This window comes from Oncorhynchus kisutch, linkage group LG19 (assembly GCF_002021735.2).
Source record: "Oncorhynchus kisutch isolate 150728-3 linkage group LG19, Okis_V2, whole genome shotgun sequence".
Classification (NCBI taxonomy): Eukaryota; Metazoa; Chordata; class Actinopteri; order Salmoniformes; family Salmonidae; genus Oncorhynchus; species Oncorhynchus kisutch.
In genome coordinates this window covers 33,260,123-33,315,149 of record NC_034192.2, presented here as the reverse complement: position 1 = coordinate 33,315,149, position 55,027 = coordinate 33,260,123, and the positions used below count along the sequence as shown (strand labels likewise).

Below are 55,027 nucleotides of genomic sequence, written 5' to 3'. Positions count from 1 at the left end.
ATTAACAAATAAGGTTGTATATGTAAGATGGTTAAATAAAGAGCAAAATGATTGATTATTATTATATTATTTGTGCCCTGGTCCTATAAGAGCTCTTTGTCACTTTCCATGAGCCGTGTTGTGACAAAAACCCGTACTCATTCTTATGTTTAATAGATGTATCCTATAGTGTGTGTGTGGCAGGCTTACAATGATGGCAAAAAAAAAACATTTGAGTGCGTTGACCCTGGTGTTAGAAGTGGTATGCAGCTGGAGGTTGAATGTTTGAAGGGGTACGGGAGTATAAAAAGTTTGGGAACCACTGGCACAATGCAGTTTACAATAGGCAGCTTGTTTGTTATTGAGATAATACATAGGAAGTTTGGTACCATACTGGCATGTACTGTAGACCAGTGACCATTAAATCTGATTATCTGAGAACAAATGTTGTTCCTATATGTCTAAAAATGTCATTAGATAACAGATCTTAGATATTGATTCGTGATGTGTGTATTAGCCTACAATTAGCTATCAGTATGGAGCGTTTAATGTTTTCTCTAGGTCAACAAAAAGTGGTGGTTCCACTGGGGCTCGAACCCAGGACCTTCTGCGTGTAAAGCAGACGTGATAACCACTACACTATGGAACCAGGTGATAACGTTGGCCAAATATACTGTTCTTGTAGATGACGACGCCATGGTAGTTCTGAATGTTTTTCATTAATTAATATTGTTTGACCTATATTAGATGTATTTAACTGCTTGGAATATTATGAGATGATATCTTCATTTTTGAGACACGCATGGAATTGCAGTCTTGTTGGAATTGATTAGTTGTATAGGCCTATATTAATGCCGGGGAGTGCAGTCGTGTGTATAAGTGCATTTGCAATGGCAAGCTATTTGGTTTAGTGCTGAGTTGTGTCATGTTAGTATTATAGCTTTCTGCTTTGATTCAGCACCATCTGCGGAATTAAACCTGCGCCATAAATAGTCACCAAATACGAACTTGATCTAAAAATGTCAAAATGTACACGTTGCATGAACATTAAAATGCTGGCCTATAATAAACTGTATTTAATCCGTACCGGCACTGACATACCTCTCGTTGAGTTGGATCCATAGGTTTTTAGCGCACAATGTTGTGCAAAACCGAAACTTTTACCAGGCTCAACTGACACCATATTTCTTTCCCCTTGTGAAATGTCCGGAATGCATTGGTTATGACCGATTGTGTAATGGGTCTGTATACATAATTTGAGCCACATGGTTATTTATTTAAAGCGAATTGACCAATAATAACGGTTTTATAAATTGGAGAACATTTGAAAGGCTCTCCAGTCTCGACAGCACGTTCGTCGGACCAACTCATGCTGGTACAGTATGACAAACTGTTATCCATTTCCGTCGCCTGTTTTGTACAAATGAGGAAAGCAGGGCACCGTGAGACACACCCTCGTGACCACCACACAGGCTATTGACAGGGTTCTTGTTTATGGGGAGGTAAAACTGGTTGCCTACTGCCTACATTATACTTGACTAGCTTCTTGGATTTCCACTCTAGTCACCCGTATCGAGTGGAAGGTTGAGGTCTATAATCTACCTGTGTGAAGCTAGCCACAATAAGGATTAGTCACAATAGTAGGTAAAGCGCCAATCGCAAGGCTGTACAGTGCGTATATGTTTACCCAACATGGTCTCAGAGCAGTTCGTATTATTCTGTCAAATCTGATGCGCCACATTTAGTACGATGGCATGTATTAATTTGTGGATGACCATCACCTATTTCGTAATATATGTTACGATTTACAATTCGTATTATATGTTACGAATTTGCAAAACGTACAAAATGTTACCAATTTGAAAAACATACATTATGTTACGAATTTGCTAACGTATGATATGTTACGAATTTTAGCTAGGTGGTTAGATTGCAAACATTAGCTAACTCGCCAATGTTAGCTAGGCTAGGGGTTAGGATTAAGTCTAGGAGTTAGGTTAAATGGTTAAGGTTATGGTTAGCTAAAAGGGTCAAGGTTAGGGAAAGGGTTAGCTAACATGCTAAGTAGTTTTAAAAAAAGTAGTAATTAGTTGAAAAGTTGCTAATTGGCTAAAATGCTAACGTTGTCTGTAATGAGATTTGAACTCGCAACCTTTGAGTTGCTAGAAGTTCGTGTTAACCACACTCCTTTCTTTTTTGCCTGAAATAACCATCTATCTAATGTAACTACAAACGTAACATATACTAAATGGGAGTGTCCTCGGATTTATGTACAGAATAGGTTGCAGCACACCCAATGCAATTATACAGTTTAATAAATCCAATGTATTTTATGTTTATTGTCAAATTAATACATTATTGTATTTATTTTTACCTTATATAACAACATACCTTGTTTAGCATTATCTAGTCCAAATATGGCCTTATTCCACTATTTGTATCCGTTTGGATGTTTCAACAGGGACCTTTATTTTGATGGCGAAATGCAAACCTTATTGTGGCTAGCTTCACTCAAGTCTCTAAAACTCAGTAACTAAACGAGGTGTCCTCTCTTCACATCGCACATTTAATAACGCAATTTTGGGACATTGTAGTGGAAACAGGACAGCAACGTTGAGACGGATTCTGCCGAAGTTATTTGTGTCTTGGGTGTAATTATAGGGGACTAGAATGCGACGTAAAGGAAATGTGCATTCTTATTGAATGGCAATAATAACTTTACAGTAATATGAAGAAGGACACTCCTGTCCAAACCCTCATGATAACAATGTAAGCTTTTACACAACACATATTTTATGTCATCATAGTGATCATGTGTTATGCATTGCAAGGGGGGAAAAGCCCATATTTGTGCCACAATTGTTTTATACTCATAGTTTAGTATCTTTCCTTACATTCATATCATTGTCCGGAAGAAATATCCAGTAGCCAAATCGTATGATGTGCCTATGCTTAATAACTACCATTCTGTCAGCTATCTAATGATGGTTCATAAACACACACTTTCAGCCATAACATCACTTGGGTCATCAGTTTGGCTGTTGTGGTAGACCTATTTCCGTATTAGAAGAGATGATTCTAATTTCCAAAGATGATTCCAAAAATGTCCATGTTTTGAATAGGAATTTACAATTATATAAGGGCTCGACTACGGTCACCACCTGTTATTCACCTGTAGGCCTCTGTCGGCGCTAGGACCCAGGGTGCGCGATTTTCATCTCCAGCTGCTGCGGTCTGAAAACGGGCGATGAGAGAAGATCGCGAGGAGAAGCCGACATGTCACACTGGAATTATTCTACCACAAAATTACATTCCTGACCCTTAACAGAAGTCACCAAGTCTCAAACAATCACTTGTCGTGGTGTGAAAAGCTCTATTTGCAAGCTTTGAAAGGGCAGTTTGGAGCGCAAGGTAAGGCGGTGCGATACCATGCGATTACTAATAACAAAGGCGTACTGGAGAGCAGGGGGCAATAAGGGGGGCATTGCACAACGGCATGGAGGGCAACAGTCAACTCTCCCAAACTTTTGCTGTGAATAATTGGGTACAGTAAAGTTTGTAAATCCACGTACATGCCATAACAAACCTGTCTAACGGTATTCAAGGTATGCATTTTGGTAACGTAAAGTCTTCAAGTGTGAGGATAAACGTGTCACATGTTTCTTGGGGTGAATTCCTGTCTCAGTCGGCAGTGGCCCACATTATATTTTGCTACGGCTACTATAACCAAAAAAGGTCGTGAATTCTAGTTTCACTGTATTTCATTATAACATTAATCTTCCATCTGCCATGAGTTTACACATCGTGGCATCTTCAACCTGCCAACTCAGAGCATCGTCTCCAACTTGTTCCCTGCCTCCATGGTATAGTCTACATCAGGTCCAATCCTTTTACGCACATATGAACAAAAGTGATCGTCTTTTTACTTAGTTGGTGGTGACATATTTCATGCTTTGCATGATTTAAAACGTTCTCAACGTAAACATTTGGTCAGGTAATGGCAACCGCGAACTCAGACGGGACATGCCATGCTGTAGCTACTACTCTGTAGCAGCAGTATCCCAGGCCTAGGTTGTTTGGACGAGGCGTTCGAATATTCCATAAATCGACCAAATTTACTCTCCGTAGCCTAAGCCCCATTTTGAAAGGGAACGACAGTAATTTTGACGAGGCCTCAAACAAAACATTGTGGCTTCCTTCACTGTAAACTTGCTGTTTTGAGTGTGATTGTTTTAATCACCAGTCAAATGTGCACTGTGGTGTGCAAATGTATATTCACTGTATTTACGTTTTTTGAGCCTATGGCGTCAAACGTTCACTGGTCGTGGCAGTGACCAAAACTAGTCGATAGCTGAAGACCGGAGCAGCCGGCCACAACCGGGATTGCTTTCGCTCTGTCGTTGAGGTCTCTGGGTAACCCCGCTCTGACACAATGCAATGTGGAGACAACCTGGTTCCTCTTGTGCTCGATAGGGAGGCACAACAATCAGTCGTGTTATTCTGTAGCTCGGATAGTGTGATGTGTATATTGGTTCTATTTTGATATTTGGCAATATGTCAACGACTAGTCTGTCCGCCGACATGCAACACTCAGTGCTATTCGCGAGTGAATGGTATTGGGCAATGGACAAATGATCCTACACTCCAATAGCTAGCTACCTTCACCGAGATGAAGGCTGCGAAATAGTAGAAAGACGAAAATGTATCCGGTGGGGTGCATCACTGTGCAGCAACGGCCGGGAGACAGGAAAGAAATAGGTCATTGTTAAACAACAAACTTGTTTACTTCCATTATCATTTAGACTACCAGACATTTAGACAGTTGCTATAACCGGGTGTATATATCACTGTTATGTCATTCACAAGTCTGTGAAATTGTATTCCATAAGCTACTTAGTTTATACCTGCGTATGATTTAGGTACGATTCCTGCGCTGGCCTGATTAAAGGTATCCGAAATTGGGAAAGCCAGATGTACCAAAGGCTTTTTTTTTCTAGATGTCAACTGTATGAACGCGTGCCCTGCTGAATGTTTTGGCGTACGCTATTGTGTCTATTCTGCATTAAGCAGACAACACAGGCTTCGAGACCTGTCTTTAGGCGGTTTGACCTTGCAAGGCAATAGAACTTATAGGTTCTCAGCTCGCATATTATAGCCTCATTATAATCGAGTGGCGAAACATTCCAGTGTATTTTTAGGACAAGCCTGTTCAAGTTACCTGTAAGATGTATCCATCCACCTGACACTCTTTGACACTTGCAACCAGTATTAAATTGGTGCAAATGCTGATCCTCTAACCTTGATCATTCACACCTATTTTACCTCAGCATTTACAACTATGAAAATAATTAATCAATTGTCCAAAACGTGAAAGATGTGTTGTTAATTGTTAATTACCACCTGTAATGGCGTATATGAGAGGAGTGATTATCAGCATCATATTTCATCATGAAAACGTGTAGGTCACTTCAAATATTGAAATGCTTATCTCTCTGAACTATCAGCCAAAAGGACTTGGGCTGATACACTTCTCAAACATCAAACATGACTTATTGTATGCACATATATTGGTCATCATGATAATCACTCAATAAAAAGGCGTTCATACATCACATGGTGCCAATAGTATTTAATATTATATGAGATAAAGGTCGAATTTCTGAACACATAATGCATATTTTTCAAAAATTGATTAATCTCACATTCAGTAAGGGACAGATCGAAATTTACCAGGGGAGGGGCTGGTCCAACTTGAGGTGTCTTTTAAAAAATGCACTTCCCTTCGCCAATGTTACAAATGTTTTCACATGACCTTCCCCTTGTACAGTAAAATAAATTGAACGCCCTCCCTCCTCAGAAGTAACTCAAAATAATGTTTAAGACCACAAATAAGAATAACTGTAGCGACCCTTTGTTTATATAGGTGGATATCAACTTTGCCACTTCAGCATGCTTTTGTGGCCCGGTCGATGCCAAGCAGGGCTACGAGCCAGAAGGATAGGGGTTCGCTGACCACCATAGACGAGCTCACTCTCCCTGCCTGTTTCTTTACACTACAATCAGAGCCAGCTGCATACAATGATCAGCTATGGGGAAGCAGATTTTTTACATTATGATGCCATATTTATAATTATATAAAATATATGCAAAGAATATTCCAGCGACAGGTTTCTGTGCCAATGCACCACACAACCAATAACAAAGCATATCAACTTCGGGCACTTTTTGTACATGTACATTTTGACAATCAACATACAGTGGGGCAAAAAAGTATTTAGTCAGCCACCAATTGTGCAAGTTCTCCCACTTAAAAAAGATGAGAGAGGCCTGTAATTTTCATCATATGTACACTTCAACTATGACAGACAAAATGAGAGAGAAAAACTCAGAAAATCACATTGTAGGATTTTTAATGAATTTATTTGCAAATTATGGTGGAAAATAAGTATTTGGTCACCGACAAACAAGCAAGATTCCTGGCTCTCACAGACCTGTAACTTCTTCTTTAAGAGGCTCCTCTGTCCTCCACTCGTTACCTGTATTAATGGCACCTGTTTGAACTTGTTATCAGTATAAAAGACACCTGTCCACAACCAGACAACAAGACCAAAGAGCTGTCAAAGGACACCAGAAACCAAATTTTAGACCTGCACCAGGCTGGGAAGACTGAATCTGCCATAGGTAAGCAGCTTGGTTTGAAGAAATCAACTGTGAGAGCAATTATTGGGAAATGGAAGACATACAAGACCACTGATAATCTCCCTCGATCTGGGGCTCCACGCAAGATCTCACCCGTGGGGTCAAAATGATCACAAGAACGGTGAGCAAAAATCCCAGAACCACACGGGGGGACCTAGTGAATGACCTGCAGAGAGCTGGGACCAAAGTAACAAAGCCTACTATCAGTAACGCACTACGCCGCCAGGGACTCAAATCCTGCAGTGCCAGACGTGTCCCACTGCTTAAGCCAGTACATGTCCAGGCCCGTCTGAAGTTTGCTAGAGAGCATTTGGATGATCCAGAATAAGATTGGGAGAATGTCATATGGTCAGATGAAACCAAAATATAACTTTTTGGTAAAAACTCAACAGGTTGTGTTTGGAGGACAAAGAATGCTGAGTTGCATCCAAAGAACACCATACCTACTGTGAAGCATGGTGGTGGAAACATCTTGCTTTGGGGCTGTTTTTCTGCAAAGGGACCAGGACGACTGATCCGTGTAAAGGAAAGAATGAATGGGGCCATGTATTGTGAGATTTTGAGTGAAAACCCTCTTCCATCAGCAAGGGCATTGAAGATGAAACGTGGCTGGGTCTTTCAGCATGACAATGATCCCAAACACACCGCCCGGGCAACGAAGGAGTGACTTCGTAAGAAGCATTTTAAGGTCCTGGAGTGGCCTAGCCAGTCTCCAGATCTCAACCCCATAGAAAATCTTTGGAGGGAGTTGAAAGTCCGTGTCGCCCAGCAACAGCCCCAAAACATCACTGCTCTAGAGGAGATCTGCATGGAGGAATGGGCCAAAATATCAGCAACAGTGTGTGACAACCTTGTGAAGACTTACAGAAAACGTTTGACCTCTGTCATTGCCAACAAAGGGTATATAACAAAGTATTGAGAAACTTTTGTTATTGACCAAATACTTATTTTCCACCATCATTTGCAAATAAATTCATAAAAAATCCTACAATGTGATTTTCTGGATTTCTTTTTCTCATTTTGTCTGTCATAGTTGAAGTGTACCTATGATATGAATTACAGGCCTCTCTCATCTCCAAATTTGAGATTTTTGGTTCCAACCGCCGTATCTTTGTGAGACGCAGAGTAGATGAACAGATGATCTCCGCATGTATGGTTCCCACCGTGAAGCATGGAGGAGGGTGTGGGGGTGCTGTGCTGGTGACACTGTTGTGATTTATTTAGAATGCAAGGCACACTTAACCAGCATGGCTACTAGAGGTCGACCGATTATGATTTTTCAACGCCGATACCGATTATTGGAGGAACAAAAAAAAGCTGATACCGATTAATCGGCCGATTGTTTTACTTTTATTTGTGATCATGACAATTACAACAATACTGAATGAACACTTATTTTAACTTAATATAATACATCAATAAAATCAATTTTGCCTCAAGTAAATAATGACACATGTTCAATTTGGTTTAAATAATGCAAAAACAAAGTGTTGGAGAAGAAAGTAAAAGTGCAATATGTGCTATGTAAGAAAGCTAACGTTTCAGTTCCTTGCTCAGAACATGAGAACATATGAAAGCTAGTGGTTCCTTTTAACATGAGTCTTCAATATTCCCAGGTAAGAAGTTTTAGGTTGTAGTTATTATAGGACTATTTCCCTCTATACCATTTGTATTTCATTAACCTTTGACTATTGGATGTTCTTATAGGCACTTTAGTATTGCCAGTGTAACAGTATAGCTTCTGTCCCTCTCCTCGCACCTCCCTGGGCTCGAACCAGCAACACAACGACTACTGCGTTACCCATGCAGAGCAAGGGGAAAAACTACTAGAAGGCTCAGAGCGAGTGACGTTTGAAACACTATTAGCGTGCACTAACTAGCTAGCCATTTCACTTTGGTTACACCAGCCTCATCTCGGGAGTTGATAGGCTTGAAGTCATAAACAGCGCAATGCTTGACGCATAACGAAGAGCTGCTGGCAAAATGCACAAAAGTGCTGTTTGAATGAATGTTTACGCGCCTGCTTCTGCCTACCACCGCTCAGTCAGATACTTAGATGCTTGTATGCTCAGTCGGATTATATGCGATGTAGGACACGCTAGATGATATCTAGTAATATCATCAACCATGTGTAGTTAACTAGTGATTATGATTGATTGTTTTTTATGAGATAAGTTTAATGCTAGCTAGCAACTTACCTTGGCTTACTGCATTTGCGTAACAGGCAGTCTCCTTGTGGAGTGCAACGAGAGAGAGGCAGGTCGTTATTGCGTTGGACTAGTTAACTGTAAAGTTGCAAGATTGGATCCCCCGAGCTGACAAGGTGAAAATCTGTTTTTCTGCCCCTGAACAGGCAGTTAACCCACTGTTCCTAGGCCATCATTGAAAATAAGAATTTGTTCTTAACTGACTTGCCTGGTTAAATAAAGGTAAAATTAAAAAATTAAAAATATAAGGACATCAGTCAATTGAAATAAATTCATTAGGCCCTAATCTATGGATTTCACATGACTGGGCAGGGGCGGGCCTGGGAGAGCATGGCACACCCACTTGGGAGCCAGACCCAGCCAATCAGATTGACTTTCCCCCCACAAATGGGCTTTATGACAGACAAAAATACTCATCAGCTGTCTGGGTGGCTGGTCTCAGACTATCCTGCAGGTGAAGAAGCCGGATGTGGAGGTCCTGGGCTGGCATGGTTACACGTGGTCTGTGGTTGTGAAACCGGTTGGACGTACTGCCAAATTCTCTAAAACAACTTATGGTAGAGACATTTTAGTGGCCTTTTATTGTCCCCAGCACAAGGTACACCTGTGTAATGATCATGCTTTTTAATCAGCTTCTTGATATGCCACACCTGTCAGGTGGATAGATTATCTTGGCAAAGGAGAAATGCTCACTAACAGGGATATAAACAAATTTGTGCACACAATTGGACATACATAATGAGGGTAATTCATGAATTGTATTATTGGTTATTTTAACCAATGCATTAAATTGATCATTTTTTACCCAAATGCAATGGGTTATCTAATCAACCAACATTTGGTTTAACTCTAACCCAATAGCTGGTTTCATAATAACCCATCTATATTCTTATTTGTATTTATTTTCTCCCTATTTTAATACTATTGTCATTAATTTAAGCAACCATACAATATTTAGATACTGAATGATGAAAGTAATGGATAATACAATGCATTAACAAGCATAAATAATTTTTATTTCCTGCTAATAAAAGGTTTTCATACCATGTCAATGTGATTATTAATATTTAATAGTTGTATTTAATAGCTTTACACTTTAAACCCCTACCCATCAATACCCCACTCCCATTCCTTAACACATGGGATGTAAAATAAAAGTTAGAAAAAGACAAATACAGGTCCAGCAAGCAGTGCTTCCCCTATATTAATTTAGCATTGGCGCATCGCTGCTGCTAAATTGTTGCCCTCACTGCAACAAAAAAAAACTGTCAACTGGGTGGGACTTCCTATGGGTTAAGGAAGGATCACATAATTCCATCCAGTTAATCGGGAGTGCTCAGACAATGAATTATACTTGTGAGCAAACATTCCATAACCGCAGGTGGCAGTAAATTGTGAACCTTGTCTTTATACCCGTTCAAACAACACACTTCAGGTGGCAGTGTGCACCCTTTCAGTTTGTTTACCAACTCATAGAAGTAGTAGGTGAAGAAAAATTTACTACTTCAAAATGGAGATGGCCTCAATGGCACTGCCCATTCTCTCACAGACACCATAATGGGACAGATGCAATGTTGCGTCCTCTAAATATCGCTATGAGATAACGCTATTAATAGATTTATGTAATAATTGTTAGCAAAGATGCAGTAACGTTACACTAGTTAAATTATAGTTGGGTTTAATATAGAATTCTCTGGTGATGTAATTGAGATCAAGAGATAATTAATTAAACTGAACATAATAAAATGTTCATGCATTTTGGAGTAGAATGTCCCCAGTAGTGACCTTCAACAAAAATGTAATCTCCCGGGGGGCATGGCCCCGGACCCCCCTGGCAAGACCACAGCTTGTATACTTACATGTTGTATTATTATTATTGGGGCGGCAGGGTAGCCTAGTGGTTATAGCGTTGGACTAGTAACCGGAAGGTTGCAAGTTCAAATTCCCGAGCTAACAAGGTACAAATCTGTCGTTCTGCCCCTGAACAGGCAAGTCAATTAAGAACAAACATGGTTAACTAACCCACTGTTCCTAGGCTGCCATTGAAAATAAGAGTTTGTTCTTAACTGACTTGCCTGTTCAGGGGCAGAACGACAGATGTGTACCTTGTCAGCTTAACTAACCCACTGTTCCTAGGCCATCATTGAAAATAAGAGTTTGTTCTTAACTGACTTGCCTAGTTAAATAAATGTAAAATAAAAAAATTAGGGGTGAATAATTTCCCCATCCATTCTGTATGACCATGGAGGCAGGATGGCAGGTACCACCTTCAGGGCCACATCACAAAACCGGTACCAAATTATTGATGTGATCAAAAAAACATTGGATCAGGGCATTGGTATGTCAATTTCCATAAAGAACAAGAAAAGTATGATGTCGAAAAGCATAATTATTATTGGACTAGTATATTTTTCATTGTCTTACCATTAGAAGGGTTTCAGCATCCTTTGCCAGGTCACTTGCCCTTCTCTCCCCCTATGGAAGACAACAACAAGTCCGATGAAACTCTATCACAGGTCACCCCTGCATTTGATGAAATACAATATACAGTTGAAGTTGGAAGTTAACATACACCTTAGCCAAGTACATTTAAACTCAGTTTCACAATTCCTGACATTTAATCCTAGTAAAAATTCCCTGTCTTAGGTCAGTTAGGGTCACCACTTTGTTTTAAGAATGTGAAATGTCAGAATAATAGTAGAGAGTGATTTATTTCAGCTTTTATGTCTTTCATCACATTCCCAGTGGGTCATAAGTTTACATACTCTCAATTAGTATTTGGTAGCATTGCCTTTAAATTGTTTAACATGGGTCAAAGGTTTCGGGTAGCCTTCCACAAGCTTCCCACAATAAGTTGGGTGAATTTTGGCCCATTCCTCCTGACAGAGCTGATGTAACTGAGTCAGGTTTCTAGGCCTCCTTGCTCACACGGTTTTTCAGTTCTGCCCACAAATTGTCTATAACATTGAGGTCAGGGCTTTGTGATGGCCACTCCAGTACCTTGACTTTGTTGTCCCTAAGCCATTTTGCCATAACTTTGGAGGTATGCTTGGGGTTATTGTCCATTTGGAAGACCCATTTGCAACCAAGCTTTAACTTCCTGGCTGATGTCTTGAGATGTTGCGTCAATATATCCACATAATTTTCCTAGCTCATGATGCCATCTATTTTGTGAAGTGCACGAGTCCCTCCTGCAGCAAAGCACCCCCACAACATGATGCTGCCACCCCCGTGCTTCACGGTTGGGATGGGGTTCTTCGGCTTGCAAGCCTTCCCCTTTTTCCTCCAAACATAACGATGGTCATTATGACCAAACAGTTCTATTTTCTCTTCATCAGACCAGAGGACATTTCTCCAAAAAGTATGATCTTTGTCCCCATGTGCAGTTGCAAACCGTAGTCTGGCTTTTTTATGGCGGTTTTGGAGCAGTAGCTTCTTTCTTGCTGATCGGCCTTTCAGGTTTTGTCGATATAGGACTCGTTTTACTGTGGATATAGAGACTTTTGTACCTGTTTACTCCAGCATCTTCACATTTCCTCCAGCATCTTCACAAGGTCCTTTACTGTTGTTCTAGGATTGATTAGCACTTTTCGCACCAAAGTATGTTCATCTCTAGGAGACAGAATGTGTCTCCTTCCTGAGCAGTATGACGGCTGTGTGGTCCCATGGTGTTATTACTTGCGTACTATTGTTTGTAGAGATGAACATGGTACCTTCAGGCATTTGGAAATTGCTCCTATGGATGAATCAAACTTGTGATACCATTTTTCTACAATTTTTTTCTGAGGTCTTGGCTGATTTCTTTTGATTTTCCCATTATGTCAAGCAAAGAGTCACTGAGTTTGAAGGTAAGCCTTGAAATACATCCACAGGCACACCTCCAATTGACTTAAATTATGTAAATTAGCCTACCAGAAGCTTCTAAAGCCATGACATACAGTGGGGCAAAAAAGTATTTAGTCAGCCACCAATTGTGCAAGTTCTCCCAATTAAAAAGATGAGAGAGGCCTGTAATTTCCATCATAGGTACACTTCAACTATGACAGACAAAATGAGAAAAAAATTCCAGAAAATCACATTGTAGGATTTTTTATGAATTTATTTGCAAATTATGGTGGAAAATAAGTATTTGGTCACCTACAAACAAGCAAGATTCCTGGCTCTCACAGACCTGTAACTTCTTCTTTAAGAGGCTCCTCTGTCCTCCACTCGTTACCTGTATTAATGGCGCCTGTTTGAACTTGTTATCAGTATAAAAGACACCTGTCCACAACCTCAAACAGTCCCACTGTAATTTTCTGGAATTTTACAAGCTGTTTAAAGGCACTGTCAACTAATGTAAACTTCTGACCCACTGGAATTGTGATCCAGGGATTTATAAGTGAAATAATCTGTGAAATTACATGTGTCATGTGCAAAGTAGATGTCCTAACCCAATTGCCAAAACTATAGTTTGTTAGCAAGAATTTTGTGGAGTGGTTGAAAAACTAGTTTTAATGACTCCAACCTAAGTGCATGTAAACTTCCGACTTCAACTGTATATATTTATTTGAAACAATGTCTTAAACTGAAGAAATACAGTGCCTTCACAAAGTATTCATACCCCTTGACTTATTCCACATTTTGTTGTGGTACTGCCTGAATTCAAAATCGATTAAATATTTTTTTTTCTCACCCATCTACACACGATACCCTATAATGACAAAGTGAAAACATAATATTATTTTAAAAATTAATGAGTATGAAATATATAAATAAATAATTTACACAAGTATTCACACCCCTGCGTCAATACATGTTAGAATCACCTTTGGCAGAGATTACAGCTGTGAGTCTTTCTGAGTAATTCTCTAAGAGCTTTGCGCACCTGGATTGTACAATATTTGGTCATTATTCTTTTCAAAATTCTTCAGGCTCTGTCTAAATGATTGTTGATCATTGATAGACTACCATTTTCAAATCGTGCCATAGATTTTCAAGCAGATTTAAGTCAAATATGTAACTCGGCCACTCTTGAGCATTCACTGTCTTGGTAAGCAACTCCATTGTAGATGTTTGCCTTTTTTTAGGTTATTGTCTTTCTGAAAGGTGAATTCATCTCCCAGTGTCTGTTGGGAAGCAGACCGAATCAGGATTCTGAACTCTAGGATTTTGCCTGTGCTTAGCTCCATTCCTTAAATGTTTTATCCTGGAAAACTCCCCATTCATTAACAAGTACAAGCATACCCATAACATGATACAGCCACCATGTTGTATTGGATTTGCCTCAAACATGTATTTAACCTTTATTTAACTAGGCAAGTCAGTTAACCTCTCTAGGTTATGTGGGATGCTAGCGTCCCACCTGGCCAACATCCAGTGAGATTGCAGAGCGCCAAATTCAAATACAGAAATACTCATTATAAAAATTCAGAAAAGATACAACTATTTTACATAGCTTTAAATATTAACTTATTGCGAATCCAACCTCGGTGTCAGATTTCAAAAATGCTTTACGGCAAAAGCATACCTTATGATTATTTGAGAACATCGCCAGTAGACAAATCATTACAAATAATAACCAGCCAAGTAGAAGAGTTACACAACTCAGAAACAGAGATAAAATTAATCACTTACCTTTGATTATCTTCATATGGTTGCACTCAAAAAACATTATTTTATTCAATAAATGTTCATTTTGTTCGATAAAGTCTCTTCATATCCAAAAACCTGCGTTTTGTTCCCGCGTTTTCTTCAGTAATCCACAGGCTCAAACGCAGTCACAACAGGCAGACAAAAAAATAATAATTGTATCCGTAAAGTTCATAGAAACATGTCAAACGATGTTTATATTCAACCCTCAGGTTGTTTTCAGCCTAAATAATCGATAATATTTCAACCAGACAATAACGTCATCAGTATAAAAGGTAAACAAGAAAGGCACTCTCTCGGTCACGTGCATGAATAAGCTCTGTGACATGGCAGGGTCCACTCATTCAGACTGCTCTTACTCCCTCATTTTTCAGACTACAAGCCTGAAACAATTTCTAAAGACTTGACATCTAGTGGAAGGCATAGGAACTGCAATTTGGGTCCTAAGTCAATGGACACTATAATGGCATTGAGTAGAAAACTACAACAACAACAAAAAATCCTACTTCCTGAATGGATATCTTCTCAGGTTTTCTCCTGCCAAATCAGTTATGTTATACTCACAGACACTATTTTAACGGTTTTGGAAACTTTAGAGTGTTTTCTATCCAAATCTACCAATTATATGCATATCCTATCTTCTGGGCCTGAGTAGTAGGCAGTTTAATTTGGGCACGCTTTTCATCCAAAATTCCAAATGCTGGCCCCTACCCTAGAGAAGTTAAGAACAAATTCTTATTTACAATGACGGCCTTGTGTTCAGGACAACTTTCTTTTCAGTATTACTTTAGTGCCTTGTTGGAAACAGGATGTATGTTTTGGAATATTTGTATCATGTACAGGCTTCCTTCTTTTCACTCTGTCAATTAACTGAGTTGAGGAAGGACACCTGTATCTTTGTAGTGATAACTTCACCATGCTCAAAGGGATATTCAATGTCTGCTTTTTTACATTTTTGCCCTTCTTTGCGAGGCATTGGAAAACCTCCCTAGTCGGGGTTTAATCTGTGTTTGAAATTCACTGCTCGACTGAGGGACCTTACAGATAATTATATGTTTGGGGTACAGAGATGATGTAGTCATTCAAAAATAATTTATCAAAATCATTATTGCACACAGAGTGAGTCAATGCAATTCATGTGACTTGTTAAGCACATTTCTACTCCTGAACTTATTTAGACATGCCATAGCAAATGGGTTGAATACTTTCGGCTTTTCAATTTTCATTCATTTGTAAAACTTTCGTAAAACATAATTCCACTTTGACATTATGGGGTATTGTGTGTAGGCCAGCGACAAAACATATAAATTGAATCCATTTTAAATTCAGGCTGTAACACAACAAAATGTGGTAAAAGTCAGGGGTGTGAATACTTTCTTTTAACATTAGCCTAAGAAGAAGATGACAAAGGTTAAGACAAGATAATTTTAATATTGCATAACTCTTTGAAACAATGGGACCAGCTATGCTAGTTTGCAACGGCGCTGGTCATAGCAACGGCACAAGTAGTTAGCAACGGCACTAGTAGTTAGCAACGGCACTAGTAGTTAGCAACGGCACTAGTAGTTAGCAACGGCACTAGTAGTTAGCAACGCCGCTGGTCTCATAAATGTGTTTATTTTTCGAAAAGCTTCCATATGGAATCATAACTTGTCTTAACCTTTGTTATCTTCAACCTAGACGTTAGCTAGCTTATGCTAGAAGCTATCTAGCTAGCAATTGCTGTAAAGTCACCAGAATTATTTCAAATAACGATTGAGGTAGTCGATTGAGGTATGTTATCTAGCTAAACAATTAGCTCATTTAAATAACTATAAATAAAGGTTACCTTACCCGTTTGTTTCTGTCCAGTGGCACAATAAGTGGCAATGGGTTTTGCAGAGAGTTGCCGTCCCCCGGTATCCGACTGTTGGGGTTTGATTACAAATGCCTGTCATGAGATTAATTGACTTGTACCCAACCTGTTGAGTTACTGCTAAAACAACCCAACAAGCAGGAAATAACCCCCAAAAAATCAGCAACCATTCTATCGGATTGTGGAAATAATATGTTTTTTCTGTGTACGCCTATTGTGCCTCAATGAAAGGGCCAGGTTGTAATGCTTTTCAAATGATGAAATATACTGCATCTCTAAAATGACCCTTATCTTACATCAGTACTCTTGAGTGATGTCAAAAACTTAAGCATAGGTCTACAGTGCCTTCGGAAAGTATTCAGACCCCTGGACTTTTCCCACATTTTGTTACATTACAGCCGTATCCTAAAATTGATTAAAACAACATTTTTCATCAACAATCTACACACAATACAATTTAAAAAAACAGATACCTTATTTACATAAGTATTCAGACCCTTTGCTATGAACTTGAAATAGAGCTCAGGTACAACCTATTTGCATTGATCATCCTTGAGATGTTTCTACAACTTCATTGTAGTCCACCTGTGGTAAATTCAATTGATTGGACATGATTTGGAAAAGCACACACCTGTCTATATAAAGGTCCCACAGTTGACAGTGCATGTAAGAGCAAACATCATGCCATGAGGTCGAAGGAATTGTACGTAGAGCTACGAAACAGGATTGTGTCGAGGCTACCAAAACATTTCTGCAGTATTGAAGGTCACAAAGAACACAGTGGCCTCCATCATTCTTAAATGGAAGAAGTTAGGAACCACCAAGACTCTTCCTAGAGCTGGCCGCCCGGCCAAACTGAGCAATCGGAGGAGAAGGGCCTTGGTCAGGGGGGTGACAGAGAACCCGATGGTTCCTCTGACAGAGCTCTAGAGTTCCTCTGTGGAGATTGGAAAATCTTCCAAAAGGACAACCATCTCTGCAGCACTCCACCAATCAGGCCTTTATGGTAGAGTGGCCAGATGGAAGCCACTCATCAGTAAAAGGCGCATGATAGCCCGCTTGGAGTTTGCCAAAATGCACCTAAAGACTCTCAGACCATGAGAAACCATATTCTGTGGTCTGATGAAACCAAGATTTAACTCTTTCGCCTGATTGCCAAGCATCACGTTAGACTTGGGCAAAGGTTCACCTTCAAAAAGGACAACACCCCTAAGCACACAGCCAAGACAACGCAATAGTGGCTCCAGGGCTGTCCTTGAGTGGCCTAGCCAGAGCCCAGACTTGAACCCGATCGGACATCTCTGAAGAGACCTGAAAATAGCTGTGCAGCGACGCTCCCCATCCAACCTGACAGAGCTTGAGAGGATCTGCAGAGAGGAATGGGAGAAACTCCCCAAATACAGGTGTGCCAAGCTTGTAGTGTCATACCCAAGAAGACTCGAGGCTGTAGTGCTGCCAAAGGTGCTTCAACAAAGTAATCAAATCAAATTTATTTATATAGCCCTTCGTACATCAGCTGATATCTCAAAGTGCTGTACAGAAACCCAGCCTAAAACCCCAAACAGCAAGCAATGCAGGTGTAGAAGCACGGTGGCTAGGAAAAACTCCCTAGAAAGGCCAAAACCTAGGAAGAAACCTAGAGAGGAACCAGGCTATGTGGGGTGGCCAGTCCCAGAACATGGACAAGATGTTCAAATGTTCATAAATGACCAGCATGGTCGAATAATAATAAGGCAGAACAGTTGAAACTGGAGCAGCAGCACGGCCAGGTGGACTGGGGACAGCAAGGAGTCATCATGTCAGGTAGTCCTGGGACATGGTCCTAGGGCTCAGGTCCTCCGAGAGAGAGAAAGAAAGAGAGAATTAGAGAAAGCACACTTAAATTCACACAGGACACCGAATAGGACAGGAGAAGTACTCCAGATATAACAGACTGACCCTAGCCCCCCGACACATAAACTACTGCAGCATAAATACTGGAGGCTGAGACGGGAGGGGTCAGGAGACACTGTGGCCCCATCCGAGGACACCCCCGGACAGTGCCAAACAGGAAGGATATAACCCCACCCACTTTGCCAAAGCACAGCCCCCACACCACTAGAGGGATATCTTCAACCACCAACTTACCATCCTGAGACAAGACTGAGTATAGCCCACAAAGATCTCCGCCATGGCACAACCCAAGGGGGGGCGCCAACCCAGACAGGATGACCACATCAGTGAATCAACCCACTCAGGTGACGCACCCCTTCCAGGGATGGCATGAGAGAGCCCCAGTAAGCCAGTGACTCAGCCCCTGTAATAGGGTTAGAGGCAGAGAATCCCAGTGGAAAGAGGGGAACCGGCCTGGCAGAGACAGCAAGGGCGGTTCGTTGCTCCAGAGCCTTTCCGTTCACCTTCCCACTCCTGCGCCAGACTACACTCAATCATATGACCCACTGAATAGATGAGTCTTCAGTAAAGACTTAAAGGTTGAGACTGAGTTTGCGTCTGACATGGGTAGGCAGACCGTTCCATAAAAATGGAGCTCTATAGGAGAAAGCCCTGCCTCCAGCTATTTGCTTAGAAATTCTAGGGACAATAAGGAGGCCTGCGTCTTGTGACCGTAGCGTACGTGTAGGTATGTATGGCAGGACCAAATCAGAGAGATAGGTAGGAGCAAGCCCATCTAATGCTTTGTAGGTTAGCAGTAAAACCTTGAAATCAAGGAGGCTAACTCTGGAGTAATATGATCACATTTTTTGGTTCTAGTCAGGATTCTAGCAGCCGTATTTAGCACTAACTAAATAGTTTATTTAGTGCTTTATCCGGGTAGCCGGAAAGTAGAGCATTGCAGTAGTCTAACCTAGAAGTGACAAAAGCATGGATACATTTTTCTGCATCATTTTTGGACAGAAAGTTTCAGATTTTTGCAATGTTACGTAGATGGAAAAAAGCTGTCCTTGAAATGGTCTTGATATGTTCTTCAAAAGAGAGATCAGGGTCCAGAGTAACGCCGAGGTCCTTCACAGTTTTATTTGAGACGACTGTACAACCATTAAGATTAATTGTCAGATTCAACAGAATATCTCTTTGTTTCTTGGGACCTAGAACAAGCATCTCTGTTTTGTCCGAATTTAAAAGTAGAAAGTTTGCAGCCATCCACTTCCTTATGTCTGAAACACATGCTTCTAGCAAGGGCAATTTTGGGGCTTCACCATGTTTCATTGAAATGTACAGCTGTGTGTCATCCGCATAGCAGTGAAAGTTAACATTATGTTTTCGAATGACATCCCCAAGAGGTAAAATATATAGTGAAAACAAGTGGTCCTAAAACGGAACCTTGAGGAACACCAAAATTTACAGTTGATTTGTCAGAGGACAAACCATTCACAGAGACAAACTGATATCTTTCCGACAGATAAGATCTAAACCAGGCCAGAACTTGTCCGTGTAGACCAATTTGGGTTTCCAATCTCTCCAAAAGAATGTGGTGATCGATGGTATCAAAAGCAGCACTAAGGTCTAGGAGCACGAGGACAGATGCAGAGCCTCGGTCCGATGCCGTTAAAATGTAATTTACCACCTTCACAAGTGCAGTCTCAGTGCTATGATGGGGTCTAAAACCAGACTGAAGCATTTCGTATACATTGTTTGTCTTCAGGAAGGCAGTGAGTTGCTGCACAACAGCCTTTTCTAAAAATTTTGAGTGGAATGGAAGATTCGATATAGGCCGATAGTTTTTTATATTTTCTGGGTCAGGGTTTGGCTTTTTCAAGAGAGGCTTTATTACTGCCACTTTTAGTGAGTTTGGTACACATCCGGTGGATAGAGAGCCGTTTATTATGTTCAACATAGGAGGGCCAAGCACAGGAAGCAGCTCTTTCAGTAGTTTAGTTGGAATAGGGTCCAGTATGCAGCTTGAAGGTTTAGAGGCCATGATTATTTTCATCATTGTGTCAAGAGATATAGTACTAAAACACTTGAGCATCTCTCTTGATCCTAGGTCCTGGCAGAGTTGTGCAGACTCAGGACAACTGAGCTTTGAAGGAATACGCAGATTTAAAGAGTCCGTAATTTGCTTTCTAATAATCATGATCTTTTCCTCAAAGAAGTTCATGAATTTATCACTGCTAAAGTGAAAGCCATCCTCTCTTGGGGAATGCTGCTTTTTAGTTAGCTTTGCGACAGTATCAAAAAGGAATTTCGGATTGTTCTTATTTTCCTCAATTAAGTTAGAAAAATAGGATGATCGAGCAGCAGTAAGGGCTCTTCGGTACTGCACGGTACTGTCTTTCCAAGCTAGTCGGAAGACTTCCAGTTTGGTGTGGCGCAATTTCCGTTCCAATTTTCTGGAAGCTTGCTTCAGAGCTCGGGTATTTTCTGTGTACCAGGGAGCTAGTTTCTTATGAGAAATGTTTTTAATTTTTAGGGGTGCAACTGCATCTAGGGTATTGCGCAAGGTTAAATTGAGTTCCTCAGTTAGGTGGTTAACTGATTTTTGTTCTCTGGCGTCCTTGGGTAGACAGAGGGAATCTGGAAGGACATCAAGGAATCTTTGTGTTGTCTGTGAATTTATAGCACGACTTTTGATGTTCCTTGGTTGGGGTCAGAGCAGATTAATTGTTGCAAACGTAATAAAATGGTGGTCCGATAGTCCAGGATTATGAGGAAAAACATTAAGATCCACAACATTTATTCCATGGGACAAAACTAGGTCCAGAGTATGACTGTGACAGTGAGTGGGTCCAGAGACATGTTGGACAAAACCCACTGAGTCGATGATGGCTCCGAAAGCCTTTTGGAGTGGGTCTGTGGACTTTTCCATGTGAATATTAAAGTCACCAAAGATTAGAATATTATCTGCTATGACTACAAGGTCCGATAGGAATTCGGGGAACTCAATGAGGAACGCTGTATATGGCCCAGGAGGCCTGTAAACAGTAGCTATAAAAAGTGATTGAGTAGGCTGCATAGATTTCATAACTAGAAGCTCAAAAGACGAAAACATCCTTTTTTTTTTCTTTTTTTTTTGCTATTGTAAATGTTGGCAACACCTCTGCCTTTGTGGGATGCACGGGGGATATGGTCACTAGTGTAGCCAGGAGGTGAGGTCTCATTTAACACAGTAAATTCATCAGGCTTAAGCCATGTTTCAGTCAGGCCAATCACATCAAGATTATGATCAGTGATTAGTTCATTGACTATAATTGCCTTTGAAGTAAGGGATCTAACATTAAGTAGCCCTATTTTGAGATGTGAGGTATCATGATCTCTTTCAATAATGACAGGAATGGAGGTGGTCTTTATCCTAGTGAGATTGCTAAGGCGAACACCGCCATGTTTAGTTTTGCCCAACCTAGGTCGAGGCACAGACACGGTCTCAATGGTGATAGCTGAGCTGACTACACTGACTGTGCTAGTGGCAGACTCCACTATGCTGGCAGGCTGGCTAACAGCCTGCTGCCTGGCCTGCACCCTATTTCATTGTGGATCTAGAGGAGTTAGAGCCCTGTCTATGTTGGTAGATAAGATGAGAGCATCCCTCCAGCTAGGATGGAGTCCGTCACTCCTCAGCAGGTCAGGCTTGGTCCTGTTTGTGGGTGAGTCCCAGAAAGAGGGCCAATTATCTACAAATTCTATCTTTTGGGAGGGGCAGAAAACAGTTTTCAACCAGCGATTGAGTTGTGAGACTCTGCTGTAGAGCTCATCCCTCCCCCTAACTGGGAAGGGGCCAGAGACAATTACTCAATGCCGATCTTTCTAGCTGATTTACACACAGAAGATATGTTGCGCTTGGTGATCTCTGACTGTTTCATCCTAACATAGTTGGTGCCGACGTGGATAACAATATCTCTATACTCTCTACACTCGCCAGTTTTAGCTTTAGCCAGCACCATCTTCAGATTAGCCTTAACGTCGGTAGCCCTGCCCCCTGGTAAACAGTGTATGATCGCTGGATGATTCGTTTTAAGTCTAATACTGCGGGTAATGGAGTCGCCAATGACTAGAGTTTTCAATTTGTCAGAGCTAATGATGGGGAGCTTCGGCGTCTCAGACCCCGTAACGGGAGGAGTAGAGACCAGAGAAGACTCGGCCTCTGACTCCGACTCGCTGCTTAATGGGGAAAACCAGTTGAAAGTTTCTGTCGGCTGAATGAGCGACACCGGTTGAGCATTCCTACAGCATTTCCTTCCAGAAACCGTGAGAAAGTTGTCCGGCTGCGGGGACTGTGCCAGGGGATTTATACTACTATCTGTACTTTCTGGTGGCACAGATGCTGTTTCATCCTTTCCTACACTGAAATTACCCTTGCCTAACGATTGCGTCTGAAGCTGGGCTTGTAGCACAGCTATCCTCACCGTAAGGCGATCGTTCTCCTGTATATTATGAGTATAGCGACTGCAATTAGAAGGCATCATGTTAATGTTACTACTTAGCTTCGGCTGTTGGAGGTCCTGACGAACCGTGTCCAGATAAAGCGTCCGGAGTGAAAAAGTTGAGGGAAAAACAAAAATATAAACAGTAATTTAAAAGTAAAAACCGTAAAGTTGTCAGGTAGCAAAATAGGTTTACTGATTACTGAGTAAAGGGTCTTAATACTTATGTAAATGTGATATTTCCGGGGTTTTTTATATATAAATTTGCAAACATTTCTAAAAACCTGTTTTTGCTTTGTCATTGTGGAGTATTGTGTGTAGATCGATGAGGGGGAAAAACTATTAAATACATTTTAGAATAATGCTGGAACGTAACAAAATATTGAAAAAGACAAGGGGTCTGAATACCTTCCGAATGCACTGTATATCTAATGCATAGTTTTCATTGACTCCACACATTAATGATACAACTGGGAAAGTTAGATGAGATGTAAAGAAAGGTAAGGACGTGCAGGTCGAGTTCACCATTTATATTTGGAATTTGCCCTGAGGTTTCAGTCATGAAGCAGTATAAATTCATTTGAACCATTCATCCTCAGAAATTGATTTTAATCAGAATGTTCTAACAGATAAAACTGTCTGCACAGTGATAAGAAGATGAAGAAATGAATTACCATGCAAGAGGGGTCAAGGACGGGTTTAGGGCCTATATGCTGTCCTGTGACTATATGAATGAGTTTGAGCAGGAAGAGAGGTGGAGGAGTTGGGAGGACAGCGAAGGTCAATTTGAGAGAGCCCAGTTAAAATAACCATACAGAAAACAGTACCAAGTGATGTAGGTGAGACAGATGTGGGGTGCGAGGTAGAGAATGACTGATAATCGTCCAAGCCAATATATCGGGCCATATTGGCCTTTTCTAGTCTATCAGCCCTGCTGCTATGCCAGCCGCCACTCACTGCCTGAGCCACGAGCACTGTACAATGCAGAGGAATATCTAGCTGGGAAAATCAGCAGCAAGCTAGCTCATTCTCTAACAGAAAGGAGCAGTATTAAGAAATTGATAAATTAACACGGTGATAAAAATCTAATTCCTGTTGAAAATATTAGTTTAGTTAATTCACTAATAATAAGGCTTGTGTCAACGTGCCTGGACATGCATGCAATAAGCAAGCTAGCTAAGCATGTAGCTATGTGACCTGTTAGAAAGATTATGATAAGTAATCCTTTCATCTGTGGTGTTTGCTATCTAGCTGTATTATCTACTATGCTAGCTAGCTAGCTGGCTAGATAAACGTGGTGCTAAAATATCAGATATGAGCTAACATCTGGTTATCATTTTGAACATGCAGCGTTTTTGGCAACGAGCCATCTGACTTGGGGTGCAACGTTAGCTATTTACTGGTGTGCTAGTGTGCAGCCGCAATTGTACCCGTCAATTGACAATTGATAGTCGGATTAGATGATTGTCGTAATAGAGAAAGAAGGAATTGTTTTAAACTGCCTAAATAAAGGTCGGCAATAGGTTTAGCTACCTAAGAATCTTCCTGCGTGTTTATGTCCAAGAAAGCTGTAGATCAGTGCACGTGTGTGCATTCTCACCTCTCAAACTACGGGCAGATTTGAGTCATTTAGAAAGAACATGCAACGTTGTTTCATCTTTTTGCCTGCCCTCGCTCTCCTTGTTAAATATTATGCAAATGTATGGCTTGGTAGCAAATGTCGTCGCCATTGAGCTAGTTCTCATAGTAGCAGTAAACAGCACCAAGTGATATGAGCAATGGAGAGAGATATGAAGGGAATGGAGTTACAGCCTAGTTCTATCCAATTGTAGCAGTAGGATCAAGTTAAAACCTGTTTCTTAACAGATAGCTGAACTAGCCAATTGAGTTGTTTCAATTTTTGTCCTGGCAGCTGAGTTGTTTAGAGATGTGTCCTGACAGTTGAAAATGCATCCGTGATCACAAATCATGACCTTAAGTTGGACCCATGGGTCAGCAGTGCCTACAGTATATGATGTCCTTCCATACAGGTGTGACATGCTGGAGTGACTCATTGGGGCGGCAGGTAGCCTGGCGGGTAGGAGCGTTGGGCCAGTAACCAAAAGGTTGCTGGATTGAATCCCCAAGCTGACAAGGTAAAAAATCTGTTGTTCTGCCCCTGAGCAAGGAAGTTAACCCACTGTTCTCCGGGCGTGTCGATTAAGGCAGCCCCCACACCTCTCTGATCCAGAGGGGAAGACACATTTCAGTTGAATGCATTCAGTTGTACATCTGACTAGGTATCCCCCTTTCCCTTCTATGCAAATGTTGTTGATCAGTAAGCTAACATCAGTCCCAAATGGAAGGTATAATTTAACAGATGTTATTGCGGGTGTAGCGAAATACTTGTGTTCCTAGCTCCAACAGATTGTTAATCATCTCGCACAATAGACTCCACTGATCAGCCAAAACAAGCTCAATAACTCAATGCATGCACACACTTCTAATGAATATGCTTTCACCTGTATTGTGAATAGACCTAGGCCATCTTAATTTACACAGTTTATCAATAGATCTACCATTCAAATAAATACCAGTATGTTGTAATGTAATTAGATTGTTTTTACCAAAGTCAAATGTATTGTTTGATTTAAATTTTAAAAATTCACATTTATTGATATTGAATATTGGCCTAAAATAACGGTCATCGACCTCCTTGACCCCCAAAAATCGTTACTGGCATCTGCACAAAACAATCTGTATCGGTCTTGCTCTAGTGTGAGGTGGGGAAATGGTTGCCTGGCTACCCAAACTCCTTGCTTTGGCCAAACGCTACTCCACGCCCACAAACAATAGTTTCTTCCCCGCAATGAGTCTGGATCTCAGTACCTCCCCAACAATTTCTAGAAACACATTCTAACCGTTCTGATTGGTCCCAGAAACCGATGGGTTGGGCTAGAGCCAGAACACACATGGATAAAGCGGCATTTTGAAAATGTGTCATTGTCTTTGAACTACAGAATGGCGCCGGAGGGGATGGCCATCATTTTACGGGCTCCTGACCAATCGTGCTATTTTGTGTGTTTTTTTTGTGCTGATCTTAATGTTTCATATGATCGAAAATAGCTTCTGGACATCAAAACAGTGATTAGTTTTGGATGAGGAATGCAATTTCATTGAATCAGAGGTAAAGGACATGATGCTCATCCCAGACCAGGCCCAAATTCCTGTCACTCTGAGGAGGAGGGGCCGCTATAGGGGCCAGCTTGTGGGATACCTAACAAGAATGTGACGGTGAATGGATAAGTCACCCTTACCCTCCATTCTATTGGTGAACGTGCAATCACTGGAAAATAAACAGGATGAGCTCCGTTCAAGACTATCATATCAAAGGGATCTGAATAACTGTAATACCCTATGTTTCACAAGGACATGGAAAACATAAATCTAGCTGTTTTTTTCTGTACATCGGCAGATCAGAACAGCTGCGTCTGGTAAGGTGAGGGGGGGGGGGTGTTGTCAACAACAGTTGGTGGGCAATCTCTAATTTAAAGTCTCGAGGTTCTGCTTGCCTGAGTTAGAATACCTCTCATTATAAACAGTAGACCACATTATTTACCAAGAGAGTTTTCATTTATATTTTTCGTAGCAGACCACCATAGTCGATGTGCCCAAGAGCGCCGAGGTAACCTGTCTAAATGACTATCGCCCCGTAGCAATTGAATCTGTAGCCATAAAATGCTTTGAAAGGATGGTCATGGCTCACATCAACACCTTTATCCCAGACACCCTGGACCCACTCCAATTTGCATACCGCCCCAACAGATCCACAGATGACTCAATCTCTATTGCACTCCACACTGCCTTTTCCCATCTGGACAAAGGTACAAATCTACGTAAGAATGCTGTTCATTCGCTACAGCTCAGCGTTCAACACCATTGTCCTCTCCAAGCTCATTACTAAGCTAAGGACCCTGGGATTAAACACCTCGCTCTGCAGTTGGATAATGGACTTTCTGATGGGTCACCCCCAGGTGGGGAGAGTAGGCAAAAACACATGGAGGGCCTAGCACGCTCCCATTCACATCGACGGGGCTGTAGTGGAGACAGTCGAGAGCTTCAAGTTCCTCTGTGTCCACATCACTAAGGACCTATCAGGGTCCAAACACAGAGGGCACGACAACGCCTCTTCCCCCTCAGGAGGCTGAAAAGATTTGGCATGGGCCCTCAGATCCTCAAAAAGTTATACAGATGCACAATTGAAAACATCTTGACTGGCTGCATCACCGCTTGCTATGGCAACTACTCGGTATCCGACCGCAAGGCGCGACAGAGGGTCCTGCGTACAGCCTATTGCATCACTGGGTCCGTTTTCCCAGTCATCCAGGACCTCTATACCAGGCGGTGTCCAGGGAAGGCCCTAAATGTTGTCAAATATACCGCACGGCAAGCGGTACCGGAGCCCCAAGTCTGGGACCAAAAAGCTCCTGAAAAGCTTCTATCGCAAAGCCATAAGACTGCTGAACAGTTAAACCAATGGCTACTCAGACTTTCTGCTTTTTACCCCTACCTACATGTACATAGTACTTCAATCAATCAATCACCAAACCAACATGTACATACTGTATTACCTCAATCAATCACCCCAACTACCTCGTACCCCAGTACACTGACTTGGTCCCGGTACTCCTTGTATATAGCCTTGTTATTTTATTGTCACCACAAACGACTTCAACGATGGCAGTCTCAGACTTGAGTATGTAGCGAACATAGAGCAGCAGAATAATTCAGTTTGAGTCGTCAGACAAGGGAAATGATGCATTTCTGAATATCAGTAAATTGTGATTGGGGAGGGGATTGAAATTGAAGATGTCTGGAATAGGGCAAACGGGGTTGAATTCAGAGCAGTGATGGAGGTCAGTGTTAAGATGTTTGAGGTACACGTTGATTGGAGGCCAGGTTGTCAAGAGTGTGTAAACTTTATTTAACTAGGCAAGTCAGTTAAGAACAAATTCTTATTTACAATGACTGCCTACCCCGGCCAAACCTGGACAACACTGGGCCAATTGCGCGCCGCCCTATGGGACTCCCAATCACAGCCAGATGTGATACAGCCTGGATTCAAACCAGGGACTGTGACCCCTCTTGCACTGAGATGCAGTGCCTTAGACCGCTGTGCCACTCAGGAGACAGGGTGAAAGAGAGCCATTGGGGCAATGTGTACTGTCAAGTAGTGTAAGCAGGGTATGTATAACTTGACCTCAAGGGGTGAGAATATAATGTGGTCATATCAATCTTAATTATTTTTGTGAAAATGTCATGTTTCATACTGTTTAGGAAAGTCTGTCCAAATACATTTCTGCCACAACCAGCAAGGCTATGCCTATTGGCCATACATCAAACCCATAAATCCTACTGTAATTTCATATGATAATGATGGGTACACAATTAGAGCTGGGAAGATAAACCGAAAATGATCGATACAGACCAATACCGAACACCTTTCGCAGGCATTTTGCTGATATCATTCATTACAACATGTAGCCTATACTAGAGAAATGTGAAGTTAGAATTAAATAGGTTTGCTAATATGGGTGATTGTTAATGGGACAAGTAATTGATGGCTAAAACCATCAAAATAGTAATTGTGGTTTAAAGGATAATTATTTATTTTTAAAGGAGGTGCACATTAATGTTATACACTTATCTTTCTATTTATCGTTATTGCATCTATTGAGGCAATTTATTGCGATTTGGATTGTTGTCTATATCGCCCAGATCTAGACTCCATAACATAACTACACAGTGAAATTTGAGTATTTTCTCTTCACAGACCAGCCAAGATCTTGGTCCCTCGTGTTAATTCGCTGCTCTAGAACTAATACCTCTCACTCTTTTTTGTTGGCCTGCTTTAGTCCATAAATACAACCATCATCCGTAGGGGTACTTCCATTTATTGGATTATATATTATTGTTATTCGTGCATTCATTCAATATAACTCGGTGTCTTTATGATGAAAATGTCCATTTTCACTTTGTTAATTCGGTAAGCTTTTTCAGTTTAGCGCACCGTTGCGATCCCCCTTTCCCCTTGAGCGGCTGGTGTACTGCGTTGCATGCTGGTACCTGCAGTCCTTACTCCTCCCACTGCGTGCTATGTATCGTTTGGGCGTGGAGAGCCAAACACTACAAGTCCCAGACTATCAGTCCACCTTCTTGCCCCTCTCTCCCACCAGACCGTAGACCGAGATACTGTACGGACTGTCTTGACGAACACCCCCCCCCCCCGACTTTCAGAACCGAAAACCGTCGAGATTAGTGAACAGCAACCGACAAGAACGGAAGACTTGATTCTCGCTGGAGCCGTGATATATACTGTTAATTTATACCCTGGACGAACGGGTTTGTAATTGTTTGTGCCATTTGACATCGTTATCTTGCTTGCTAATTACCTTTCGAATTATTCAGTATCAGGGACGAGAAGACTCGGTTCGGGTCGGACTCTTGCATGTCTTTGAACACAGAAGCGGTTCGGTAAGGGCTGATGAAAGAGTCAAATCAACATTTTGTGTCGCACGGCCGGAGATAAATACAGTAGGCTGTCTAAACATGCTTAGCACTGTGTAATGCAGACCAATACTGGCTTTGCGGAGACTTTGCTGCGCAAAGATCTGAAAATTGTTCGTGGTATTTTGAACATGAGTTACATTTTGTTTTCCTTATTGTGTATGGTGCACGTTACAGTAGCCAACTACAAGTTACGTGTAAATTGTTGCCCTACCCTCCGTTAGTTCTGAAAGACTTTTCATAAGAAAATTAGCTTAGGAAATAGTTAAAGTGTAATATATTCCTCATACAATCAATATTAGTCTATGCAATACAGTCCAACGTTATATCGTTTCTTCAGTCATGTTATTTATCAGTAAAATACGTCATGGACTGTACCTCGTGGTCTATGGAATGATTAAATAATATAGTCATTGGAGTTTGGAATGTTTATTCCGCGATATTTGGCTGTTGATTGATGTTGGCTTCATTATGTGACAGTCGTTAGGCACATAATGTATGTATCATGCAAGTGCGGATGGACGATGTAAGTATTTGATAGGGCAAAGGATATTCTCGTGTCAGTCGTTTCGTTCTAGATATTGGAAATGCTTGCATTGTAGGCTATTGTGCTGGGTGCTATCGCATCATTCTCGCTTCAAAAATCAAGGGTGAATTTGGTTCCATTTTGATCATGTGTAGTCTGTCTTTGACAGGCTGATCACCTGAGAGGCAATAGTGTCGTCCTTGCCGATTATCATACTACAGCTCGCCAGCTCTTTGGGCGAGTGGGATACCCGGAGTTTTAGCATGAATATGTTGGTTTTATAGAGATTAAACACATTTCTCAATTAGTTGAAATAGTATATTAAAACGACCCCGCTCGTCGACTGTATTTTCTGCATTTTCAAATGCATAGATTTGACACTCGGATGCGTCTCTTTTGTGCATGTGTGCTCCAGGCTGCGCAGTCAGTTGACCAGGCGGACAAGTCGTCTCGAGTCAGAGGGAGATCAAGTCATCTCGAGTCAGAGGGAGATTATTTTATTCTTATTTAGACGTAGCCGAAAGACTCTATGGGATAGCCACCTCATTATAGTTGGGACAGCTGTGACTTTGTTTTACCAGCATGGTGTGCAGACTGACAGCATGAGAAATTAAACCCAAAATATATGTTCTAAAATACGTCCTAGCATTCCAATGGGCTACTCAGTGGAGGAGACGGCGTATCTGCAGCACAAAGACAAACTAGCAATATAAGCAAGTAGCAACATGAGGTTACGCGATTATGAATGCAAAAGCCTCTCATTTTCAGTTATAGACGCTTGCAACTATATTCAGCCCATGTTAAACGATTTCAGCGGAGATATGTCGCCTACCTGGGATGTCACTCACGTTTTCCGGTACGGGTATGTTTCGCCAACTACACTGATTTCAACACCCGATACATTCCTCTGATATTTGCTGGTGGATAGTTATACCGGACCCATTTATAGTCATCACATTTATTTGTAGGGTGGGGTGGCTGCCTCACTTTTCCTCATTGGGTGTGTTGACGTGTGTAGTAGGTTGTCTGAAAGCTTTTAAAATGTTGCTTTCGGTCAGATATATTCATGAAGTTGCCATTCTTTAGGAATAATGCATGTGATACCTACAGTGTCTTAGCCTGTCTGCTTAGATGTCACTGCTAATTGTTCTCTTTACTTTGGAATGTGGGCATCATGGTCAAGGGCTCAAGGCAAAGGGAAACAGAAGCTAGATGTGTATGTTGAGGCTTCCCGGTGCTTTGAGACCAACTTTAGAATGAATTCTTGAGTAATAGAGTATCTGTAGTTAAGATTAAGAATGTGTATTACATTATATGGCATCATCCCCAGGTTCTCCTTGCCCCTCAGATTGATCTCTAACATGAGCTGGAAATGAGCTGAGGGTTAAGGCCGCATGAATGAGTTGGGTAGAGAGGGATTTCAAAATGATGTATCATGAAGGGTGGTGAGGAAACCATTACCCCTTCCCCCACCTGCCTACCATGTTTCTACTTCTCTCCATGGTCTCAGCCAGTCCACTCTGCTGCAGCGTGCATGGCTTGGTCAGCACTGACCAAGTCCATCCGTGCAACAGTAAAGGAGAACTGTGAGAGAGATCATAAAATATGGTTTCCAAGTATCAAGCAATTATGTGACAATTTCCCTTGGTGAAGAGGGCAAAGCATCAACTCCTATGTTAGTATCTTTATGTCCATGCAAATAGGCCTGCCTACCCATAGTTAAATGACAAAGTATACATATGGAGTAAGTGAAAGTTATTGGCAAATATGCCTTGTACCAATATTGGATGTTTCTTGATAATAATGAATATAACATATAAAATAATATAAAGTAATGTCAATTTTCTTAACTTAAACAATCAATTTACCTTCTTGGATTTTGTGACTGAGGACAGTGTGGCATCTCACCTCATCAAGCTTCTCTTTCACACAGAAAACTATTGAACAATTTCTCAATAAAAAGCACAAAAAATCACTAAACAGTGATGTCTATCCTAAATGTGCCAACTTAACATGAGTTAATGCTACTGTTAGGAATGTATAGTAGCATTAGCAAAGGGCTGGCTAATTTGTTCCCTAACAAGATAAGGTAACTGATATTTTGCTAACCTCTTCTATGGCAAGACTCATGACCTAAGAATGAGGCATTTGACCAGTTTCGGTGTATTGAGCCAATGACACTGTGATGAAAAATCAAATGTTATTGGTTGCGAACACATATTTAGTAGATATCGCAGGTGTAACCAAATACTTATGTTTCTAGCTCCAACAGTGCAGTATACCTAACAATACACACAGAGTCCGGAATACATTTGTATATATAGTGTATATATATTTGTATGTGGACACCCCTTCAAATTAGTGGATTGGGCTATTTCAGCCACACCCGCTGTTGACGGGTGTATAAAATTGAGCACACAGCCATGCAATCTCCATAGACAAACATTGTCAGTAGAATGGTCTTACTGAAGAGCTCATTGACTTTCAACATGGCACCTTCATAGGATGCCTCCTTTCCAACAAGTCAGTTCGTAAAATATCTGCCCTGCTGGAGCTGCCCCTGGTCAACTAAGTGCTGTTATTGTGAAGTGGAAACGTCTAGGAGCAACAATGGCTCAGCCACGAAGTGGTGGGCCACACAAGCTCACAGAACGGGACTGCAGAGTGATGAAGAGCGTAACGCGTAAAAATCATTTGTCCTCGGTTGCAACACTCACTACAGAGTACCAAACTGCCTCTGGAAGCAACGTTAGCACAATAACTGTTCGTCTGGAGCTTCATGAAATGGGTTTCCATGGCCGGGCAGCCACACATAAGTCTAAGGTCACCATACGCAATACCGCACGTAAGCCTAAGATTACCATACGTAATGCCAAGCATCGGCTGGAGTGGTGTAAAGCTTGTCTCCATTGGACTCTGATGCAGTGAGTGATGAATCACGCTTTACCATCTGGCAGTCTGACGGAAGAATCTGGATTTGGCGGATGCCTGGAGAACGCTTCCTGCCCTAATGCATAGTGCCAACTGTAAAGTATGGTGGAGGAGGAATAATGATCTGGGGCTGTTTTTCATGGTTCAGGCCAGGCCCTTTAGTTCCAATCAAGGGAAATATTAACGCTACAGCATACAATGATATTCTAGACAATTCTGGGCATCCAACTTTGTGGCAACAGTTTGGGGAAGGCCTTTTCCTGTTTTAGCATGACAATGCCCCCATGCCCAAAGCAAGGTCCATACAGAAATGGTTTGTTGAGATCGGTGTGGATTAACTTGACTGGCCTCCACAGAGCCCTGACCTCAACCCCATCAAACACCTTTGGGATTAATTGGAACGCCGACTGCGAGCCAGGCCTAATTGCCCAACATCATGGGCGGGACCAACTCCATATTAATGCCCATGATTTTGGAATGAGATGTTTGACGAGCAGGTGTCCACAAACATTTGGTCATGTAGTGTATGTCCAGTACCAGTCAAAAGTTTGGACACACCTACTCATTCCAGGGTTTTTCTTTATTTTTACTATTTTCTACATTGTAGAATATTAGTGAAGGCATCAAAAATATGAAATAACACATATGGAATCATGTAGTAACAAAAGAAGTGTTAAACAAATCTAAATATTTGTTATATTTGAGATTCTTCAAAGTAGCCACCCTTTGCCTTGATGACAGCTTTGCACACTCTTGGCATTCTCTTAACCAGCTTCATGAGGTAGTCACCTGGAATGCTTTTCCAACAATCTTGAAGGAGTTTGCACATATGCTGAGCACTTGTTGGCTGCTTTTCCTTCCCTCTGCTGTCCAACTCATCCAAAACCATCTCATTTGGGTTGAGGTTGGGTGATTGTGGAGGCCAGGTCATTTGATGCAGCACTCAAATAGGCCTTACACAGCCTGGAGGTGTGTTTTGGGTCATTGTCCTGTTGAAAAACAAATGATAGTCTCACTAAGATGGGATGGCGTATCACTGCAGAATGCTGTGGTAGCCATGCTGGTTAAGTGTGCCTTGAATTCTAAATAACTCACTGACTGTGTCACCAGCAAAGCACCATCACACCTCCATGCTTCACGGTGGGAACCACACATGTGGAGATCATCCGTTCATCTACTCTGCGTCTCACAAAGATTCGGCGGATGGAACAAAAACTCAAATTTGGACTCATCAGACCAAAGGACAGATTTCCACTGGTCTAATGTCCATATGGCTTGTGTTTCTTTGACCCAAACAAGTCTCTTCTTCTAGTAGTGGTTTCTTTGCAACTATTCAACCATGAAGGCCTGATTCACGAAGTCCCCTCTGAACAGTTGATGTTGTTATGTCTTTTACTTGAACTCAGTGAAGCATTTATTTGGGCTGCAATTGCCGATTTCTGAGGCTGGTAACTCTAATGAACTTGTCCTCTGCAGCAGAGGTAACTCTGGGTCTTCCTTTCCTGTGGGGGTCCTCATGAGATTCAGGCATTCGTCATAACGCTTGATGGTTTTTATGACTACACTTGGGGAAAAAGTTCTTGACATTTTCCAGATTGACTGACCTTCATGTCTTAAAGTAATGACGGCCTGTCTATTCTCTTTGCTTATTTGAGCAGGTCTTGCCATAATATGGACTTGGTCTTTTACCAAATAGGGCTATCTTCTGTGTACCAACCCTGTCTTGTCACAACACAACTTATTGGCTCAAACTTCCACAAATTGGCTCAAAAATTCCACAAATTAACTTTTAACAAGGCAAACCTGTTCATTGAAATGCATTCTATGTGACTACCTCATGAAGCTGGTTGAGAGAATGCCAAGAGTGCAAAGCTGTCATCAAGGCAAAGGGTGGCTACTTTGAAGAATCTAAAATATATTTTGATTTGTTTAACACTTTTTTGGTTACTACATGATTCCATATGTGTTATTTCATAGTTTTGATGATGTCTTCACTATTCTACAAGTTAGAAAATAGTTTAAAAAATAAAGAAAAACCCTTGAATGAGTAGGTGTGTCCAAACTTTTGACTGATACTGTATGTATGTATGTATGTATGTATGTATGTATGTATGTATGTATGTATGTATGTATGTATGTATGTATGTATGTATGTATGTATGTATGTATGTATGTATGTATGTATGTATGTATGTATGTATATACAGTTGAAGTCGGAAGTTTACATAAACTTAGGTTGGAGTCATTAAAACTCATTTTTCAACCATTCCACAAATGTATTGTTAACAAACTATAGTTTTGGCAAGTCGGTTAGGACATACTTTGTGCATGACACAAGTAGTTTTTCCAACAATTGTTTACAGACAGATTATTTCCCTTATAATCCACTGTATCACAATTCCAAAGGGTCAGAAGTTTACATACACTAAGTTAACTGTGACTTTAAACAGCTTGGAAAATTCCAGAAAATTATGTCATGGCTTTAGAAGCTTCTGATAGGCTAATTGATATCATTTGAGTCAATTGGATGTTTACCTGTGGATGTATTTCAAGGCTTACCTTCAAACTCAGTGCCTCTTTGCTTGACATCATAGGAAAATCAAAAGAAATCAGCCAAGACTTCAGAAAAACAATTGTAGACCTCCACAAGTCTGGTTCATCCTTGGGAGAAGCCACTGCTCCAAAACCGCCAAAAAAAACTACGGTTTGCAACTGCACATGGGGACAAAGATCGTACCTTTTGGAGAAATGTCCTCTGGTCTGATGAAACAAAAATAGAACTGTTTGGCCATAATGACCATCGTTATGTTTGGTGGACAAAGGGGGAGACTTGCAAGCCGAAGAACACCATCCCATCTATCAAGCACGGGGGTGGCATCATCATGTTGTGGGGATGCCTTGCTGCAGGAAGGACTGGTGCACTTCACAAAATAGATGGCATCATGAGGGAGGAAAAATATGTGGATATATTGAAGCAACATCTCAAGACATCAGTCAGGAAGTTAAAGCTAAAATGTGTCGTCCGAATTGACAATGTCCCAAGCATACTTCCAAAGTTGTGGCAAAATGGCTTAATTAAGGACAACAAAGTCAAGGTATTAGAGAGGCCATCACAAAGCCCTGACTTCAATCCTATAGAAAATTTGTGGGCAGAACTGAAAAACCGTGTGTGAGCAAGGAGGCCTACAAACCTGACACAGTTACACCAGCTCTGTCAGGAGGAATGGGTCAAAATTCACCCAAATTATTGTGGGAAACTTGTGGAAGGCTACCTGAAACGTTTGACCCAAATTTAAACAATGTTAAGGCAATGCTACCAAATACTAATTGAGTGTATGACAGAAACTTCTGACCCACTGGGAATGTGATGAAATAAATAAAAGCTGAAATAAATAATTCTCTCTACTATTATTCTGACATTTCACATTTTTAAAATAAAGTGTTGATCCTAACTGACCTAAGACAGGTAATTTTTACTAGGATTAAATGTCAGAAATTGTGAAAAGCTGAGTTTAAATGTATTTGGCTAAGGTGTATGTAAACCTCTGACTTCAACTGTATGTATGTATGTATGTGCGTATATAATTTTGATTTGATTTATTAGGATCTCCATGAGCCGACACCAATGGCGACAACTAGTCTTATTGCGGTCCGACATAGCGAGAAAGAGATTACAGACAAAATACTTTACAATTTATATACATTTAAAAACGTTAACATGTAGTGTAATGGTGTATAGACGGTATATGAATAGGAAAGGTGAGTTCAGCAGTAGTTCTATAGAATGAGCCTAAACTACAGTATATACATATATAGTGGGTAAAACAGTACGTAAACATGATTAAAAAGTGACCCGTGTTCGATGACTATTTACATAGGACAGCAGTCTCTAAGGTGCAGGGTGGAGTACCGGGTGGTAGCCGGCTGGTAAAAATAGAAAATAAAAATGCAATATATGTGCAATTGTCTCTTTTAGAACAACCTGTCTTTTTCAGAACGTTTTACAAGATCAAAAAAGGTCAATGCAGTCACAACTTTGTTTCATGTTAAAGAAAAGAACAATCAGATCATCACAGATCATACTAAGTCTTCTATCTGTTTGTTCAACAGCATAGCGTCTTATACAGAGGAAGACCCCAATGCTGCAGACCTGAGGTCAACTACACCTAAGGAATGTTGTGTTAATGAAACACATATGCAGGTAATTTTTGTGCCTGAACACTGACTGAGTGAACTGTCAGCTTCACAGATGATGCAATGGTGCTTTACCTGGGAGATATTTACATGAGTAGTGAACATGGTCTTTATGTACCTTTCTTGTTATCTAGGTGGATCCCACTCCAATGAATGTAGGGGATGAAGGCACAGTGAGCAGAGAGATCAGTGCTCCGATTAAAGCATCTGCTAGCATGGTGGGAAATCCCCCTCAGACGCTGCCCCCTGAGCTCAGAGGAGATGTGCCCCTCAGTCAGCAAAACAAGACCAGCACAGAAACAGACTGTAAAATGCCAGCCAACGTCTGTTCAGACCCTAGCAACTTCACCCATTGCCCAATGGACCCTCCCCCTCAAGAACACAACAATGCTCCAACGTCAGGCCCTCCCCTCATTATCTCTGACAAGAGAGAAAACAAGAGGTCAGAGGTCCCCAAATCCAAGGCTGATGGTCCTAGGGTCTTTCCCACACATCATTGGCCGTGTGGTATGAAGAACAGCTCTGAGGACCCAGTTAACCCAAGCCACAGTGGTGTGACGTCCAATAAGAAACCACATGTTCAGACCCAGTCAGTGATTAGTCTTCCCGCTGGGTTTCAACGCTCAACACTGTTTAAACCAGGCCAGCCTGTTACTTTTCTTCCCTCCACTAACTTCTCATCTCCACTCTGCAAAATCATTCTTCCTCCCGCATTGGGTCAGATCGCAGCATTGAGAGAAGCCACAGCCAGCCAGTTTCAGAAGGGGAGTCAACCACTAAGCGCAGCTGCTGGTGTTGCGCCACTGCTGCAGACTTATCCATATCACTTCTCAGTGGGTCAATGTCCAGCACCTCAAAAGAAAACACCCAACTCAACACCCAAACTCAAATGTAACTCGACATCCAGTAGCAAGAGCTCCAAAGCTGGGAGGGAGCATAAATCCACTATCGCCTCAGTCGTGGCCTCTCCCACTATTGCACTCCCAATACAGCACCCAGCATTAGGCTCTGCCGCACCAACCCGCTTCACGTTGTCTCCCTCCGCTGCCATCTGCTGTGGCCCGACACTGGCCAGCATCACCACTCAGGGCAGGCTGCTGAACTATGTGGAGAAAGACCTTACGCACCGCAGTGCAGACAAGACATCCGTAGGCTTTCTAAAACTGAAAGCTCCATCTGCTGCTGATGACCATGCAGTTGCATGCCCGACTGAAGCAAGAGATGTGCCCCTCGACCTGTCCGCCAAGTCGAAGCGTCCAAAAACGGTTGCCACCACAGTGCATCTCCATAACAAAGCACGTCAGAAAGTTGCCCTCCACCCAAAGAGGCCCCATACTGCCACGTATGGCTCTGCCGCGCCATACCCCATCCTACCCAACACCCAGCGAAATGGGGCTCTAAAGCATGCTAGTAGGCCCCTAACTCATCAGGGTTTGGAACCCAACTCATCCTGGGTCAAAGGTTCCTCTCAAGCCCCCATTAATAACCTCCCAGGAACCTATGTAGGTGTGGCCAGCCCCATACTTGCTTCCACCCTGCGTAGCAAAGATGGGAAGGGGTCCTTTGAGGACGAGTTCCAGACTTTCGCTAGACAGGAGACTATCTCTATCATTGACCAAGGGGAACACCTTGCCTCAAGGGGAAAGAAGGCATCATTCATGACTAAGGGCAACCAGCACGTATATGGAATCAAGCACCCTAACAGTACCAGCCCAGCTGTAACACAAAACTGTCCTTCTAAGGGGGCTTTCGCCACAGCTCTGCCCGGCTCTGCCAACTCACACTCTCATCAGAAATCTGGAAGTGTCAAAGCAGCAATCCCATACTCCCTCACTGTCCTCAAGCCGTTATGGCAGCGACCAGCACTTCTTCCTCACCAAGGTGCTTCTGTTCAGAGAAAGGTCATTCAAGGGACTCCCAAGGTCAAGGGGGGCACAGGTTCAGATGGTCCCAAATTTCAGGGTACCCATCAAAGCCCGTCCAGAATGGAAGCCGAAAAGTGGGACAGAACCAAGTCCCCCCTGTCCAACCTTGAGTCCATAGTGAAGCAGAAATCTCTAGAGACCACTGCATTGACTAGCGAGGGATACTGCCATCTAGCACCTGTGGCATCCAGAAAGCCTGAAGTGGTGAGCTCCCACACTGCGGGCCAGGACATATTGTTACATCAGACTGCTGCTTTTGGATGCCCACCTATCAGATCTGTGGAGACCAACAAGACACTTTCCTTTCAAGAGGATTCCACACAAGTTATGAACAAACTTGAGAAAACGAGTGTCTCGGAGTCCAAAGAAAAGAGTACTGAGAAACATATTAAACTGGGGGAGCAGGCAGGTGGCAAAGAGATACAGGTCTCTGCAAACAGCACCAGCCACACCCATGCCTTTAGAAGCGGTGGTTCAGCTAACAGAAACAGGATGGACAGCAAATTGGCCCAGGAGTTGGAGGGAGGAACGGTGAAGGAGGAGAATATGGCCCCTGCTGGTCTCGCTCCCCATGCTAAATTGGAGGGGATTGCCCTATCCATCCTCACTGGGCAGTGTGCAGGGGTAGCCGAGGTGGAGAAGACCAATGGAATTAAAGAGGAGTCTCCCACCAAAGCGAAAGCTGCCATCAGCAAACAGAAGAAGCCCCCTAGTCCAAGGAAGCTGGCAAAGGAGAAGTCTGCGGCGCCAGTGAAGAAAAAGCACGACCAGGAAGCCATTCCAGTTAAGAAAGAAACAAGTCCCAAAAAGGTAAGTTGCTATTCTGCTGTTGCCCTATTTAGAATTCCATTTAGATGAGTTGCTTTGATTATGTGTTGTTTTCAATGGCATGATTGTCTTTTGTTGGCTGAACAAAGAAAGAAAAACCACTACATTCACACACTTGACTCATCCGCATTTCTAACATCATTTTAAAAAATCTGTGAAATATCAACCGCCTGTCAAAACATACCTACCTGTGTTATTGCATTATGATTCAAGTATACTGATTTGAAATACAAAAAGGCAATTCAGTGTTTATACAGTCCAGTTGTTTCTCCGTATGCTCTCCATCACCATCCAAGCTTAATGATCGATTACCTGAATGGTCTATTTAGTGCACTCACTTTGTCCCCTGTGTGTTGCCACGGAAGAAACCATGTGTACCTGTACTGGAGCACAGTCTGTCGCGGGTGGAACCATCCCCACACAGGGATGAGGGGGAGAACACTCGCAAGGAGACGAGCAGCCCGACTGATAACAAGCAGGCTGCTTACAACAAACCAGGTAGGTCTGTCTCTTGTGACAGTCTAGAATCGAACTTCACCTACTACACCTCAGCCAAAGTCCTTCGTCACGATTCCTCTTGTCCACTTTGTTTTAGAGCGCTGTGAGTGAGTCTGTTTTTGATGTGGGTTCCACAGGTAGCGTGAGCAGTCCTCTCCTCAGTCCCCAGAGATCTGAGACCCCAGTCTCCCTCAGCAGCCCTGGCAGACCCAGTAAGGAGCCAGCGTTCTCCGAGAGCTCCACCCCCAGGCTGAGGAGGGGCCGGCGGAGGGCTGATGAGGCTCGGCTGGACGACTGGGGCTTCGCTACTCCCTCTCCTCCACCTCCCTCAACTCCTCCTCCCCCTACATACCCGCCACCCCGCCGGCCCAGGGGCAGACCGCGCACCAACCCCCTGCCTAAGAAGGCTGAACAGTGCAAGGCCAGGCCCTTCCCCAGCACTGAGGGAGACACCCCGAAACGCAAGAAACGGAACCGCTGCCGGAACAGGAAGTATCAGAATGGGGAGTATATCACAGAGAAAGACAAGGATGGAGACGGAGAGGGGGAGGAAAGATCTGTCCTCACCAGACAGGGTACTCGATCAGGTACGGTTCACCTGGAAATGAAAAATAAAATAGACAGTGCAGTTGAAGGTTTGTTTGGATGTGGACCTTACACAGTGGGCCTTACACAATGCAAAGTTGGGTAGAGTTGAGTGACTGGATATAACTGTAAACAGTATAACTGATTTTGAATACAGTAGCTTCCCTCTATTTGTAGTTTATTATGTGAAATCATCCATGTATGTGCCATTAATGCACTCTTTATTTTGGATGGCACACTTCAGCAGAGATGGAAGGCATGTTTACTGTGAAGGGGCTAGCCTCATTGTTTGTGCCTCTAGCTGCCATCCACTACCAAGTGTGAAGAGTATACAAGAAGTCTGCCCAAACAAATATTGTGGCTTTATATGAGCCTGTCTGTACACAGCTGGTCATCCTCACCAGCATGAGACCACACCAACATTTACCAACACCCAACATACTGCTTATAAACGTTGAGTAAATCTTTTCTGTGTTGTGCTAGATTTGAGGACTGGCATGTACCCACGCCTCAGTGCCACTCTGACCTGTCGTGGCGCCAGCCCAGAGCCTGGTCACAGGAGGCCCTCGTTCACCCGCTCAGGGTCGGTGCGGCGCCCGGAGAGAGAGGCCTGCCCAGAGCCCAGCGACAAGCCCTCTGGGAAGAGGAAGTTCAAGAGCAAGCACTTGAGTGACACAGACGAGCCCAAGAAGGTAGGAAGTTTAGCAGCATCCAGCGCAGAGGCCATAGATCTGGAGTTTCTGTTTCCTGTCAAACAAATCCTTGTTGTGAGATACTGTGTGCCGTGATGAGCCTAAAAGCTTGGCTCGTGGTGCCCCCTTGTGGCACAAATCTGTACTACGTATTTTGTGCTCTGGCAGCTGATTTCCTCCAGCGCAGAATGTGAGGCCGTTCGTCCTTGCTGTCACACTCTGTCACACACGACTTTCTCATTACCCTGTTTTTTTTTTATGCAGCTCAAGACCAAGCGTTCCAGCTTGGGCAAGCGCCCTACCTCTGTGGCAACTGATGATGACAGCCCCAACGCTAAGAAACCAGCAGGCCTCCCGGCCACCCCTAAGGGCCCGACCTCCCCTCCAGCCAGTAAGAAAGGAAGAGGAGGGGCACCAGAGTCTCCTCCTAGCAGACCTGTTCCTCCAGAGGTTCGCCGGCTCATTGTCAACAAGAACGCCGGGGAAACTCTGCTACAAAGAGCCGCCCGATTGGGCTACCAGGTACTGCTCTACTGCACTTTCCCCCTGCCATTACTCAGGTGTGATGGGCCCTACACCTCATACCAGACCCTAACCCCAAACAGAATTCAGTTTATCAAACATAAATGTACATTACATGTACATTTGAGTCATTTAGCAGACCCTCTTAGCCAGAGTGACTTATAGTTAATGCATTCATCTTAAAATACCTAAGTAGCTAAAGGTTACCTCAATAAAGGAGTTATCAGCAAAGTCATGGCTAGTAGGAAAAGACAAGTTCAAGTGTTCTATTTTCTTTAGGATGTGGTGCACTATTGTCTGGAGAAGGATGTGCGGGAGGTCAATCGGCGTGACAACGCAGGTTACACAGCTCTCCACGAGGCCTGCTCTCGAGGCTGGAGCCATATCGTCCAGGTGCTGCTGAAGTATGGCGCCGACGTCAACTGCAGCGCCCAGGACGGAACACGGTGAGCTTCTAAGCACTACTGAACAGACTTAATGAGGATATTGTTTGCCATACACTCCTGAGCTGAAGGGTTATGCCTGCAATAAATCACTTTCTGGGCTATATCTGTTGCATAAAATATAACATTCAAGCTTGGCTTATATGAGATCCGTTGAAATGTATGTTAGTTGAAGAAGTGAAAAGTAACACATTTGTGCTATTGTATTTTGTCAGGCCCATCCATGACGCAGTAGCCAGTGATAATCTACCTGTGGTGTGGATGCTGCTGAACCACGGGGCAGACCCCACCCTGGCCACCTACTCTGGGCAGACAGTGGTCAAACTGGCCCAGAGCCCCAGCATGAAGACCTTCCTCAAAGGTACTCTAACCTGTCATCTCCTTAACCTTTGACCCCTGTGACAGACATCACACAACATTGTCACAGATCACTAGCATTGGAGGATTACTCATTTTGTTGATCTTATTGTCATTCATATCAGTGCCTGATGCTGTTTGACGTTTCCAGATTTACACCAGAAAACAGACTATTATATTTTTATTTTACCTTTATTTAACTAGGAAAGTCGGTTAAGAACAAATTCTTATTTAGAATGACGGCCTACACCGGCCAAACCTGGACAACGCTGGGCCAATTGTGTGCCGACCTATGGGACTCCCAATTACGGCCGGTTGTGATACAGCCTGGAATTGAACCAGGGTCTGTAGCGATGCCCCTACCACTGAGATGCAGTGCCTTAGACCGCTGCGCCGCTCTGGAGCTCACTCAGGAGTCTGTCCTGTTCAGAACGTCACAGGGTAGTGTTTTGTGGCCTTTTTTAATCTGACCCTGAATGTTCTTTGTTTCAGAATACTTCACAGACCTGGAGGGGAGAAGTGACCAGGACCCCAGCCTGCCATGGGAATTCTACAGCAGCTCTGTGTTTGGTAAGAAACCTTCGCTTGATTCGTTTCTTTTCCTCACCATTGACCTCTGCATCCACTGTTATCTGTGTTATGACTTGATTAGAATGCATAGGGTATATGTCATGATTAGAATGCATAGTGTGGTTGTTAGGAACAGAACAGTCCACTAGGGGAGCCTTAAGCACATGGTCAAACAAGAGGCTCTTAGTACTTAGAACGAAGGTGAAGCGAGTTCTCCCGGCCATCCTGAGCTCACGTCACAAAATGTTTTTTTCAGAGACTGGCCAGGAGGCATGCTGGGACTTCCTGCTCTCGCAGCGGGAGGAGGAGAGAGAGGGGAGTAAGGAGAGAGACTCCGATGGGGACTGTCTCCTGTTTGAATTTTCTTCAGAGCCCCTCTTAACCTGCTTCCATGTCCAAGTGTCGTTAACCCAGGGGTGAGTCAACACCAAAGCAGAAAATCACCTGTCAATGAGTCAACACCAAAGCAGAAAATCACCTGTCAATGAGTCAACACCAAAGCAGAAAATCACCTGTCAATGAGTCAACACCAAAGCAGAAAATCACCTGTCAACACAATCATTCAAATACATAGTCCCAGCTTTTCCACCCATATTCTAGTGCTTTTGTTTCTGCTTGTCATTTTAAACCCAGAAGCACCTTTTGAAATCCTTGCAACCACTCTTCAGATTGTTGGATAGGCTCAGCTAGTTGTAATACAAACCTTATGTTTGTCCCTGACAGCTTTTGCAATTGGTTCCTGTTGACGGATGTTTTGAAGCGGCTGAAGATGTCGTCCCGGATATTCCGGGCGCGGTACCCGCACTTGGAGGTGGTGAGCCTGGCTCGGACAGAGCTGTGGAGGCAGGTGTCGGTCAGCCAGGTGAGCACAGCCTCTGCACAGCCTCAGGGAGAGGAAGTGGAGGAGGAGGAGGACAGGGAGGGGGCGGGGCTGGTGGAGCTGGTACGCTGTGTACTGGAGCTACAGGGACTGCTGGGTTCCTCCATTCACATCCTACAGGAGGACGAGGGGGAGGAGGAAGGGGACAGGACGGATACAGCCACTCCCTGCAGCCGGTAGCCCACCCTCCTCTCGCTCTCAGCCCCTCACACATCCAAACTGTTCCTCTACACATCCCCAGTGTCTCAACCTAACCTCCCCGCGAGCAGCAGATCAAAGTAAACCATGTCTGGAGGCGCCGTCGTAACGGTGGTTGTGGCCAAGCTCTGGCTACGCCACTGGGAAGAACACACCTCACTAATGACCTGGGACCTCCACGTTGAGGTGAAATGGGGGCCACGACAGCGCCACCTCGTGGATGGGTGCTCAGTGCTGGAGGGCAGCTTTCAGGTTCCAATCTGTAGGTATATTTCAGAATCCAAGAAAAAAAATCAGAAACCCCCTTTTTTCTGATTCTATATGTTTATGTTAATATATGTATATCTTGCCACCAGGGTGAACACATTTGGTTGTCATGTATTTGTGTGGCAAGGGATGGATTATGTTTTAGGATTTTTTTGGTATGTGGTTTTGTTCAGTTTGTTCCTGAGGGAAAGCGAATATTTTGGGGTGGGAGATAATCCAAGGCTTTTATCTTGGTGAACTCTTGCGTGCAGCTAAGAGGCTTACAGCCAGGCCAGGCCAGCTAACAGTGGCAGGAAGGCCCTGGGGCCAGATGGTCCCTCCGTTAACCTGGGAGACCCACAGAGAACAGACCACGGACACACACATCTTCCCAGCTAACAGAACCATAGAACCATAGTGATCTAGAACTGATCTAGAACATGTGGACAACTTTCAGTAACTGAGAGGAAGTGCCACATGGTATCTGTGGAGTCCAGGGTCCTCTGGTTAACCTTCACTTTGCTGCATAAGACTGACTCATGGGAGGGATTGGATAGGTATCCTTTTACTGCTCCTTGCTCATCACTCCTCCGTCCTCCTCATTGCGCTACAGACGGACTCCAACGTGCTTTGTGGCGCGTGTGTTTTATTTACACTGTTTGTGCTTAATTTAATGGTCATTAATATATTTGAAAAAAATTATTTGTATGGTTGGTGCTTCATTTGAAATGTACAATTAAGGATTCCTTTATCCTTCCCGAGATTTTCGTTTTTCCCTTATTGCAAACAGTATTTTAACAAGCAAAAGTACAGTTTTATTGTACTGGTGCTAAGCTAGAATTTGTGTTGACAATCAATGAAGTTTTTGTTTGAAGTTAAAAACCAATAAATTATATTTAATTAAGGTGAAGTGACAGAAATGTAAAGAGAGAGTATAGTTTCATTACCTATGATGGAGAAAGTGGAATACATCTAGTCTGGAGAAGAGGACAATAATGTACTGCTTGTGTGAGTGCTGTTAAAACAGGTTAACCTTTTATTTGATTATTTTTTATGAAATCAACCAGAATAAAGCATGATTGTGAAGTATTGTTTGTGGGTATTCATTTCACTCTTCTGAAAGCATACCCATCTAGCACATTTACTTCCTTGGAAGTTGTGGGAATGTACGTTTTTGGTTTCCCATTGGTTCTGGGAACGAAGCCATACGCTTCCCGACTGGTAAAACTGAATGTTTTTAAACGTTCTGAGAATGGAAGTGAAAATTATACCTGTTCTGGGAACGTACATTTTTTAGGTTGCATTGAGGTTCTGAGAATGTTTAACTATGGTACCCTGAATGTTTTCCTCTGAGGTTTTATTAACGCTCTGAGAAAAGAAATGATATGTTATTTGGAGGTTTTTGAATAACTTCCTTAAAACTTACACTGAATGTTTCAAGTGTTTTTAATACCAATTCTATCTTATTTTGGGTTAACTTTTTTTGAACTCCTATCACAGATAGGCATTATTCATGGAAAAACATATTTTTTATTGTAACACAGCATCAGTGAGATTCAATCCTATAATATTTTGTTCACTAGCCATGGAATTAGCATGCTAGCTCCATCCTGGTGGTGCGGTGAACTAAGTTTTTTTCCCCATACAAAGGTGTTCCTTTTATTGTATTTAAACAGACCCCTTCTCAAAGGAAACAAGCGCTCATTAAAATCAGGTGTGGCCAATTACTGGGTGCGGCCAACACCTGAACACAGGATAGAGGGAGTTTTGTTGATACTGAGAACGGAATGTATATGTTTTTAAATAACATTCTTAGAACTTTCTCTGAACATTACTAAAGTTTTCTTATGGGAAGTCTTATCATTCTCTGAATAATTTAAGAACATGACTTGAAATAGAACCATGAGGAAATGTTATGCTGAAGTACTGAAATTCAACACAGAAGAACATTGTTTCTTAACGATCTTGGAACAATTTGAGAACATTACTTTAAAAAGAACCATAAGGAACCTGTAGGAAACATTATGCTGAAGTACTGAAATTCCCACAGAAAAACGTTGTTTCTTAACGTTCTCTGAACTATTTCAGAACATTCCCAATGTCAAACCAGTTGGAGAACGTTCCTAGAACATTACCAAAATTGAAATGAAATGTAACTATGTTTGAACTCTAAGGAAACGTTCTGTTAAAGTAATAAATACCAAGAAAATGTGCGAAGTGTTCCAAAGCCAAGCAACTATCCTGCACCGTTCCCAGAATGTTGTGGGAAGGTTGTATGTGAAATAACCGTAGGACAACCACGCTCTCACCAAACATATGGTTCTCAGAACGTTATGTGCTATCTGGGTGTATTATATTTACAGTCAGTTGCTCTGAGCTCATTTTAAGATAACGCTTACCACAACCTTTTACATTTTAGATCGTATTGTGTAAGTCTAAAGGAAGACCGATAGATAGGTGTGGTGCGAGGCACACAAATGTTCGCTGGAACATGGTCGTAATCCTCTGACTGGTGATAAATCGACCTCTTGAAGAGGTGTATGTAACCTACCCAATCTTATCAGCCTAATGACCATGATTGCCAATTACATCAAAAAATGTATAGCATAAATAGGCCCACTGTAAATTATAAATGAACTTCTCTGAAATACCATTCAGAACTTGCACTGTCAAGCAAATATCCATCTTCGTATGAAATTCAAAGGTACACAGCATGACTCAAACCCCAGCATGGTGCTGTGATAAGGATCTGATGATCTCCACAAAAGAGATCGAGTGACCTAAGTCTCGTGCCATAAATCAGTAAAGCCGGAGGGGTGCAAAGTGTAGAAGCCTACCTGCGTCAAGTCACGGCCGTCTTGCTGTATCACCACTAGTTTTAATTTAACTGGGTTTGGTTTTTGCAATTGAAAATACTTTTTTTTTTTTTTTAACTAGGCAAGTCCGTTAAGAACAAATTCTTATTTACAATGACAGCCAACTGGGGAACAGTGGGTTAACTGCCTTGTTCAGAATGACAGATTTTTACCTTGTCAGCTCGGGGATTAAATCCAGCTACCTTTTAGTTACTTACTAGTGGTTCTAACCACTAGGCAGGTCTATTTATTGCCACCCGCCGCTGATGATGATATAATTCTGCGTAACATAATAAATGTGTCATTATAGGATATTTTAGAACACTCTTTGAAAAACTCTCTTGAGTATCCAGTATTTAAATTGTGATGCCCATATACATTTCTATTATCAAAATATATTTTCCACCAGATGGCATCGTGATGATAGAGAAAAATGGGGAATTAGTTGCACTTACAAATGATGGAGTAGTTGTGATCAAGCTGTGCGTTGCACAAATATGCCACCTGTGTCAAAGTTGCCAATGCGTGAGACATCTATATAGAACAGGGCTCTCCAACCCTGTTCCTGGAAAGCTACGCTCCTGTAGGTTTTCACTCCAACCCCAGTTGTAACTAACCTGATTCAGCTTATCAACCAGCTAATTATTAGAATTAGGCATGTTAGATTAGGGTTGGAGCTAAAACCTACAGGACAGTAGCTCTCCAGGAACAGGGTTGGAGAGCCTGTTATAGAATGATCTATCCTGGGACTGTCCCAGACAGTCCTTGATTAGAGGGGCACAATTAAAAAATCCAGAGTTGAGTTTGAAGGGTCTATCTATCCTATACTTTTTTCCCCCCATTTTCCCTTTTTTTTCCCCATCTCCCATTCTGTTACACTAATGACAGAGTTAAACTGATTTAGACCGGTGACACCAGGTGGGTGCAGTTAATTAGCAGGTAGAAGAGAAAGCCAGCAGGCTCCGGAACTCATTGGGTAAGAGTTGAATACTCCTGGGATAGACCATTGAGACAGTGTTTCTATAAATGAAATGTGTGCCTTCACCTGATCTGTCTTGAAGAAAGGATGTATTGACATGTCATGTTTGCATTGTATGCTTGGAAGACTTGCAAGTACCAGGGTACCAGCGGGGTATATCTAAAGCTGCCTGTTAATATCTCCTTGTCATATGTGTTCCTCTCACTGTCTCCAAGGGTGCTTTTCCAGATGATAGGTGCATCTGACAGCCTGGATGTCATCCTGGTTAGGTTTCCAGGGATGTAATACAGGAAATATTGATATGCAACTAAGCCATGATAGCATATCTCATGAGATTTCTCATGAAGTCATAAAAGGTGTTGGTCACTGAGCAAAAATGACAAGACATGAGTGAAAAGCTTTTTAAAACCTCGGAGTACATGTACAGTACCAGTCAAAAGTTTGGACACCTACTCATTCCAGGGTTTTTCTTATTTTTTACTATTTTCTACATTGTAAAAGTTACTGCTTATTTGAGCTGTTCTTGACATGATATGGACTTGGTCTTTTACCAAATATCTTCTGTATAACACCCCTTCCTTGTCACAACACAACTGATTGGCTCAAACACATTAAGAAGGAAAGAAATTCCAAGGCACGCCTGTCAACTGAAATGCATTCCAGGTGACTACCTCATGAAGTTGGTTGAGAGAATGCCAAGGGTGTGCAAATCTGTCATCAAGGCAAAGGGTGGCTACTTTGAAGAATCTAAAATATCAAGTATATTTTGATTTGTTTAACACTTTGGTTACTGCATGATTCCATAGGTGTCATTTCATAGTTGTGATGTCTTCACTATTATTCAACAATGTAGAAAATAGTAAAAATGAAGAAACACTATTGAATGAGTAGGTGTGTCCAACCTTTTGACTGGTACTGTATGTCAACACACAGATTCAGCAGCCAGCATGGCTAAAACATGACACTGACATACCAAAAGAACAAGCCCCTCATTGCGGGGGCCCCCTTTATGCAACCCCCAAAGTTACTATAGTTCAGCACTTCTGCAACACTTCTTCTGTACAGTCTGACAGAGCTAGAGTCAATCAATTTCTTCTAGGTAGCAAGTTCCTTACAGATATGAATGTTCCAAGAGTGAACCCTTAGTTAACATAGCCCCCTAAAACCTACATGACAGTAGCTCTCCAGGAACATGGTTGGAGAGCCCTGTTATAGAATGACAGTGTTTAACTCTGTGATTATTGTAGCAGAATGGGAGATAAAAAAATATAGGACAGATAGACCCTTCAAACTCAACTCTGGACCTCGAAGCCAGTTCCACTGCATTTTTTCATTCTCCTCCTCTAACCAGGGACTGATTTAGACCTGGGACACCAGGTGGGAGCAATTCATTATCAGGTTGAACTGAAAACCAGCAGGCTCCGGACCTCGTAGGGTAAGAGCTGAATACCCGTGGTCTAGGGGTACGTACATGCAATGATGTGAAGATATATCATTGTTTTATATGCTCAACTGCTTTGAAAAATGTGTTTTCTGTACAATCATACTTGATTTATCTATAATATCCATACTGTGTAAGTGATTATCAAAAATCTGGCAATTGGATGCCAAAGATTGCATACATTTGAATGCTTTGACAAGGGTGGAAGGCTCAGCTGCTGATAGCCCTGTAAATTGAGCGTCATGACATCATACATGGATCCAGATTTGAGATCCACCCATTCACCGAGCCCCTGGGATCCTGCTGCGTTCATTGGCCATCTGTTGTTTTAGGGCAGTGAATTCTGATTGGTTTTAAACGAGGGCAAGTCTCTACAAGACCTGCTGACTGACTAACATGGAAAAGAAGGAAGAGAGAGCGCAGAAGGCACGCAGTGGTTTTTCATTGTTCCTATATGCAGACCTTATTGACAAAAAAGGGCAGAATGGATAGCTTTAATACAGAAGATGATGTGATATATCAGTCAAGCTTTAGGGGGAGGGGAACAACGGATTGTTACATCAGCGAGATGGCCTCATTTTTACTCCGAATTAAACTGATATTATGAACTGGGTGGTTCGAGCCCTGAATGCTGGTTGGCTGACAGCCACGGTATATGAGACCGTATACCACGGGTATGACAAAACATGTATTTTTACTGCTCTAATTACATTGGAAACTGGTTTATAATAGCAATAAGTCACCTCTGGGGTTTGTGGTATATTGCCAATATACCATGGCTAAGGGCTGTGTTCAAGCACTCTGCGTTGCGTCGTGTGTATGAACAATCCTTAGCCGTGGTATATTGGCCATATACCACACCTCCTCGGGCCTTATTGCTTAAATATCACACCCTTGTCAAAATAAGACATTACATTAAAACATATAAACTCACTTTCCAGTTCTTTGCAAAACATATTTTAATCATGTTAGGAGTCTTTCCCTGCAGCTGCACCCTGTTGACAATTCTATCAGAAATATTTGCATGTTGTTCCACAGAAGAGGTAAACCTGTTCTCCCAAATGTTCCTTAGGCTCCCTTCTTGTGGACCTCCTCTACCCCTTCCCTTTTGCCTGCTTTCTCAAGGTTCATGGAGGTTGTCTGTAGTTTTTTTTCACCAAGCCTTGGGTTATGCAACAGTCTTCTTTGAAACCCACAAAGGGAGGTCCTGTTCGCTTGGCTTGTCTCTAGAACTCAGCCTAGAATACTCAATTTTCACCCGTTTCCTATTCAAAACGACTTACCATATCACTCGGCTGAGGACCACTCCATGATGCCCAGAATCTTAAATATGCTACAGCGGACACTTACTGTATAGTTCTCTGGTTTTCAGCCATTACTTTTTACTTCACCAGTCATTGTAATTGAGAATATGAATGTGAAAGTCAAAATCTAGCAAATCAGAACATGTGTAGTCGAACATATTCCTTGACTCATGATTTGTAATGAAACTGCTTATTGCCATCTTATTTTGATGTATTACTTGACTAATTGTTCAAATTAGAAATATACTTCCTCTTTTTGCCATTTCATCTACGGGTTTGCATGAAGGGGTTGTTTTGAACTTCCGTACAAGTATACGCAACATATTGAATCATAAAAAGCCTCTTAGCTATCGACTACTCCACAGAGTCTTGCAAAGCAATGCACGAGCAGTTCACAGACAGACATGCTGAGCAATGCAAAGATGACACTGTTGCTCATCATTGCAGGTATTATTAATACTCTGACCTCCAATGCCACTGTAGTTGGTTAATCTGCTGCTATCTTTGACTTAACGGACACATACTCTAAGCTCCTGAGGGATAAATATATCAGGAGACTTAGGAGGGAGAGTAACGGTCTGTCACATATATTTCCACATCAGATTTCACACTGTAATTGACCAGCCTTGGCCAGACTGTTGCATTCAGACAATCAATCAGCATGTATACAGCAGGCTCTTTATAGTCTAGACACCACTTGCAGGTCATGGATCACAGATGCACTTTTGAACTTTATATCTTGATTTTGTTCACGTGTCAATGGAGAAAGTTATTTTCAAATCTCATGTGCATTTTATAGCAGCATATTCCCTAACAGCTAGACTATTAATGCTGGTTTGAATCCTTAAAATGACTTGATTGTGTTTTATAGAATATAAGGTATTGTATGTGGAGGAGAGAGCTCCCTTGATTTGGGTTATCTTACAAGGGGAAAAGTGAGTCTGCAGTGAGAGTTCAGGTCTTGTCTTGTGGAAGAGCTCATGGTGGAATCGCTGACTTGCACCATGCACACACATAGCCGTTGCCATTGTCTTGTCCTTGTCTTGCAGATTAGATTAATTGAAATTTCCCCGCCAAGGATGGATGCAAGCACTGACCTGTGGAGAACTCAGCCTTTTAATCTGTCTCTGTATCCTCCAAGCTCTGCCATTGAGAACAGGCCTCCTCTACATGGGGGTTGAAAGGCCAGTGAAACTGATGCTTATCATCTGACAATTACCGTAAGCTGATTCCTAGTAGAAAACAAAGACATTTGTGCTATAGATATATGTGGTGGGCAAAGATAACCCTGGGAAAAACGGAGTTTCAACAACAGAATACATTCCATGCGTATCTACTGTAGCCTGGTATATTTACCTCACATACAGTACAGAATTGACATAGGATCAACGTAGGTACAGAATACCAGTGAAAACAAGGATCTTTTACTGACCTAATTAGATCAAGCTAATAGAGCAGTGGTGTGTACAGGGCTGGGTGGGCCTTCAGTGCGTTGCGAGAGACACTCTGTGTCAGACACTGGCCGTTAACAGAGCCAGCTGGGCTCGACGCCCACTCGCCTGTTACGTAAGCGCCAACATTCCATGCCTATACGTTCTGCACAAAGAAGGCATACTGATCATGCTAAGTCTGTCCAAGGCAGGAGAGAGGCCAAGCTCCTACTCACCTGAAGGGGATGATGCTGTGCCAACAATGAATACTGACCGCTCAGATAACAGGGAGATCTGGGTGGATTTCCTCCTGTCCTATTGGTATATACACACAAGCCAGAGACCAGATTCCCCTTGTAGACAAACTAATGTTTCTTCCCCCCCAAAGGAAACCTTTAAAACCCATTATTTGATTTACTTATCTTGTTAACTGACCATTCAGAATCTCAATATCTATAGGCTTGTGTTCCCTACACACACACACACACACACACACACACACACACACACACACACACACACACACACACACACACACACACACACACACACACACACACACACACACACACACACACACACACACACACACACACACACACACACACACACACACACACACACACACACACACACACACAGCCGAGGATTGAGATGGTACAAGAAGGGCCTGGCACAGCCCAGCCTCTATGAAGGCTGGGGGGGCCTGGCTGGGCACTGAAGGACCTCAGTGGGAAAGCATCTGCCCAAATGAGAACACAGTGTTCCCAACTCCACAACTGCTTCCCAGGATGCTAGAACAAAAGACTTGCAGCCAATCCGAGTAAATTGAGCAAAGATGGCCCTCTCCACCTTTTTACTGATAAAGCGTTAGGGTTGCTTTGTTTTTCAAATATGGCATGCAAAAGATTGATCACTGAGAAAATCATAGATGAGATTGCTAAGCAATGCATGATTTGACTCAAAGCATGCATTGCTTGGCATCCTTTGACATTATTATGCAGACTTTATTTAGTATTATCAACCACTATGCATAGTTAACTAAATTGATTATCATACTTACAAACCTGAGACAAATATCAGTCCATTTCTAGTATAAAGGCTTAAAATGCCTTGTGCCTTTATGAGCATAGTTCAAGGACAGGCACTTTTTATTGCTAAAACCATTATGCAGATGGGTAACTTGTCAAATATACTTCCTGAAATAGTATCCACTTTGGTGAGGGAGGGAAACTCCCTGTAATTTCCTTGGCTTTATTTTCTTCCAATGTCCTCCTCACCATTTAAGAGGTGTTCCCATTGCCAGGAATGTTAGTAATGACTTGATAGAGCATGCTGGTTCTCATAAGACTTGTGCAGTACAAGGCAGGGTATTGTAAGGCTACGCCCCATGGGCTGTTGTGTGAGCATATCCAGCCAGGTTATTTGACTAAATAGCAATGCCTAGAAACACTAACAGTAGACAGCCAGGCTGTATACATTACAATACACAGGAACCCTACAAATGACTTCCAATTAGAATGACCTGTTTACTTGCTGGTTGACCAATGGACTCCAAAGACCTGATGTGTTTTTTTTTGCTATTACTCCCTGTGAACTTGGATATTTCATTCAAGCATGCCAGTATGTTTCAATCAAACATATTCCGTATGCAGGTGTTTACTCTTGGAGCAGCACTGTTGACATAGTGAGGCGGGAATATACCTGAGCAAGCAGTTGATTAAACCAGAAACAGGCCATGCCAATCAGTTAAAGATAGACACCACCGCTTTGCAACTGAGTAAGGGCTCAACTCAATGAATTGACCTTCAGCAACAATTCAGGTCAGGTCATCCATTTGATTTGGCCATACATTCGTCCACTCTACCCCGTGAAGATTGCTATCTGAGAGCCCTGTCTGTGTGGCTGTGTGGTTAAATGTCTAGCCCGTGCCAGATGAAAGTGTTGCAGAAGTTGAGCATCCGTTGTCAGCGACTACTAGCAGGGAACAGGAGGTATGGCTGGGGCAGCTGGCTGAGATGGGCCAGCCAACGGGACCGCTCCCTGCCAAGTGTCAGTGATCACGCCGTCGCACGCTGACCCACGGCATGGGCAACAGATTCACAATTTATAGAGCCTCAGAAGGGTCTTGCAACACAGACACTCTCATGTGTCCGTCAGTGTCGCTCCGCTAGCCAATTCCCCCTTGGTCACATTGCACTGCCTCCATTCCCCTTAAGAGAGAGAGAGAGAGAGAGAGAGAGAGAGAGCGCGAGAGAGCGAGAGAGAGAGAGAGAGAGAGAGAGAGAGAGAGAGAGAGAGAGAGAGAGAGAGAGAGAGAGAGAGAGAGAGAGAGAGAGAGAGAGAG

The 55,027-nt window shown here is 42.4% G+C and overlaps 1 protein-coding gene and 1 non-coding gene across 3 annotated transcripts; one reads left to right on the top strand and one right to left on the bottom strand.

Annotated features, from left to right (window-relative positions):
- Positions 1–555: 555 nt before the first annotated feature.
- Positions 556–628, bottom strand: trnav-uac (transfer RNA valine (anticodon UAC)). The gene has a single exon. It is a non-coding gene; the product is annotated as a tRNA-Val (tRNA).
- A 2,522-nt stretch (positions 629–3,150) lies between these two features.
- On the top strand, positions 3,151–45,762 carry bcorl1 (BCL6 corepressor-like 1). Of its 2 annotated transcripts, none has more exons than XM_020452604.2 (12): positions 3,151–3,390; positions 36,844–36,934; positions 37,062–39,662; positions 40,046–40,178; positions 40,316–40,765; positions 41,247–41,455; positions 41,720–41,977; positions 42,257–42,423; positions 42,636–42,781; positions 43,270–43,347; positions 43,604–43,763; positions 44,071–45,762. In XM_020452604.2, the coding sequence occupies exons 2-12, from the start codon at positions 36,929–36,931 to the stop codon at positions 44,405–44,407; spliced, it is 4,545 nt and encodes a 1,514-aa protein (XP_020308193.1). In that variant the 5' UTR covers positions 3,151–3,390; positions 36,844–36,928; the 3' UTR covers positions 44,408–45,762. The 2 variants fall into 2 exon arrangements, with proteins under 2 accessions (XP_020308193.1, XP_020308192.1); XM_020452603.2 differs by lacking the exon at positions 3,151–3,390 and adding an exon at positions 28,958–29,243.
- The last annotated feature ends 9,265 nt before the right edge of the window (positions 45,763–55,027 follow it).

What these genes read in the sequence shown, in the direction of transcription:
- bcorl1 (XM_020452603.2), top strand. Translation starts at nt 29,218, where the DNA reads ATGTCTTTGAACACAGAAGCGGTTCG. An exon ending in GGCTGCTTACAACAAACCAG is followed by an intron (nt 40,179 to 40,315) that starts GTAGGTCTGTCT and finishes TGGGTTCCACAG; the next exon opens with GTAGCGTGAGCAGTCCTCTC. An exon ending in ACACAGACGAGCCCAAGAAG is followed by an intron (nt 41,456 to 41,719) that starts GTAGGAAGTTTA and finishes TTTTTTATGCAG; the next exon opens with CTCAAGACCAAGCGTTCCAG.